Source organism: Apium graveolens, chromosome 8 (assembly GCF_009905375.1).
Source record: "Apium graveolens cultivar Ventura chromosome 8, ASM990537v1, whole genome shotgun sequence".
In the NCBI taxonomy this organism is placed as follows: Eukaryota; Viridiplantae; Streptophyta; class Magnoliopsida; order Apiales; family Apiaceae; genus Apium; species Apium graveolens.
Genome location: NC_133654.1, coordinates 212679471 through 212751559, shown reverse-complemented (window position 1 = coordinate 212751559; position 72089 = coordinate 212679471).

Below are 72089 nucleotides of genomic sequence, written 5' to 3'. Positions count from 1 at the left end.
TCAAAATCATTTTATGACGCTACGGATTACAGCCGGTGATCAGCCGCGAAGTAATCCCGAACCTCGCTGGGTTCTAAAACATTATTGGGAATCCCTAGGCAACTTTTAAGCCTAATATAAGTGTGGAAAGGACTCGCGTCTCAGTCCAGATCCACCATTCAAGAAAACATTTATCCCCCTTTGGGACTGAAAATCCACATTTTGTTTATTTCAAAAGCTGATGCCGAATTGTAACAAAATCTCTTTTAACAATAAATATTTTTATTAAGGAATTATAGATCAACTCGAAACACGGGAAACAAGGTACTGAATATCAGAGCCATGATTCACAAAACTATTCTATATTCAAGTAATTGAATGGTTTTCATATATCAAAGATTGGACAAGAGGATTTAGTGAGGCTAATGGATAATATGAAGGGTAATGCCAATTTGGGCTCAAAGTAATGGTTTTTCATCAAGGTTCAAGTGCTGGATCATTAAGAATGTAAGCTTCATGAATATTAAGGGTGTTAAGGTAGGAAGAATGATTTTTAGCTCAGGGTATATCAGAATTTTCAAGCTTTAGGATAAGAAAGAGGGCATCAATTAATGAGGAATCAAGCTGGGTAGTATCTGACTATCCGAATTCAAAGTAAGGTTCTATAGGGGTTCAAGTATCAGGATGAGATATCAATGCATAGGAAACATCAACATGTTAATCAAGAGGATCAATCAAGAAATATATCAACTCTTCATTTTTATCATGGCATTAAACTATCATGAAAGACTTTTGAACTACTTGCAATACGTACTCGAGGGTTCATGGCATCTCTATGTAACTCAAAGATAAACAAAAGATACGCTTGATTTAAATATATCAAAATGACTCAGGATAATTGCATCGATATATATATGAACTGTTTACAGTAAATACGAAGGTCAAGTTGAATCACTTGCCTTGAGATAGACTGGTCTGGTCTGACTGGTAGGAGCAACAACTGGAGCTTCACTCGACTTTTATGGCAAGTTTTCCCTCGTCTCGAGATCCTACATAAATAATAATAATCCTCATTATAATATATTCTTACCATCTTAACCTATTTACAACCCGAAATTAAACATGGATGGCACTTAGGCCTATACGCACTTAATTCATATCCACCATTATATTTTCAAATGTACACACGTAGCCACATAATCACATATCGTATATTAATACCAAATAACATCATATACACCATAATGCCACACTAGGCTTGGATGATCTCGACTCACCACTTAAGTCACTTGGTCACTAACTAAACAAAGTCTTCAGATTTGGGCTTCCTAACTCAATGTGCCTTTCCTAAATTATCCAAAACCTATTGACCCTCACTTGTGCCTTTTGCTCTACTGACCTTATACTATCTTACAACTATGGTGGTCGACCTAATACTCACTTCTAAGTGTTCTAAAGCTATGTGATAAGTGAAAGTGCTCACTGGTGCAAATTTCAGAATGGTAACTAAGGTTTCTTGAGTGCATTAGACACTCTTAAACTACAAGTTTTTCTTCAAAATTTTTACACAAGACTCTCCTGACCTAAGGGCATCTCACAAGATTGATGTGGCTCAAAGGCCTGGCTTGGGCCTTCTTGGGCCTAAGCTAAAAGTCCAAGGTTCCCCTGTTTTTCTGGGCAGAAAATGCCCTGACTTGAATTAACTTGTGACACATGGTTCTAGCTCATATCCTATGAACTATGGTTGGAAAAACTTCTATGACATACCCTCTAACTAAGGCCCAATTGGGACTAATGAGGGCCTACCCATGACATGGCCAAATCTCCCTATTTCTAAGTTGCAACAAAACTGTCCCCTGCTGGACAGATTTTGTTATTCTACTTGTGCACCTAACCAAATGACATGCAAACCTCCAACCAACTCCTAAAACCTATTATATACTCCCCATACTAACTTCTGGTAGCTTGGGCCTCAAAGTGCACATCAATGACATGGTCAAAACTCACTCTAAACCTCAGGGTACTAAACTGATTTTTCTGCAGAAACTATAACTCTCATTTTCCAAGGCTTTGACTTGACAAACCTATCTAACAACAACTCAAAACTTAAACAAAGACTTATACATGGTATTCTACTGAACTAACTCCCTTTTTCTCAAAATAACCTTGGTGAGATCATCCTTACCTAAGGTGCAACTATGGCAAAACAAAAGAGACTACTCTTTACAAATCACAAACCTTTATGCTCTTGAAGCAACAAGATATATATATTTTTTTATAATAGATAACCACGAATTATTACCATGAAATAAGAAGTATAAATAAATATTAATACATTATTCCTACTGAAATTAAGGCTCACTAACAACATGAATCTAAATGATCAAAACTTCCAAAAAAAATCAAAAGTGATTTACATGCATGCATGCTTTCGGATCTTTCAAGCCAAAGCAACATGATTTCCAAATAAATTTTTATCATAATTCAACATGCAAGCCTAACATGGATTACAACTAAATGATCAACTAGCATGCAAAAGGGTTTTATCAAGCTTTTACTATAAAATTCACGTTATCATCACAAAATACACAAAAATGTAACAAGGCAACAAAACACCATCCATTCGGCTCCTATCAAGTCATGGCCGAATGGATTAGGGTAAGAACAACATTTCATAAGTGTAACACTCTTATGTCTAGCCATTCTTGACCCTATGATACTATATCTCATGGTGAAAGCCTTAGATTCACAAGAATCAAGGAGGTTCACTTTGAGTTTAACAAAAACATCACCATGCAAGGTCAAAACATAGGTTTTTCACTCTAAACTTTTGAAATATATATAAGAATAACATATAGGGAGTAAAATTACTTGGATATAAGATGATTGTTTGAGTGAGAGTTGAAGAAAGAAGGGGATGGGGCTCGGTTTTGGTCGTTGCCGAGAGGGGAGGGGAAAAACCGAGAGGTGAGGGAGGAGGGAGGGAGAAGAGAGTGAAGTGGTGGGGTGAAGTGAGGTGATGATCACTTCTTGGACTTGTTTTTATGCATTGATTTGACTATAATATGAGTGGGTTTGAGATTTTACAAGAGTAACCCTCCAATATAGTTAGGTAGATTTGCATGCAAGGGTAAAGGGGTAAATTGGTTAGCAAAATATGAGTTAGTGGGGTTGAGAATGTCTTCTTTGCCCTTTGATTAAATAGAAGAGAGTTTGCATGCAAGGTTATTCATGTTATTTGATAAATATGACAACTAAAATTTATAATGATTTATTTTTATAAAATAAAATACAAGTTCAAAAATTATAAAATTTATACCATAAATTAACTTGTATTTTTAGAGACTTTATAAAATCATTTTCAAAATTTGTGAACAAAATGCCTTTTAAAAGAAGATTTTTCCAAAGCTTAGAATATTCCTTATAAATCGAAAATAAAGAAATTAAATAAACTCTTGCTTTGAAAAATCATATACTACCCAAAGCAAATTTATAATGCAGAAATTTTCACTCACACAAACGTACAATCATTGAATATATTTTCATTTGACTTAATATTATACCAAATTCACAAGTAATTTTACATAAAATGCTGGTCGTAACATTAAATACCCGAAAGACTGTTCAAGACCTGAGATTTCCTTATAAATGAAATTTCATTGATTGTTTGACGTGATATGTGCTATATGTGACTTATTTGTTTGACTGTCGGTCTATATGTTCAGTGTTTACTTGTTTTTAGCATGACTTTCAATCCGTTAGTCAGATTTGGGTAAAACGAATGGTAGATAGAAGTGTATACTGAATAGAATCATATGTGTTGAGTATTGATAGATACTTATGGTATGTGAGCAGAAGAGACAAGGCGTAGGAAAGGGAAACAGATAGTCGAGGAGTAGGAGATTGTGATTGGAAATTGGTGAAGTATAGCAAGCTAGTACCAGGCAAGTGTTCTGAACTTTCTCGAGATATATTGTAGATTATTGATAGTTCTATTTTTTATTGCAAGTGTTTTGAAGCACTGAACCCTAAACTTGATTCCAGTTATTGATCTTTGAACCGTAAACTTTATTCTTTCTGAATCATTGATTGTTGAATACCCGAATACAAACCACAGATATACGATACTACTCCGCAAATACATAAAAACTAAATACCAACCACTGAATCAAATTGCTTACATATTCAAATAATTGTACCTTATGCTTTGAAAGACCAAATGCTTGTAACCTTGAAACTTTGATTCCTTTGTTATCCAATTCTTTCATTACCTAACAGCCATTCTTTGAAATTACCATATTGTTCCTTTGTGAAGATTGAAACCATCTCATTATTGGACATCCAATGTTGCTTATGATTCTGTTTATTGCTTTACATTATTTATCCTGTTATTATGATAGAATTGGATTGTTTTATAAAATTGTGGACCAGATTCGTGGTTAGACCAGATTGGTGGTCAAGTTATGCCAATGTGTGCCTTGGATCCAGTAATTAGAGCGGAGCTGTGTGCTTTGATCGGGTTTAGTGCGTGACTGATCAGCAGCCTAACCTTGGTTTTTAAAATGAAAATATAATATCCAGTTCTAAATCATTAATCATTGTTCACTTGATACCTTAACTCTTTTCACTTGATGATCATTATTCTCAGTCTTGTCAATGTGACTTGCTGAGCTAGTTAGCTCATTTGTGCGATGTTGTTTATGTTCTTTTCCAGTTAAAAAGTAACATGTTGGTAGCGAGGATCCCCAATCCAGTGCGAGAGCTAGGGGTCCAGGTTGATTGAGTTAAGCTAGCTGACAGCTTTTGGGATAATTTAAATTTATGAAGTTTTTAATAATGTTTAACATTCAGTTGTAAGTTTGAATAGTTGGGATTTGGGCATTTGTAATATAAGTGTGTGTGTGGCTTGTGTGCATACTTTAACATATTACGATCCGTGGTAGTTGGTAAGTAGGGTCACTGCATATTATTATTATTATCTTAATTATTGTTATAAGTAGGTTATAAATAAGGTGTATGTGTGGACCCCAAACTTCTGACTTAGGTTTGGAGGGCGCCACAGGTTTGGTATCAGAGCTAAAGGTTATAAGTCACTGACACAAGCCTAGATTGAAGGGAATGGGTAGAGGGTTAGGAATAGAAGTAAGAAATAGAAAGATAGAACGTCGAGAGGTTGAGTGCTACGGTATAACAGGTATTAGTATGATTCGTGTTGTGGTTCGAGATTCTTATGTTGTGATATGATTCAGATAGCAGTGATGGCCGACTCTTTCATCCCCGAATCAGCTGATCACTCAGAGCCCTCAGTTGGAGGACCATCTTCAGATCCACGTCCTATTGCTCCACAAGTGTTGGCTATTTTACCTCAACCTGTGTTGCAGCCCGTACCACTGCAGGCTATTCCACCCCCAAGCGTGTGGCCACCTATCAGAGGACCCCCACCTGCTGATTCAGGCTTTACTGGTCACTCAGTTACAGGTGTACCTTTCCAGTTCTCTTCCTATCCTGTCCCATATCATCAGTTTTAGGCTTGCCTTATGGAGCATGATTCCTACAGGGTCAGATTCAGGTTACGTATCATGCGTACCAGAGAGGTTGGGAGTGGTGAGAGGCGACTCAAAGAGAGGCTCCATGTGTTTCGAAGAGCAGCTGTTGTGAGGATTGCTGAAGCTACTCATGAGGATATCACCCCTGATTTTCTTGTGGAGTGGGCTAAGTGGGTTCTGGAGGACCTTGAGGGGATTGGAGGTCCAGACTTGCTATGAGCCAGAGGCACAAAGATGGAGATGCTGATCAGTGTTGTTATGGCTGCTTAGTATGTACAGTAGTGTGTAGTATTTATCAGTAGAATTTTGGGTTGTATTTATAGATTAGATCTGTTGACTAGTGATACCATGTACCTTATCCCCTTAATTGTTTATATTATGTAAAGAAGCATGCAATTTACTTAGTTCAATTATTACAACTATTTTAAAAAAAGAGATATTTCTGTTTTACAAAACTTTTCTTTTATGCAAAGGATTTGATTTAAAGGCTAAATAAGTTGTTTGATTCTTTACAGAAAATGCCTCCCAGAAGAAATACCCATACCAACACCCAGAATGAAGAAACCAACAACAACAATAACAACCAAGATGATACCAACCAGAATGCAAACCTAGGACCCATAGACGCATCAATAGCCCAGATTCTTAAAATCTTGGCTCAACAAACAGTTCACCTGACTCAACATCAACAAAGACAAACCAATCCCCAGGTAACTTTTAAAACTTTCCAGGCGGTAAACCCACCAGAATTCAAGGGTTCCTTAGATCCAATTGAAGAGAATGTTTGGTTAAAGGAAATAGAGAAGTCGTTTACTTTAGTTAAAGTGAAGGAAGAACAGAAGGTGGAGTTTGTAAGTTATTATTTGAAGAATGAGGCCACCTATTGGTGGGAAACTGTGAAGACATTGGAAGGTACAGATGTTATTACTTGGGAGAGGTTCAAAGAATTGTTTTTAGAAAAGTATTTTCCCCAGTTTGTTCAGGATCAGATGGAGCTGAAGTTTTTAGAGTTAAAGCAAAGAAATATGTCGGTAGCTGATTATGAGAGTAAGTTTGAAGAATGGTCAAGGTATGTTCCATCATATGTAGATACTGATAGGAAGAAGGCCAAGAGATTCCAGCAAGGTCTGAAGCCATGGATTAGAGGGAAGGTAGCCATATTTGAATTGGATACCTATGCAGGAGTTGTATAGAAGGCCATGATTGCAGAAACTGAGAGTGAGATGTCACAGAAAGAAAAGGAAAGTTAGAAGAGGAAGTTTGAAGGAAATGAAGGACAGTCACAACCAGGGAAGTTTCCAAATTTTAAGAAGGGCAAGTTTCAGCCAGGGAGAAGTTTTAATTTCAAGAAGCAAAATGCAGGCGACGGAGGCCAGGGCAACCGTCCAGTCAATGTGAATCAGTAAAATCAGTTGAGGTTAACTTTTCCAGATTTACAGGTATGTGGGAAGAAATATGGAGGAGTTTGTAATAAGTTAAATGTAGTTTATTTCAAGTGTAATCAGAAAAGGCACTATTCGAGGGAGTACCGCAATCAGCCAGTGAGAGAACCGGTAAACAAGGATCAGCCTACTCGGAATCCCGCGGTTAAGGTTCCAGCTGTTGGATTTACATGCTTTAAATGTGGGTAGCCAGGACATATAGCTAGGGATTGTAAGACACCAGCCCCAATCAGTAATACATTGAGGATAATGGGATCTACTCCAGTAGTAAATGAGACTCCAAGGGCTAGAGTTTTTGATATGTCTATGAAGGATGCTGTCCAGGATACTGATGTCGTGGCAGGTACGCTTAATGTGAATTCTTTATGTGCCAAATTGTTAATTGATTTGGGGGCAACTCGATCGTTTATTTCTCAAGATTTTTTTAGTAAGTTAAATTGTCCAGTTGAGTATTTAAATGAAATAATGACTGTGGAATTAGCAAATCAAGAACGTATATCTGTTAATCAAGTTTGTGGGAATTGTGAAGTTGAGATATCTGGTAGTAAGTTTTGTGTGGACTTGATACCATTTAAGCTAAGAGAGTTTGACGTTATCTTATGAATGGATTGGTTATCTAAGCACGATGCCCAGATAGATTGTCGAAATAAGAAGGTAATGGTGAAGATGCCAGATGAAAGGATAGTAACGTTTAAGGGCCTGAAACAAGCAAAGAAGTTCTTAACGCTGATCCAAGCTAAAAGGTTACTACGACAAGAATGCGAGCATTTCGTTGCATATGTGATTGATAGAAGTTATGAGCCATCAAAACTTGAAGATATTTCGGTAGTCAATGAATTCCCAGACGTGTTCCCCGATGAGTTAGTAGGACTTCCTCCAGACAGAGAAATTGAGTTTGCGATCGATTTAGCACCTGGAACGGAACCAGTATCCAAGGCCCCGTATAGAATGGTGCCCGTTGAGATGAAGGAACTAGCAAAGCAATTGCAGGAGTTGTTAGAGAAATGAGTAATCAGACCCAGTGTATCCCCGTGGGGTGCACCGGTACTATTTGTTAAAAAGAAGGATGGGAGCATGAGACTGTGTATCGACTATCGAGAGCTCAACAAGCTTACAATCAAGAACAAGTATCCGTTGCCAAGGATTGATAATTTGTTTGACCAATTAAAAGGAGCCAAGTACTTCTACAAGATCGATTTGAGATTGGGATATCACCAACTAAAGATCAAGCCAGAGGATATACCAAAGATAGCTTTCAGAACGAGGTATAGACATTATGAATTCTTAGTGATGTCATTTAGATTGACCAATGCCCCGACAGCATTCATGGACCTGATGAACAGAATTTTCAAGGAATACCTGGACAAGTTTGTTATTGTGTTTATAGATGATATTTTGATTTATTCAAAGACAAAAGAGGATCATGCAGAATATTTGAGAACAACTTTGGAGATTTTAAGGAAAAAGAAGTTATATGCCAAATTCTCAAAGTGTGAGTTTTGGTTACAGGAAGTTCAGTTCTTAGGACACATAGTCAGTAATGAAGGGATCAAAGTGGACCCAACGAAGATTGAAGCAATTACAAATTGGGAAAGACCGAGAACACCAACAGAGGTAAGAAGTTTCTTGGGATTAGCGGGATATTATCGCCGATTTGTTCAAAATTTCTCAAGGATTGCAACACCATTGACAAAGCTTACACGGAAGAATGAAAAGTTTATATGGAACGATAAATGTGAAGAAAGTTTTCAGGAATTGAAGTGAAGATTAATCATGACACCTGTTTTGTCACTTCTAGACGATCAAGGAAATTTCGTAATCTATAGCGATGCTTCTCATAAAGGACTCGGATGCGTTCTGATGCAGCACGATAAGGTTATTGTGTATGCGTCAAGGTAATTGAAACCACACGAACAAAAATATCCTACTCATAATTTGGAGCTAGCAGCTATAGTATTCGCTTTGAAGATTTGGAGACATTATTTATATGGAGAAAAATGCGAGATTTATACGGATCACAAAAGCTTGAAGTACATATTCACACAGAAGGAGCTTAATATGAGACAAAGAAGATGGTTAGAGTTGATTAAGGATTACGACTGCATGATTAACTATCATCCCGGTAAAGCAAACGTTGTGGCGGACGCGTTAAGTTGGAAAGAAAAGTTGAATGTGTTATCAGTAACCGAAGAGATATATAAAGAATTTCAGAAACTGGAATTGGAGATTAGAGTTTACAATCCTGATGAAGCAAGAGTGTATAGTATGACTTTCCAGTCGGAGTTATTAGAGAAGATAAGGAAGTGTCATATTGGCTGGGCACGAGTACTACTGTCTTTTGGATGGCTATTTGGGCTATAATCAGATTTGTATTGCTCTGGAAGATCAGGAGAAGACTACTTTCACTTGTCTATTTGGTACTGTTGCCTTTAGAAGGGTTTCTTTTGGTTTATGTGGGGCATCTGCCATATTTCAGAGATGTATGATGCCTATCTTCTCTGACATGATTGGTCAGAATGTGGAGTTGTTCATGGACGATTTCTCTGTGTTTGGCGATTCATTTGATGAGTGCTTGCAGAATCTAGGCGACATTCTCAAAAGGCGTGTTGAGAACAATCTAGTTCTCAACTGGGAGAAATGTCACTTTATGGTGTGACAGGGCATTATTCTTGGTCCCAAGGTCTCTAGTAAGGGTCTTGAGGTGGACAAAGCCAAAGTGGGGGTCATCTAAAATCTTCCCCACCAATTTCTGTTAAGGGAGTTTGCAGTTTTCTTGGTCATGCAGGCTTCTACAGGCGGTTCATTAAGGACTTCTCAAAATTTTTTAAACCTTTATATAATCTTTTAGAGAAGGATGTTTCGTTCAAGTTTGATGACGAGCGCTAGCTGCTTTTGAGTTCTTGAAGAAGATTTTAATCACGGCACATGTCATAACTGCACCTGATTGGAATGAACCTTTTGAGATGATGTGCGATACAAGTGACTATGCAGTTGGAGCAGTTCTTGGGCAGAAAAAGAACAACATATTTCATGTGGTCTACTATGCTAGTAAGACCCTAAATGGTGCTCAACTAAATTATACTACTACTGAGAAAGAACTTTTGGCTATTGTCTACGGTTTTGAGAAATTTTGATCTTATCTGCTTGGGACGAAGGTGATAGTTTTCACTGATCATGCTGCAATTTGATATCTCGTCTCGAAGAAAGACTCAAAGCCTAGATTGATTAGATGGGTTCTTTTGCTTCAGGAATTTGAGTTGGAGATCAAGGACAGAAAAGGTACTTAGAATCAAGTCGCTGATCATCTCTCTCATTTGGAAGATCCGAGTGCAACTGCACTGGATAAAATATTAATAAATGAGTCTTTTCCAGATGAGCAACTATTTGGAGTGCAAGAGGAAGAACCGGGGTTTGCAGATATTGTGAACTACCTTGTGAGTAATGGTATGCCTCCAGACTTGTCATACGCTCAAAGGAAGAAGTTTCTTCATGAGGTGAAGTGATACATGTAGGATGAGCCATATCTATTTAGGCAAGGAGCTGAACAAATCATCAAGAGATGTATTCCGTACAGCGAAACGGGGGGATCTTTCGAGACTGTCATTCAACTGTTTATGGAGGCCACTATGGTGGAGAGAAGACAACAGCTCGTGTCCTTCAAGCGGGATTCTTCTGGCCTACATTATTTAAGGATGCGCATCACTTTGTTTTGAAGTGTGATCGATGTCAGCGCATGGGTAATATGTCCACGAGGGATGAGATGCCTCTTAATATGCTTCTCGAGGTTGAAGTCTTTGATGTTTGGGGAATCGACTTCATGGGGACATTTGTCTCATCTTAAAATAATGATTATATTTTGTTTCTGGTCGATTATGTGTCAAAATGGGTGGAATTCAAGGCTTTGCCGACAAATGATGTGAAGGTGGTGCTTAATTTTCTTCATAAGCAGATATTCACAAGATTTGGGACTCCAAGAGTCATAATCAGTAATGAGGGATGGCATTTTTGTAATCGCAAATTCACTGCCATGATGCAAAGGTATAATATGAATCATCGCATTGTTACAACCTACCATCCGCAGACTAATGGTCAAGCAGAGGTGTCGAACAGGGAGATCAAGCGTATCTTAGAGAAAGTTGTGTGTCCATCAAGAAAGGATTGGTCTTTGAAGCTTGATGAAGCTGTTTGGGCATATAGAACAACATACAAGACTCCGTTGAGAATGTCGCCGCTTCAGTTGGTTTATGGTAAGGGGTGTCATTTGTCGGTGGAGCTCGAGCATAAAGTATATTGGGCTTTGAAGAAGTTGAACCGTGATTTGGATGTATTTGTAAGAAGAGAATGCTTCAATTGAATGAACTCGACGAGTTTGGGCTTCAAGTGTATGAAAACAACAAAATGTATAAGAAGAAAGTCAAGAGGTGGCACGACAGAGGTTTAATGCTTATGTCATTTGTGTCGGGACAATAAGTTCTATTGTTTAACTCTCGTCTCCGTCTTTTTCCTAGAAAATTAAAGTCGAGATGGTCAAGGCCTTTCATAATCAAAACTGTGTTTCCGCATGGAGCTGTGGAGATTTTTGAGAATGATCCAGGACAAGCATTTAAAGTAAATGGGCAGAGGTTGAAGCACTACTATGGGGATACGACAAACCATGAGGTGGTTAGTGCTATTTTATTGTCTACTTGATCTCGAGATTCTATGTCGAGCTAACGATATAAACCAATCGCATCTTAGGAAGCAACCCAAGTTTGTTGTACATTAGGAGGTAAAGGAAGCAAAAAAAATCAGAAAAACAAAAAAAATTCAGGGTCAACTTCAGTGGCACAGTGCGCCCGCGCTGAAAAGCGGGGCGGCCGCGCTGTTTTTTCGGTAATTGGGCGCGCCCGTACTGTCCTAGCGCGCGGCCGCGCTGAAACTACAGAAACTGGGTGTGCCCGCGCCAAGATAGCACGCGGCCGCGCCGGGTCCCTGATTCAGAAAAAAATTTAAGTCGGTTTTTAAAGAGAAAATCAGGGTTTTTAATAGAAAATCAATTCCCACCCGATTTTTACTCTTCCACGTCCCAAATTTCCCTCTCCAAATCAAACCCATTATTCCCATAATCAATTCCCACTCCTTTTCCATAACAAATTCTCCTCCAATCTCCTATATAAACATACACTTATATACAAACTTCTCCATCACTTCTCAAAAATCTCAAACACACAATCTCTCTTACAAACAAATATTCTCTCAAACTCTCTCAATCTCTATGGCACCAAAAAGACAGCGAACTCAAGTTAGCTGTAGCACCACCGATTCTTCGAGTGCAGGTGGTGTGAGGCCTAGACTTTTGACTCCTGAGGCTGAGACGGAGTATGTGAGGCTGCTCTTAAAGCCTATAGCCAAGGAGCGTGGTATTTTGCCATCGGGGAAAGATGGTAAGTTGTTGGAGATGATCTTGGAGATGGGCTAGGTGGTTTTCTGTGAGACACTCGCTACTGTGTCCATGAGTATGGTGCATGAGTTCTATGCGAATGCTAAGGCGGATAAGAACGGGTTCACTGTGGTGAGGGGGATGACGGTGGACTACAGTGCTGAGGCCATTCGAAGGGTGATTGAGCAGCCAGAGAAGAAGGAGGAGCAGGAGAACTGGAAAGAGAAGACTCCGGAGGAGTTTAACTTGGATTTGATTATTGCTACCCTGTGCATGCCTGAGACGTATTGGAAGTTCAAGAAGGGCACGAATGAGTATACCAAGTTCCCTGCTTCGTGCATGAACAGGTTTGCACGTGTATGGAATTCTTTTATTTGTGCTAATATCATGCCATCTTCTCATGTGCATGACAATATTGTGGAGTGTGCTCGATTATTGTGGGGTATTCTGCAGGGGGAATATATGGATCTTGGGATGGTGATCCATCAGGATATTCTGAGGTTCTTGTGAGGGAGTACTATGGGTTCGATACCTTATGTGTCCATTGTGATGAAGTTGTACATGGCGGTTAGAGTTTGTTGGCCCATACATGAGCAGTCGCAGCTCCCTAGTGCTCCAATTGACAGTTTGACATTGTTGAACATGACTGAGTGGTATGGTGGGAAGCCCGATCTTAAGGGGCTTGATTATTTGTATGATCATCTGCCAGGTGGTAGGCCAGCGGATCAGACTTTTGCTGGTGGAACGCAGCAGGCAAGGAGAGCAGCTTGGAGAGCTCAGTTGGGAGAGAAGGCTGGTCCTTCAGGATTGCAGTAGCAGCAGGAGGAAGCACAGGGCAGTGCTGGTTTGAGTTCAACACAGTATAGGCATCTAGCTAGAAGGATGGATGTTATGCATGACATCCATAGCAGGTTTGCACATGATCTCATCCAGGCATTGGGGACTGTTTTAGAGCCACAAGAGTTGACATCCAGTGGCCAGGATTCGGTGAGGATTCGGTGTATCCACCTCCAAACACTCCTGACACTCCACTCCTTGAGGGTGATAATCCTGGTTCAGATTAGGTATGCCTGATTCCTTGCTATTACCTTCACTGAGGACAGTGAATATTTCAAGTTTGGGGGTAGTAGTTAAGGAGTATGTGTTTTGTGTGAATCACATGTAGTTTGCATATTCATGCTAGTTTAGTTCATATAGTTGGAAATTTTCCATGTAGTAGATTTTTTAATTTTTGTAGTTTTTATGATAGTTTGTTCATATAGTTTTATGCATTTGCATTATAACATGATCCCTTAGATGATTTTTCCGATTAATTTGTGATATTGATGTTAGTGTAGTGATATCGTATTTAGTGATGTTAAGTCTTATCAAGTTGATTTTCATGCTAGAGATAATTGTATTTCACTATGTCTTATAGGTTGCTTGAGTGTTAGATCATGGTCATGGTTTATTTGTTTGTCGAGGTTTAATCACTTGTTTATATTTAGAATTTAGGATATTCTACTACTGAGAAAGAAATTTTGGCTGTTGTCTACGGTTTTGAGAAATTTTGTTCTTATCTGCTTGGGATGAAGGTGATAGTTTTCACTGATCATGCTGTAATTCGATATCTCGTCTCGAAGAAAGCTCGAAGCCTAGATTGAGTAGATGGGTTCTTTTGCTTCAGGAACTTGAGTTGGATACCAAGGACAGAAAAGGTACTTAGAATCAAGTCGTTGATCATCTCTCTTATTTGGAAGATCCGAGTGCAACTGGACTAGATAAAATATTGATAAATGAGTCTTTTCCTGATGAGCAGTTGTTCGGAGTGCAAGAGGAAGAACCTGGGTTCGCAGATATTATGAACTACCTTGTGAGTAATGGTATGCCTCCAGACTTGTCGTACGCTCAAAGGAAGAAGTTTCTTCATGAGGTTGAAGTGATACATGTAGGATGAGCCATATCTGTTTAGGCAAGGAGCTGACCAAATCATCAGGAGATGTATTCCGTACAGTAAAACGGGGGGATCTTTCGAGACTGTCTTTCAACTGTTTATGGAGGCCACTATGGTGGAGAGAAGACAACAACTCGTGTCCTTCAAGCGGGATTTTTCTCACCTACATTGTTCAAGGATGCGCATCGCTTTGTTTTGAAATGTGATCGATGTCAGCGTATGGGTAATATGTCCAAGAGGGATGAGATGCCTCTTAATATGCTTCTCGAGGTTGAAGTCTTTGATGTTTGGGGAATCGACTTCATGGGGCCATTTGTCTCATCTTATAATAATCATTATATCTTGTTTGCGGTCGATTATGTGTCAAAATGGGTGGAAGTCAAGGCTTTGCCGACAAATGATGCGAAGGTGGTGCTTAATTTTCTTCATAAGCAGATATTCACAAGATTTGGGACTCCAAGAGTCATAATCAGTGATGAGGGATCGCATTTTTGTAATCGCAAATTCACTGCCATGATGCAAAGGTATAATGTGAATCATCGCATTGCTACAACCTACCATCCGCAGACTAATGGTCAAACAGAGGTGTCAAACAGGGAGATCAAGCGTATCTTAGAGAAAGTTGTGTGTCCATCAAGGAAGGATTGGTCTTTGAAGCTTGATGAAGCTGTTTGGGCATATAGAACAACATACAAGACTCCGTTGGGAATGTCTCCGCTTCAGTTGGTTTATGGTAAGGGGTGTCATTTGTCGGTGGAGCTCGAGCATAAAGTATATTGGGCTTTGAAGAAGTTGAACCTTGTTTGGATGCAGTTGGTAAGAAGAGAATGCTTCAATTGAATGAACTCGACGAGTTTGGGCTTCAAGCGTATGAAAACAACAAAATGTACAAGAAGAAAGTCAAGAGATGGCACGACAGAGGTTTAATGCTTAAGTCATTTGTGTCGGGATAATAAGTTCTATTGTTTAACGCTCGTCTCCGTCTTTTTCCTAGAAAATTGAAGTCGAGATGGTCAAGGCCTTTCATAATCAAAACTGTGTTTTCGCATGGAGCTGTGGAGATTTTTGAGAATGATCCAGGATAAGCATTTAAAGTAAATGGGCAAAGGTTGAAGCACTACTATATGGATATGGCAAACCATGAGGTGGTTAGTGCTATTTTATTATCTACTTGATCTCGAGATTCTACGTCAAGCTAACGACATAAACCAAGCGCTTCATGGGAGGCAACCCAAGTTTGTTGTACATTAGGAGGTAGAGGAAGCAAAAAGAAAAGAGAAAAACACAAAAAAAATCAGAAAAACAAAAAAAAATCAGGGGCAACTTCAGTAGCACGGCGCGCCCGCGCTGAAAAGCGGGGCGGCCGCGCTGTTTTTCCAGTAATTGGGCGTGCTCGCACAGTCCTTGCGCGCGGCCGCCCTGAAACTACAGAAACTGGGCGTGCCCACGCCAAGATAGCGCGTGGCCACGCCGGGTCCCTGATTCAGGAAAAAATTTAAGTCGGTTTTTGAAGAGAAAATCAGGGTTTTTAATAGAAAATCAATTCCCACACGATTTTTACTCTTCCACGTCCCAAATTTCCCTCTCCAAATCAAACCCATTATTCCCATAATCAATTCCCACTCCTTTTCCGTAACGAATTCTCCCCCAATCTCCTATATAAACATACACTTATATACAAACTTCTCCATCACTTCTCAAAACTCTCAAACACACAATCTCTCTTACAAACATATTTTCTCTCAAACTCTCTCAATTTCTATGGCACCAAAAAGACAGTGAACTCAAGTTAGCAGCAACACCACCGATTCTTCGAGTGCAGGTGGTGTGAGGCCTAGACTTTTGACTCCTAAGGCTGAGACGGAGTATTTGAGGCTGCACTCAAAGCCTATAGCCAAGGAGCGTGGTTTTTTGCCATCGGGGAAAGATGGTAAGTTGTTGGAGATGATCTTGGAGATGGGCTAGGTGGTTTTCTGTGAGACACTCACTGCTGTGTCCATGAGTATAGTGCGTGAGTTCTATGCGAATGCTAAGGCGGATAAGAACGGGTTCACTGTGGTGAGGGGGATGACGGTGGGCTACAGTGCTTAGGTCATTCGAAGGGTGATTGAGCAGCCAGAGAAGAAGGAGGAGTAGGAGAACTGGAAAGAGAAGACTCCGGAGGAGTTTAACTTGGATTTGATTACTGCTACCCTGTACGTGCCTGAGACGTATTGGAAGTTCAAGAAGGGCACGAATGAGTATACCATGTTCCCTGCTTCGTGCATGAACAGGTTTGCACATGCATGGAATTCTTTTATTTGTGCTAATATCATTCCATCTTTTTATGTGCATAAGAATATTGTGGAGTGTGCTCGATTGTTGTGGGGTATTCTGCAGGGGGATTATGTGGATCTTGGGATGGTGATCCATCAGGCTATTCTGAGTTTCTTGTGAGGGAGTACTACGGGTTCGATACCTTATGTTTCATTGTGGCGAAGTTGTACATGGCGGTTAGAGTTTGTTGGCCCATACATGAGCAGCTGCAGCTCCCTAGTGCTCCAATTGACATTTTGACGTTGTTGAACATGACTGAGTGGTATGGTGGGAAGCCCGTTCTTAAGGGGCTTGATTACTCGTATGATCATCTGCCAGGTGGTAGGCCAGCGGATCAGACTTTTGCTGGTGGAATGCAGCAGGCAAGGAGAGCAGCTTGGAGAGCTCAGTTGGGAGAGAAGGCTGGTCCTTCGGGATCGCAGTAGCAATAGGAGGAAGCACAAGGCAGTGCTAGTTTGAGTTCAACACAGTATAGGCGTCTAGCTAGGAGGATGGATGCTATGCATGACATCCATAGCAGGTTTGCACATGATCTCACCCAGGAATTAGGGACTGCTTTTAGAGCCACAAGAGTTGACATCCAGTGGCCAGTATTCGGTGAGGATTCGGTGTATCCACCTCCAGACACTCCTGACACTCCACTCCTTGAGGGTGATGATCCTGGTTCAGATTAGGTATGCCTGATTCCTTGTTATTACCTTCACTGGAAATAGTGAATATTTCAAGTTTGGGGGTAGTAGTTAAGGAGTATGTGTTTTATGTGAATCACATGTAGTTTGCATATTCATGCTAGTTTAGTTCATATAGTTGGAAATTTTCCATGTAGTAGTTTTTTTAATTTTTGTAGTTTTTATGATAGTTTGTTCATATAGTTTTATGCATTTGTATTATAACATGATCCCTTAGATGATTTTTCTGATTGATTTGTGATATTGATGCTAGTGTAGTGATATCGTATTTAGTGATGTTAAGTCTTATCAAGTTTATTTTCATGCTAGAGATAATTGTATTTCACTATGTCTTATAGGTTGCTTGAGTGTTAGATCATGGTCATGGTTTATTTGTTTGTCGAGGTTTAATCACTTGTTTATATTTAGAATTTAGGATATTCTACTATTGAGAAAGAACTTTTGGCTATTGTCTACGGTTTTGAGAAATTTTGATCTTATCTGCTTGGGATGAAGGTTATAGTTTTCACTGATCATGCTACAATTTGATATCTCGTCTCGAAGAAAGCTCGAAGCCTAGATTGATTAGATGGGTTCTTTTGCTTTGGGAATTTGAGTTGGAGATCAAGGACAGAAAAGGTACTTAGAATCAAGTCACTGATCATCTCTCTCATTTGGAAGATCCGAGTGCAACTGCACTGGATAAAATATTGATAAATAAGTCTTTTCCTGTTGAGCAGTTGTTTGGAGTGCAAGAGGAAGAATCGGGGTTCGCAGATATTGTGAACTACCTTGTGAGTAATGGTATGCCTCCAGACTTGTCGTACGCTCAAAGGAAGAAGTTTCTTCATGAGGTGAAGTGATACATGTAGGATGAGCCATATCTGTTTAGGCAAGGAGCTGACCAAATCATCAGGAGATGTATTCCGTACAACAAAACGGGGGGATCTTTCGAGACTGTCATTCAACTGGTTATGGAGGCCACTATGGTGGAGAGAAGACAACAACTCGTGTCCTTCAAGCGGGAATCTTCTGGCCTACATTGTTTAAGGATGCAAATCGCTTTGTTTTGAAGTGTGATCGATGTCAGCATATGGGTAATATGTCCAAGAGGGATGAGATGCCTCTTAATATGCTTCTCGAGGTTGAAGTCTTTGATGTTTGGGGAATCGACTTCATGGGGCCATTTGTCTCATCTTATAATAATCATTATATCTTGTTTGCTGTCGATTATGTGTCAAAATGGGTGGAAGTCAAGGCTTTCCCGACAAATGATGCGAAGGTGGTGCTTAATTTTCTTCATAAGCAGATATTCACAAGATTTGGGACTCCAAGAGTCATAATCAATGATGAGGGATCGCATTTTTGTAATCGCAAATTCACTGCCATGATGCAAAGGTATAATGTGAATCATCGTTTTGGTACAACCTACCATCCGCAGACTAATGGTCAAGCAGAGGTGTCGAACAGGGAGATCAAGCGTATCTTAGAGAAAGTTGTGTGTCCATCAAGGAAGGATTGGTCTTTGAAGCTTGATGATGCTGTTTGGGCATATAGAACAACATACAAGACTCCGTTGAGAATGTCGCCGCTTCAGTTGGTTTATGGCAAGGGGTGTCATTTGGCGGTGGAGCTCGAGCATAAAGTATATTGGGATTTTAAGAAGTTGAACCTTGATTTGGATGCAGTTGGTAAGAAGAGAATGCTTCAATTGAATGAACTCGACGAGTTTGGGCTTCAAGCGTATGAAAACAACAAAATGTACAAGAAGAAAGTCAAGAGATGGCACGACAGAGGTTTAATGCTTAAGTCATTTGTGTCGGGATAATAAGTTCTATTGTTTAACGCTCGTCTCCGTCTTTTTCCTAGAAAATTGAAGTCGAGATGGTCAAGGCCTTTCATAATCAAAACTGTGTTTCCGCATGGAGCTGTGGAGATTTTTGAGAATGATCCAGGACAAGCATTTAAAGTAAATGGGCTGAGGTTGAAGCACTACTATATGGATATGGCAAACCATGAGGTGGTTAGAGCTATTTTATTGTCTACTTGATCTCGAGATTCTACGTCAAGCTAACGACATAAACCAAGCGCTTCATGGGAGGCAACCCAAGTTTGTTGTACATTAGGAGGTAGAGGAAGCAAAAAGAAAAGAGAAAAACACAAAAAAAATCAGAAAAACAAAAAAAAAATTAGGGGCAACTTCGGTAGCACGGCGCGCCCGCGCTGAAAATCGGGGCGGCAGCGCTGTTTTTCCAGTAATTGGGCGTGCTCGCACTGTCCTTGCGCGCGGCCGCGCTGAAACTACAGAAACTGGGCGTGCCCACGCCAAGATAGCCCGTGGCCACGCCGGGTCCCTGATTCAGGAAAAAATTTAAGTCAGTTTTTGAAGAGAAAATCAGGGTTTTTAATAGAAAATCAATTCCACACGATTTTTACTCTTCCACGTCCCAAATTTCCCTCTCCAAATCAAACCCATTATTCCCATAATCAATTCCCACTCCTTTTCCGTAACGAATTCTCCCCCAATCTCCTATATAAACATACACTTATATACAAACTTCTCCATCACTTCTCAAAACTCTCAAACACACAATCTCTCTTACAAACATATTTTCTCTCAAACTCTCTCAATCTCTATGGCACCAAAAAGATAGTGAACTCAAGTTAGCAGCAGCACCACCGATTCTTCGAGTGCAGGTGGTGTGAGGCCTAGACTTTTGACTCCTGAGGCTGAGACGGAGTATTTGAGGCTGCTCTCAAAGCCTATAGCCAAGGAGCGTGGTTTTTTGCCATCGGGGAAAGATGGTAAGTTGTTGGAGATGATCTTGGAGATGGGCTAGATGGTTTTCTGTGAGACACTCACTGCTGTGTCCATGAGTATGGTGCGTGAGTTCTATGCGAATGCTAAGGCGGATAAGAATGGGTTCACTATGGTGAGGGGGATGACGGTGGACTACAGTGCTGAGGTCATTCGAAGGGTGATTGAGCAGCCAGAGAAGAAGGAGGAGTAGGAGAACTGAAAAGAGAAGACTCCGGAGGAGTTTAACTTGGATTTGATTACTGCTACCCTGTGCGTGCCTGAGACGTATTGGAAGTTCAAGAAGGGCACGAATGAGTACACCACGTTCCCTACTTCGTGCATGAACAGGTTTGCACGTGCATGGAATTCTTTTATTTGTGCTAATATCATGCCATCTTTTCATGTGCATGAGAATATTGTGGAGTGTGCTCGATTGTTGTGGGGTATTCTGCAGGGGGATTATGTGGATCTTGGGATGGTGATCCATCAGGGTATTCTGAGGTTCTTGTGAGGGAGTACTACGGGTTCGATACCTTATATTTCCATTGTGACGAAGTTGTACATGGCGGTTAGAGTTTGTTGGCCCATACATGAGCAGCTGCAGCTCCCTAGTGCTCCAATTGACATTTCGACGTTGTTGAACATGACTGAGTGGTATGGTGGGAAGCCCGTTCTTAAGGGGCTTGATTACTCGTATGATCATCTGCCAGGTGGTAGGCCAGCGGATCAGACTTTTGCTGGTGGAACGCAGTAGGCAAGGAGAGCAGCTTGGAGAGCTCAGTTCGGAGAGAAGGATGGTCCTTCGGGATCGCAGTAGCAATAGGAGGAAGCACAAGGCAGTGCTAGTTTGAGTTCAACACAGTATAGGCGTCTAGCTAGGAGGATGGATGCTATGCATGACATCCATAGCAGGTTTACACATGATCTCACCCAGGAATTGGGGACTGCTTTTAGAGCCACAAGAGTTGACATCCAGTGGCCAGTATTCGGTGAGGATTCGGTGTATCCACCTCCAGACACTCCTGACACTCCACTCCTTGAGGGTGATGATCCTGGTTCAGATTAGGTATGCCTGATTCCTTGTTATTACCTTCACTGAGGATAGTGAATATTTCAAGTTTGGGGGTAGTAGTTAAGGAGTATGTGTTTTATGTGAATCACATGTAGTTTGCATATTCATGCTAGTTTAGTTCATATAGTTGGAAATTTTCCATGTAGTAGTTTTTTTAATTTTGTAGTTTTTATGATAGTTTGTTCATATAGTTTTATGCATTTGTATTATAACATGATCCCTTAGATGATTTTTCCGATTGATTTGTGATATTGATGCTAGTGTAGTGATATCGTATTTAGTGATGTTAAGTCTTATCAAGTTTATTTTCATGCTAGAGATAATTATATTTCACTATGTCTTATAGGTTGCTTGAGTGTTAGATCATGGTCATGGTTTATTTGTTTGTCGAGGTTTAATCGCTTGTTTATATTTAGAATTTAGGATATTCTACTACTGAGAAAGAACTTTTGGCTATTGTCTACGGTTTTGAGAAATTTTGATCTTATCTGCTTGGGATGAAGGTTATAGTTTTCACTGATCATGCTACAATTCGATATCTCGTCTCGAAGAAAGCTCGAAGCCTAGATTGATTAGATGGGTTCTTTTGCTTCGGGAATTTGAGTTGGAGATCAAGGACAGAAAAGGTACTTAGAATCAAGTCGCTGATCATCTCTCTCATTTGGAAGATCCGAGTGCAACTGCACTGGATAAAACATTGATAAATAAGTCTTTTCCTGATGAGCAGTTGTTTGGAGTGCAAGAGGAAGAACCGGGGTTCGCAGATATTGTGAACTACCTTGTGAGTAATGGTATGCCTCCAGACTTGTCGTACGCTCAAAGGAAGAAGTTTCTTCATGAGGTGAAGTGATACATGTAGGATGAGCCATATCTGTTTAGGCAAGGAGCTGACCAAATCATCAGGAGATGTATTCCGTACAACAAAACGGGGGGATCTTTCGAGACTGTCATTCAACTGTTTATGGAGGCCACTATGGTGGAGAGAAGACAACAACTCGTGACCTTCAAGCAGGAATCTTCTGGCCTACATTGTTTAAGGATGCGCATCGCTTTGTTTTGAAGTGTGATCGATGTCAGCATATGGGTAATATGTCCAAGAGGGATGAGATGCCTCTTAATATGCTTCTCGAGGTTGAAGTCTTTGATGTTTGGGGAATCGACTTCATGGGGCCATTTGTCTCATCTTATAATAATCATTATATCTCGTTTGCTGTCGATTATGTGTCAAAATGGGTGGAAGTCAAGGCTTTCCCGATAAATGATGTGAAGGTGGTGCTTAATTTTCTTCATAAGCATATATTCACAAGATTTGGGACTCCAAGAGTCATAATCAGTGATGAGGGATCGCATTTTTGTAATCGCAAATTCACTGCCATGATGCAAAGGTATAATGTGAATCATCGCATTACTACAACCTACCATCCGCAGACTAATGGTCAAGCAGAGGTGTCGAACAGGGAGATCAAGCGTATCTTAGAGAAAGTTGTGTGTCCATCAAGGAAGGATTGGTCTTTGAAGCTTGTTGAAGCTGTTTGGGCATATAGAACAACATACAAGACTCCGTTGAGAATATCGCCACTTCAGTTGGTTTATGGTAAGGGGTGTCATTTGGCGGTGGAGCTCGAGCATAAAGTATATTGGGATTTGAAAAAGTTGAACCTTGATTTGGATGCAGTTGGTAAGAAGAGAATGCTTCAATTGAATGAACTCGACGAGTTTGGGCTTCAAGCGTATGAAAACAATAAAATGTACAAGAAGAAAGTCAAGAGGTGGCACGACAGAGGTTTAATGCTTAAGTCATTTGTGTCGGGACAATAAGTTCTATTGTTTAACTCTCGTCTTCGTCTTTTTCCTAGAAAATTGAAGTCGAGATGGTCAAGGCCTTTCATAATCAAAACTGTGTTTCCGCATGGAGTTGTGGAGATTTTTGAGAATGATCCAGGACAAGCATTTAAAGTAAATGGGCAGAGGTTGAAGCACTACTATGGGGATACGGTAAACCATGAGATGGTTTGTGCTATTTTATTGGCTACTTGATCTCGAGATTCTACGTCAAGCTAACGACATAAACCAAGCGCTTCATGGGAGGCAACCCAAGTTTGTTGAATATTAGGAGGTAGAGGAAGCAAAAAGAAAAGAGAAAAACACAAAAAAAATCAGAAAAACAAAAAAAAAATCAGGGGCAACTTCAATAGCACGGCGCGCCCGCGCTGAAAAGCGGGGCGGCCGCGCTGTTTTTCCAGTAATTGGGCGTGCTCGCACTGTCCTTGCACGCGGCCGCGCTGAAACTACAGAAACTGGGCGTGCCCACACCAAAATAGCGCGTGGCCACGCCGGGTCCCTGATTCAGGAAAAAATTTAAGTCGATTTTTGAAGAGAAAATCAGGGTTTTTAATAGAAAATCAATTCCCACACGATTTTTACTCTTCCACGTCCCAAATTTCCCTCTCCAAATCAAACCCATTATTCCCATAATCAATTCCCACTCCTTTTCCGTAACGAATTCTCCCCCAATCTCTTATATAAACATACACTTATATACAAACTTCTCCATCACTTCTCAAAACTCTCAAACACACAATCTCTCTTACAAACATATTTTCTCTCAAACTCTCTCAATCTCTATGGCACCAAAAAGACAGTGAACTCAAATTAGCAGCAGCACCACCGATTCTTCGAGTGCAGGTGGTGTGAGGCCTAGACTTTTGACTCCTGAGGCTGAGACGGAGTATTTGAGGCTGCTCTCAAAGCCTATAGCCAAGGAGCATTGTTTTTTGCCATCGGGGAAAGATGGTAAGTTGTTGGAGATGATCTTGGAGATGGGCTAGGTGGTTTTCTGTGAGACACTCACTGCTGTGTCCATGAGTATGGTGCGTGAGTTCTATATGAATGCTAAGGTGGATAAGAACGGGTTCACTGTGGTGAGGGGGATGACGGTGGACTACAGTGCTGAGGTCATTCGAAGGGTGATTGAGCAGCCAGAGAAGAAGGAGAAGTAGGAGAACTGGAAAGAGAAGACTCCGGAGGAGTTTAACTTGGATTTGATTACTGTTACCCTGTGCGTGCCTGAGACGTATTGGAAGTTCAAGAAGGGCACGAATGAGTATACCACGTTCCCTGCTTCGTGCATGAACAGGTTTGCACGTGCATGGAATTCTTTTATTTATGCTAATATCATGCCATCTTTTCATGTGCATGAGAATATTGTGGAGTGTGCTCGATTGTTGTGGGGTATTCTGCAGGGGGATTATGTGGATCTTGGGATGGTGATCCATCAGGGTATTCTGAGGTTCTTGTGAGGGAGTACTACGGGTTCGATACCTTATGTTTCCATTGTGACGAAGTTGTACATGGCGGTTAGAGTTTGTTGGCCCATACATGAGCAGCTGCAGCTCCCTAGTGCTCCAATTGACATTTCAACGTTGTTGAACATGACTGAGTGGTATGGTGGGAACCCGTTCTTAAAGGGCTTGATTACTCATATGATCATCTGCCAGGTGGTAGGCCAGCGGATCAGACTTTTGCTGGTGGAACGCAGCAGGCAAGGAGAGCAGCTTGGAGAGCTCAGTTGGGAGAGAAGGCTGGTCCTTCGGGATCGCAGTAGCAATAGGAGGAAGCACAGGGCAGTGCTAGTTTGAGTTCAACACAGTATAGGCGTCTAGCTAGGAGGATGGATGCTATGCATGACATCCATAGCAGGTTTGCACATGGTCTCACCCAAGAATTGGGGACTGCTTTTAGAGCCACAAGAGTTGACATCCAGTGGCCAGTATTCGGTGAGGATTCGGTGTATCCACCTCCAGACACTCCTGACACTACACTTCTTGAGGGTGATGATCCTGGTTCAGATTAGGTATGCCTGATTCCTTGCTATTGCCTTCACTGAGGATAGTGAATATTTCAAGTTTGGGGGTAGTAGTTAAGGAGTATGTATTTTGTGTGAATCACATGTAGTTTGCATATTCATGCTAGTTTAGTTCATATAGTTGGAAATTTTCCATGTAGTTGTTTTTTTAATTTTTGTAATTTTTATGATAGTTTGTTCATATAGTTTTATGCATTTGCATTATAACATGATCCCTTAGATGATTTTTTCGATTGATTTGTGATATTGATGCTAGTGTAGTGATATCGTATTTAGTGATGTTAAGTCTTATCAAGTTTATTTTCATGCTAGAGATAATTGTATTTCACTAAGTCTTATAGGTTGCTTGAGTGTTAGATCATGGTCATGGTTTATTTATTTGTCGAGGTTTAATCGCTTGTTTATATTTAGAATTTAGGATATTCTATTATTAATAAAATAACATGGATATTTAAAAAATTGGAAAAAATTAGATTTCATTGCTAGTTGTTGTGGCTAGGTGTCAAATGGCTAGTAGCCAGCTCATTTTATATGAGTAGTCTAGGGTTGAACGATATGGAGCGAAATGCACTCGTTCAGAAATTTGTGGAAAGAAAAAAAAAAGAGACGTAAAAAAAAGAAGAAAAAAAAGAGAGAGAAGAAAATATGTGTTTATGCATAATTGATCACGAGTGGGCTCTTTAATACTCGAGTTATTAAGTTCTTAGGGGACCTTGTGCCTAGTGACCTAAGGTTTTTTATAGTCTGGGATCCACTAACCTAATGCTCGCTACATGGGTATTATAGTATAAGTCTTTTGTTGACCTCACTCATTGCATGATGAAATAAGCGTATTTGTGTTGTTTTGTGTTGTAAATAAAAGCGTGAATCCATGTAAACCTATTGTTTAAAAATTGAAGTGTTATATGTTATTTTGAGTCTATCTTTTGTTCTATTTATAACCTTGCGATGGCTTTGATGAGTTGTGAGTCATGATTATTGATCTAGTTGCGATAGTATATCTGTAAGCATTTGCATACATGCACATTTCTGGATTGTAAGTTGATTTGTGGGGTTTGATTGATCTTTGTGTGAATAACTGCATTTGCTGAGATGTTGCTTGTTGATTGGTTTAGTTATTTTATGGGGATCGTTGCATTCATATAGTTTGCATTCATGCATTTTTATTTCTTGTTCTTTGAGTCTGTTTATGCTTGAGGACAAGCATTGATTCAAGTTTGGGGGTATGTTGAGTGGCATTTATGACACTTTATTACGCTCCGTAAAGCTTTGAATTGATGTTTTGCACTCAAGTAATTTGTGTTTTGTAGTGTTTTTGCATTTCAGGCATTTTCCAGGTAATCAGGTGAATTAACATGGTTTTAGTGCTAATTTGGTGTTACGATGGTGTCTAGAATAAAGGCTCGTGAAAAAAACAGCTCAATTCAACAAGAAGAAAAGATATCAGAATTTTATCCAGAAGGACGGCACGCCCGCGCTGTAGTAGCGAGCGGCCGCGCCCAAGAAGCAGAAACTCAGCGCGCCCGCACTGAAGCAGTGCGCGGCCGCGCTAGATAAGGTGACAGAATTCTGTTTCTTTTGGGATTTTGAGAGTTTGAAGCCCTGGTTAATTCTACAACATATATATATAAATAAAGCTCATTTTTCATAAAGATACGTACCAGAGCTAAGGAGAAGGCGTAAGAAGACCGTAGAGCACAATTCAACCAAGGCGAAGAAGATCTAGTTTATTCTTGTGATTATTTGTTTTAAGTTGTAACTTTGGATGCTAGTTTTCTTATTCTTGAACCTTTACTTTTGTTTCGTACTTGGTTTTATTAAGTATAAAGACTACGTTTATTATACCATACTTTCATTGGAACTCACGTTGATGATGAGTCCGATCATGGACTATCGTGGGGTTCTAATGGATTTATTTATGGATTTCTTTAGTTAATTGTTTCGATATCTTAGTGTATGGTGATTGTATGATAATATAGTTTTGGTTGCGCTTATTCATCTTATGAGAGTCGTGAACTTATAAGATAGTGTGTTAATCTTTAATGAAGCGAAAGTGAATTTAAGGGTTTAGAACTTGCCATGCTAGCATAGGTTCATGTATTTGATATGCATGATGCGTAGGTAATTTTAACCATCTTACTTGCCCTATGTAATCACGAAAGATAACTTGTGCACTAAACCATTGTGTTGTCAAATTCTATAGACATATAGGATCTCAATATAATTGGTGTCTATTCAGCTTCTATCTCTTTTGTGGATGTTTTGTAATATGGTATTCGCACAACGAAAGTTGGCGTTTATCAGTTTTGTGTTATCTAATTAGTGTTAGCACCATTATATGCTAAGGTTAAGAACGAAAAGTCTATTGAATGAAGTATTTAATGAAGTTAGAATCCCATATTTGTGTCATATATTATTTAAAACTCTTTAATATCTTAGTTTATGTTCTTTAATATAATCTCTTAGTTAATCTTAGTATAAACAACCAAATTTTGTTACTCGTCTTAGCATTGGATAATAACCATACTAGTGTTGCATAAATACATTGACTGGAATTAACTTAAACCTATCCCTGTGGGAACGAACCAGAATTTATTCTATATTACTTGTGATCGCGTATACTTGCGTGAATATTAACGCGTGTTTAGCCCTAACAGTATAATTTCTAGACTTCTTAATAACTCAGAACTGAAATGATTTAACTTAATAAATTATTTTGGTAAAATAGTTTTGACAAATTTATTATAATTTTATTTTGAATTTATTTAAATAAAAGTTGGAATTAATTCAGTCCAATTTTTTGGACAAACTGGGTATTTATTTGTCATCTCGATAAGTCAATTTTTAGTTCTCTATAAGAGTAATTTAAAATGACTTCTCGATATGTTTTTCATTTCTTAAAATGACTTCTCAATAGGCTAATTTCAAACATCTATTTTTGAGTTCTCGACAAGCCATTCGCTTTTACTATAAATACACAGACATCTCGATACATATACATACTTACAACTTTCGAGATCTCAAGTGACCTAACCTTTCAAGCAAAAAACGATTTCTCTCTCGTTTTCATTCCTTTCTCAAAAAAAAATTTACCCATTCACTCTCATCAATCAATAATGGCACTCAATGTTGCAAGAGCCTCTATTCCAGAGAAGGGAACTAATTACCTCGCTTTTACTGATGCTAACCAAGCTCTTGACAGTTTCAAGGCGTTTGTGAAACTATTGTCTAAATCTTACCTTGCAGGTGCTTTAACTGCTAACCCAGTGTTGTACCTAGATGTGCTGCATGAGTTCTGGACAACAGCTGTGGTGAGGACTGTTATGAAAGACAATTCTGTATCTCTGGTGGTAACTTGCTCAGTTTGAGGCCAACAAATTGAGTTTAATGAGCAAGATGTGAATAGAGCTTAGGGGCTGCCAACTACAAATCTGGTGGAGGTGCCAACTCCTGATGAGCTGACTGAGTTTCTGGACTTCATCAATTATGGTGGAAAAATCAACTTTTTAAGCTTGAACATGACCAATATAAGGAAGGAGTGGTCCTTTGTCTTTGATTCTGTGGTGAGGGCTTTCACATGCAGGAAGAGAGGGTATGACAATTTTTCAAGTGTGGTGCAGAAGCTGGTGTAATCAATAGCCCATAACAGACACTTGAATGTTGGTCTATTGATCCTGGAAGAACTTGCAACCAGGCTAACAATGCCCTTGTCAGCTAGAGGTAAGGAAATTTTCTTTCCTAGATTTATTATGTCCACTTTAAATTATTAAGTAGCAGACATACATTTATTAAATGGTATAGATATCACAAAAATAGGCAATTATTGTTGGGTCCCAATGTGTTTGTAGAAGGGGGGGGTTGAATACAAACAGTACCGAATAATCGAATTAAATGCGGAATAAAAAATGTGAAACAAAATTCAAGTTAAATAAAAATATTATTAAACTTGAAAGGTGTTACAACAACTGTATCGATTACAAGGAATTAATCTCAAATTAATTATCACAAATCTAGAATAAATTCGACATGAACTTTTTCTATTTTTGTAATAAAAAAGATTCAAATGCTAAACGCAATTTGAGATTAAGTTCTAGGGATTTTGATCCGCTAGATTGTTACACAAGAACAAGATAAAGATTTCTAGTTGATTGGATTTAACTTTACAATCTAGAAATTGATCTTGAATTAAACAGATGAAAAATGTAATATTTCAAGGCGGCTGCTTTTCTTGTTCTTTGTTCTTCTGTTTGAATGATTAGAATGATATGCTGCTTCTCTGCTTCCATTTAAATCAACAAACGAATAGAATTGACTTGGCATGACAATCCTATAGCTGGCAAGACTTTCGGTGAGACAATTGAATGAACTAGCAAGACAATCTGAATGAACTAGCATGACAATCAGAATGAACTAGCAAGACAATCATCCTCCTAGAGTAACTTTCGGTGAGACAATTGAATATGGCCTAGCATGACAATCGGTATGACAATCCTGATTGTCATGCTAGTTCATTTTCAATTGTCTTGCTGATTTAATGCTTGAATTTAATCCAATTAAACTTCTGAAAATTCCTAAAATTCCTAGAATTAATTCAGAATTAATTAATCAATTAATTCAATTAATAAATAAATTATTCTTCGCAGATATAATTTATTTTCTTAATTAAATTAGATGACTTAATTAATTAATAGAGAATTAATTCTAGTCTTGAGCAGCAACCATTCTTCTGCAAATCTTCTGAAAATCACTGAAAATTATGAATCAATTCCACCACTTCAACGCTGACACTCGATGTACTGTCTGGTTCATGAGTGACTAACTTCCGTGACGTTTCTTCATGTCTTGACTTTGACACTTTGATTTTCTTCAGATTAAATCCTTGTAATTTATTGATACCCTGACGAGATCTCTGTCACTTGATTAAATCCACGATCTTGATTTATATCACTGAGGCATGATCAACTTCTTGAACTTCTTCCAGTGAATTAACTCCTCAAGTTTGTAGATGAACATTGTCTCTGAATCCTTTGACAGATATTACTTTGCGAGATCTCTCTGACGGTCGATCCACTATTTACTTATTACATTCTTATTTGAGTTGAGTTGAATCCTCGAATATACAAATAGGCTATGACATATGACTTACAATCTCCCCCTATTTGTTTGTTAGACAAAAACACACAAATACCTAGAGGATAACTCAACTAACAAATAAGAAAAAGATATAAACATACATGCAAAGTAAATAGCAGAAAAGTTCTGGATGAGATTTAACATTTTCCAGATTCCAAGTAGATGTTCCTCTAGACTGAACATATCTTCAAGTAGTTCCATCTTCATTTGTACAACCACATTTCCTGTTGAGAAGCCCATATCTCTTGCTTCTCCCCCTATGAGAATCAACTGATTAAAGAAGATCACCTTCATTTTACCACCTCTCCCGTACAATAGGATCCGCAGATAAAAACCAATGGTACTCCCTTAACAGCTTCTTCCCTTATCAGAAAATCACCTTGTGTTTACCACCTCTCCCGTACAATAGGATCCGTAGTTACAAACAACAATGGTGTGGAGTAGTGTACATTTTTAGGATCTTTTTCTTCCTCCCTTCTATTTCTCCCCCTTAGTTGAGGAATCCTCCAAACTATTACTTAAGCTTTTATCTCCCCCTTAAAGAAGGAATGTATGCCGTCGTCTGAAGGAGTTCTCATATTTCACTTGGTTGGAAAAGAAATAACAAGTAGTTTCTCTTTCTTCCTCACTGTGAGTGTGTGATCCTGTTTTAGTGTACCTCACATGTGTTTCACTCTTCTCTCCACTCGTGTTTACACTCTTTCTCACAAGTGTATCACTCCTCTCATAGCTCCATAAACCAGCTGTACCTGCAAGGAAAATCACCTTAGCCATCCTTAAGGAGGTCATAGGTGGTGCAATGGGAGTTCGCAAATCCCCATCCTTGTTAAACTCGTCAGATGAATCTGAGTCATAATCTACAAGTTGCTAGTTTCCCTTTTAGGGTTCCAGATTTGAATTATGGGAAGGTAAACAATGATCCAAAGAATTTAGCATAAAGATCAAAGTTCCCTTCTAATGTCTGTGAAGACATTTCCTTGTGACTCATCAGGTAATATCTGAATCATTGTCAACAAGTTGCCGATCTGCACCTATGTCAGATCCACTATCCGCAGATGCATCCAGGGGATTTAAGCCTGGGGAGGTAGACACTGACCACTGACATATGGCTTTTGGATCAGTATCCTCTCCTAACACCTGTAAAGGCAATTGGTCCACTAACGAACCTTGAACAATCGAATCTGACCTTAAAATGGTCGAAACTCTTGTTTCCGTCAACTCATCCTTTGTGTGTGTAACCTCTCCTTTTGCATCAAGAATTGTTTATGTTTGAAGTGGTGACACTACATCGGATACCTTGGCCGACAGGCAAACTTCAATAGACTCACCCTGTTGAGAGAATGAATCTAGTAACTGTTTTTGTGCCTTTTTAGCCATTACATCTTTTTGAGAAGATGTATGGGGGCTAGCAGTTGTCTCGGTTTAAATACTACTCATCTATGTAGGAGACAGAGCTACTGGGTTGACTACAGAACCTTCCTTATGTGGTGCACTAGGCACTATCTCCCTCACGCTCATTCATACTACATTTAGTGGTAAGAGAGTGTTGGTTGGTTCTGTTTTTGTGTTTGTCTTTACAGTCTGGGATAGATGTTGTGGGTTTTCAACCTCATGACTGTCAATGAAAGAAAGTCATTGGAGACTGAACCTGTAACACAGAATATATGGTAATAGAGAGAAAATGATTTACAATAGTGATTTCAAAAGATTTTACATGAAATAAGAAATCACTAATGTAGAAAGCAGTTTGATTTTGTTTTTCAATATGAATGAGTTTTTGATAAAACATTTATCACTTAGGGTAAAGCCTAAGTAATTCTCATTCAAGTCAAAAGCTTACAAATATCTGCAACATAATGTTAACAAGATATCATTGACCGATACTTGTCAAGTACTTTAGATACTAATTGTTATGTTGCATAAACAATATACCACTGCACATAAAAAACAATATGATTGTGCTTAGTGATAAGATAGTTATAAATATGACGACTCTACTAGTTCATATAAAATTATAACTTCTGTTAGAGTGCCATACCATGTCCTTGACGATTGCTTGAGCAGTATACTAGTTCATACCAACCTGAAGTGAGATTGTGAAGAAGAGATTGCATAGTCCAACAGATCTGCAGCTGCAAAGTCCATGAACTGTGGTGCACTGACTTCCTCTTTTAACTCACCAACCAGGAGTACACTTGTACACATCTTACTAGAGTACAATTCCAAGTGTAATGTGCAGCAGGTGCCTGATATGTCGTAATATTCTCAAGTCTCGTCACTGGTGCTATATGTTAGATACTGCTTCCTGATAATAACCTAGCACAATATACAAAATTACAATGATAACATTCCCAGCTTGCAAACAGCCATATCCCTCAGATAAACCTTTGCTGTTATCTCCAAAGGTAACCATGGGGCCAGCTTTCTCAACCACATTTGATAGCAGGGCTCTATCTCCGGTCATATGTCTTGATGATCCACTGTCAAGAATCCACACTACCGGTTATACTTGTTTAATGCCCTGCACTTCAAATGGATTAGACCTTCTTCGGAACCCAAACTTGGTTGGGCCCGGCATACTTGTAGAACTGTCCTTTGTCAGGCAAAACAACATTTTTAATTTTAATTGCCTCAACTTTCTCAATGACTGAACATTTGACCTTGTAAACAGCGTTAACAAATTTCTGTTTAAGCTTAGGCACAAATGTCTCCTTTCTAGCCTTAGAAGGACTAGCAGTCTTAGACCTATCATGCTTCTTGTTATTCACATGCTGACGAGGAGTAGTCTTATCATTAGACACATGCTTACCATTAAAATAAGCATACATCATATTAAAAGCACAAGACATACAATTAGCAATACTACATGCTTTATAAGAGTGATTAACATCAGGTAATTTATGCATGGTAGACATGGCATTATTGTTATCCAACTCATGTGTGTCTGAGTTAGTCTCAGTTGCTTTCACAACTTTGACTGGAACTTTTCACTCACTTGACTTGGAAACAATCTTCTCATAAGCATGATCCTCAGCACGTATTTCTTCTTGAATAACAGAAGAGGTCGCATCAAATGGTTCAGCAATTGATGCTTTATAGAGGGGTTCATCAACACCCTTAAGCACATGTGGTACTTCCCTCCCTTTAGCACAGACATGAGGAGGGGAGTTTATGCCTAATTCTCCAATAGCAACATTGTAATCATAACCTATTCCAGATGTTTGATTAACAGCTTGCTTACTGTAGAACTCTTTAGCCTTCGAACAAGAATTGAAGTAGGCTCTAACCTTAGTCTCAAGACCGGTGATCTTGTCTTTGAGAATAGTTTCGAGTTTTCTATAACAGTCAACTCTATTCTCTAGAAAAGATACCTGTTCTTTTAATTTGTCTTGATTAATATGCACAAGTCTTAATTCATTGACCTCTTTCTCAAGGTCTGTGATCTTTAAACTTAACAGTTCATTATCGCGACGTGCACAATCTAAGTTACCTCTTAGATGATAAACCATTTCAGCGTCAGAAAGTTTTACCTCTATTCTTGATGATGAAGCTTTTCCATCAATAGCCATAAGAGCAAGATTTCCTTCATCTTCATCTTCACTGTCAGTATCATCCCAGCTTCTTCCCTTTGCCAGATAAGCCCTTTCAGAGTTCTTTCTTACTTGCTTTGGCTTCCTACATTCTGTGGCAAAGTGTCCCAACTCATTGCAGTTATAGCATCTAATGGTGCTTCGATCAACCATCCCTGTTTTGTACCCACCACTGCTGGTGTTAGAGGATGAAGATCCACCTTTCTGGAATTTGTTGTAGTTGGACTTGTACTTAAGCTTGGGATTCCTCCTGAATTTGACATGGGAGAATCTCTTGACAATTTGGGCCATTGATTCATCTTCCAATTGCTCCAGCTCTTCCAAGGAATAAAAATCATCACTTGATTGATTTGTAGTAGGAGGATCATATTCTGCTACTAACTCATTTTCCTCACCCTTGGAAAACTGTACCATTCTTTCTAACTGTTGAGATTGTTGTTGTTGTTGACCTTCAGCTACAAGTGCAGTAGATGTGCTGACCATTCTATCCTTCCCGTAGACTTCCTTCTGTTGAATCTGCTCCAACTCATAGGTTTTTAACACTCCATAGAGCCTGTCCAAAGAAATCTCACTCAGATCTCTAGCTTCTCTAATGGCAGTGATTCTATGTTCAAGATGAGCTGGCAGTGTTAAAAGGAACTTTTTGTTGACCTCCCTGATTGAATAATACTTTCCATTGATGTTCAGGTTGTTGATCAACGCATTGTACCTCTCAAACACTTCAGTAATTCCTACTCCTGGATTTGATTTGAAATGTTCATATTCAGAGGTTAGGATTTCCAACTTGTTCTCCCTAACTTCCTCCGTGCCTTCATTAATCACCTCAATAGTTTCCCACATGTGTTTGGAATTTTTACAATTCATCACATGTCTGTTCATCAAGGGATCAAGGGAATCAATTAATATTAATTGAAGGCTGGCATCCAAGGAGGCTTCTTCCTTCTCAGCAGGAGTAAAATCTTCAGGCTCTTTTGGATAGGTTCTAGCTTCAGTAGTCACCACACCATCTATTATTACCTCCGGTTCAATAACCATCGGAGTTTTTATACCCTTCTTTAACAAGTTTGAATATTTGGGATTTGCAACTTGTAAAAATAATAGCATCTTCTTCTTCCACATGATATAATTCTCTTTATCAAATTGTGGAATTTTAACGGTTCCAACTTTATGTGAAGTCATTATGAATTTTTGAATAAATAAAAATTCAAGGAGTTGAAAAATCACAAAAGTCTAGGATCTTGATTTGTTCGTTAATCAGAAGGCTCTGATACCAATTGTTGGGTCCCAATGTGTTTGTAGAAGGGGGGGGGTTGAATACAAACAGTACCGAATAATCGAATTAAATGCGGAATAAAAAATGTGAAACAAAATTCAAGTTAAATAAAAATATTATTAAACTTGAAAGGTGTTACAACAACTGTATCGATTACAAGGAATTAATCTCAAATTAATTATCACAAATCTAGAATAAATTCGACATGAACTTTTTCTATTTTTGTAATAAAAAAGATTCAAATGCTAAACGCAATTTGAGATTAAGTTCTAGGGATTTTGATCCGCTAGATTGTTACACAAGAACAAGATAAAGATTTCTAGTTGATTGGATTTAACTTTACAATCTAGAAATTGATCTTGAATTAAACAGATGAAAAATGTAATATTTCAAGGCGGCTGCTTTTCTTGTTCTTTGTTCTTCTGTTTGAATGATTAGAATGATATGCTGCTTCTCTGCTTCCATTTAAATCAACAAACGAATAGAATTGACTTGGCATGACAATCCTATAGCTGGCAAGACTTTCGGTGAGACAATTGAATGAACTAGCAAGACAATCTGAATGAACTAGCATGACAATCAGAATGAACTAGCAAGACAATCATCCTCCTAGAGTAACTTTCGGTGAGACAATTGAATATGGCCTACCATGACAATCGGTATGACAATCCTGATTGTCATGCTAGTTCATTTTCAATTGTCTTGCTGATTTATTGCTTGAATTTAATCCAATTAAACTTCTGAAAATTCCTAAAATTCCTAGAATTAATTCAGAATTAATTAATCAATTAATTCAATTAATAAATAAATTATTCTTCGCAGATATAATTTATTTTCTTAATTAAATTAGATGACTTAATTAATTAATAGAGAATTAATTCTAGTCTTGAGCAGCAACCATTCTTCTGCAAATCTTCTGAAAATCACTGAAAATTATGAATCAATTCCACCACTTCAACGCTGACACTCGATGTACTGTCTGGTTCATGAGTGACTAACTTCCGTGACGTTTCTTCATGTCTTGACTTTGACACTTTGATTTTCTTCAGATTAAATCCTTGTAATTTATTGATACCCTGACGAGATCTCTGTCACTTGATTAAATCCACGATCTTGATTTATATCACTGAGGCATGATCAACTTCTTGAACTTCTTCCAATGAATTAACTCCTCAAGTTTGTAGATGAACATTGTCTCTGAATCCTTTGACAGATATTACTTTGCGAGATCTCTCTGACGGTCGATCCACTATTTACTTATTACATTCTTATTTGAGTTGAGTTGAATCCTCGAATATACAAATAGGCTATGACATATGACTTACAATTATAAGCAAGTGTCCAAAATAATATTTGGTTCATTTACTACAAAGAATAAGGTAAATGTAAGTCTGAAAATCACTCCATTCATGTTGGAGAGGTTTAGGACTTACCCTTACCCAATGCCTGACATGAGGTCAAATGTACAATCTAGCACAGCTATAATCCCTGAACCTGTGGAAGTACAAACACAGGAACACCCACAGGGATCTTCCCAAGCTGAAACCATATCTTCAAAATTAGTAGAAGCTAGGAAACCAACCACCTCATCTTCTCAAAAGGATGAGGTGAGTAAAAAGAAGAGAAAGGGGGTAACCTTAGCAGTTATAACTGAGATTGGTGAGGATCAAACAGAAACTGAGTCACCCTTGGTCAAGAGATCAAAAAAGAGTAAGAAATCTGAGCTGACCACTCAAGCCACCTCTTTATCCTCCCAATAGGATGCAGTTGTAAAAATGGGGACTAAACAGACTCTAGATACATCCTCTCAACAGGGTGTGTCTATTGAAAAGAGCATTCACCCCAATGCACCTTGTACAGAGTCTGCACAGCCTGCACCTGAAGCAATTCAAGTGTATGGTAGGAGGAATAAGGATGTCACACACAATGAGGGCATATCTTTTGAAGCTCCCTCATCCATTCAGGGGGAGCTGCCAACACTCACATCTGAGCAATAATCTATCATATCTCAAATTTCTTCTCTACCAACAGCACTTGAACTCAATTCTCAAGTGCAAGCTAACTCAAGTGACTTGGTTCAAGAAACCTTGCTCATCACCCAGACACTTCAATTAGTTGGTAAGAGGCTACTAGGTGGGGTAGACCTTGATGATACCATCAAAACCATGAGGGATTCATCAGTTTTTACTGAAGACCCCATGGAGATACTAAATGCGCATTTATGTGCAAATCAGTCTTTACAGACTGTAAGGTTTGAGGGTAGTACTTCTGAGGGGGAGCTATCTAAATCCTCTCCAATTCAATTGGAGGTTCCTCATGTAGAAACAACTCCCCTCAAAACCCTAGCAGAAATTGCTTTGGCAATTGATGCTAGGAGTACAATTGCCAATGATCCCGCTATAGGGGAGGTAAGTTTATCACATTCAAGTGACAATGCTTTGCAAGAAGAACAAGGGTTTGACACTAGTGCACATGACAGTAACCCAGTCAAATCCCCTCCAATTCAATTGGAGGTTCCCACTTTAGGTAAGGAACAACAACTTGTCAAAACCACAGAGCAATCTGTTAGTAAAACTGTGACTTCAGTCACAGGTGGTTCTGATTCACATTCCTCAACCTCTCAATCACACCTCATCTCTCAATGGCTCCAAGACACTGAAAATCAACCATCTACTATTGAAGATCTTAGAGTTGATCAACTTGGAGGCCTAGCATAGATATCCCAATAACTACTCACATCAAACATGTCCAACCAGGACTATCAAGCTATCATGCTCACCTATTAGGCTGATATTGAAGAAAATCAAGCAAAGATTGTTGATAAAGCTGGTCAGGATGCCAACCGTGATGCTTGGCTGTAATAACCCCAGTTTTTGGAATTTTTGAAACCCTGATGAATAGTAACTTTTGCTGATAATGCTGATTAAGGAAAATTATCAGACCATACTACATAGGAGTACTATTATGGAAATTCTAAGATCGTATTAGTATTCCATAAAGTAAATAAGTGTATGTAAAGATCGTCAGAATCCAAATTCGAACACTTTGAATTTTCCCGAAAATCCACCAGATACCGAAAGAATCGAGTATAAGGTAACATGATTAAAAGGATTTAAATTCAAGGATTATAAGAGAGGATCATAAAATGAATATAAAATATTGAGAAAGGTTTAGGAGAAACCAAGTAATAAGATCCCGGGTATGATCCCTCAAACGATAAACGAGAACGAAAGTTAAGCGAACCGTATAACAGATAAGCGGTCATTAGCCAAGTAATTAGGGGTTAATCAAAGAGGTTAGTGGATGATGATGTCATCACACCACAAGGAGAAGACATATGGCAAATGGATGACATAAGTAGGGTGATGTAAGCATGACAAAGTGGGAAGGATTGGTTGGTTGATTGTGAGCCACACATTTTTCACCGTGGTAACAATTAATTAACAAACAAAAGATATCAACCAAGCCAAGGAAAATTCTTAACACAAAATTAGAAATTGACTTTCCATTTCCAAGAAGCAAGCTCTCGGCCCTTCCTCTTTTTCAAGAAGAAAAATTGCAAAAATTCAAGCTTCACTCCATAAACAAATCCAAGGTAATTTCCTTAGCTTCTTGATGATTAGATAAGCATACCCTAGGAGTTTAAGCTTCCAATTCTCCATGAATCTCTTCCAATAATTCAAGGAAGAAGATGGTGAATAGTAACTATCAAAAAATAACTTTAGTTTTCTTGAATTTTTATGAAAGTTTAAGGTTATATAAGCAAGGATCAAGGTTCTTTTAGGCATTCAAAGCTCTTGTGTTGTGTTAAGAAGCTTCAAGAAGGTATAAACTCCAAACCCTAGCTTTACTTTTGAGTATTTAGGAATGGTTGTGATTGATATAATATATAGGAAGCATTATGCTTATTTGCTTAAAGTTTGGTTGAGTTTGTAGTGATTTTTGATGGTTGAATCTTGGTTATTAGTTAATGAGCCTTAGTATGGTTAGTAGCTTTTGTTGTGATTGAATGAGTTGGATAAAACATGAAGTAATGGACTGATGTAGTGGGGATTGGATGGATTTTGGTTGTAATGTTGGTTGTAAGTTGGTTTGTGATTGATTTGGAGTTGTATAAACTTTAGTAATCGCATAAACATAGCCGTCGTAATGCTCGATTTACCTTAGACTGTTTTTGTTCTTAACTTCAGGACCCGTTAACTCACTGTTAGATTCTGACCATTGCCATGTTTAGATAGTTCATGTTACGAGCTTCGTTTTGATATGTGGTTCGCTTAAATCTGATGTACGGTTTAGGAGAAACGACCGTTTTAAGTAACGACATTTCACAAACGAACCATTACCCCTCACCTTACTTTGAAACCTTGGTTAAGGTCCTTAAATGACTAATTGGAGTATGAAACAATTATGTAAAGTGGATTAGGCAGTTGGTAGAGAACTCGCGAAAGAATCGCCTTAAAATTCTTAATGGTTAATTTATTAAAAATGGTGGAGCCAAGGGTACTCGAGCGACTTAAGTGAATCGTTAAGCGTATAAGCGACAATAAGAGAACGTTAGAGTCTAATTGGTTAAAGTCTAGTTTCTTAAACAACTTTGGTTAATTCCAACTTATATGTTGTTTATAGGTTACCAGACTCGCTCCAGGCCTTTTACTACCCCCAGTCGCTCAGGCAAGTTTTCTACCCGTTATACTGTTGTTGTGATGTAAATATATGTATATGCATTATTTTGTGATAAGTGCATGATTGTTATTAGCAAATTTTTGTGATATATTGGAGCATGCTGATATGGTATATATGCATGCCTGTTTCGTAATCTTGATATCTAATTGTTGATTCAAATGCTTATAAGTTGCATAATACCTATGCTAGAGATAAGCAGTAGTTGCGTATACCCTTAGTATAGGGGACCCAAAGGTGAACATTTTCTAAACTGGGAGTCGATGTTCCCGAGTATATTATATATATATATATATTTATATATATATATAGTTTTCAAAACTATTAATCGAATAAGGTTTATTCGATAATTCTATTTTAATTAATGAATATTATTTTGAATATTCATTCGAGGACTTATGACTCCGTTTATTTTATTTAATGAATATTATTTTGAATATTCATTCGAGGACTTATGACTCCGTTTATTTTATTTAATGAATATTATTTTGAATATTCATTCGAGGACTTATGACTCCGCTTATTTTGTTAAATAATATTCTTTATTTTATTAAAGAATAATGTTTCGATAATCAAACTTATTTTCGATTATTCAAATAAAGATCGTACTTTCGGTTAAGTATATCTTTGGTTATTTATTATTCATTTCAAGTATGAGTTTTAAAACTTCTACTTCAAATTATTTTTATAAAGATTATCCTTATGGGAATATTATTTAAGTAATAATATTCAGATATTTTCTCCAACATATCGGGACTGATTTATTTTATTAAATCAGCGTTACTCTAAACATTCTTTAAAATGTTTTAGAGTCTTCAAAATGATTTTTAAAAGTTAGAGCGGATCCCAAAACTCGTTTTTATATTTAAGATCTTCCTTTCAAAGGGGATTTAAATACTCGCTCAAAACCTGAGGGATCCAGCTCTGTGGTGTATTTTATATTGGCAACGAGGTTGTTGTTTTGAGAAAACATCTTGATTACTTACCCAACATTCGGGAAGTAAGTCCATCTATTTGAGACGGCATAAGCAACATGGGCTCAGTGGGCGTCCATAAAAGTGTAAGTCGCTCAGTGGGAGTCCATCAATGCGTAAGTGGCTGAGTGGCAGTCCAGCATAGGTCCTAATGCAGCCAGGGTGATGACTAGTGGGGAATTCATCCATCTACTAGTAGAAAAGGTTACTTATTGGTATCTTTGCCTGATCAGCAAGATATCAGGTTTATGCCAAAATTCTTTTCTTCCAAAATTCATTGGATATTGCAACTCTGTTCATACTTTTCATGACAGAGGTTTTCAGGGAATGTATGAGATATATATAGGTGTATATATATATATCGGGACTTAAATGAAGTATCTCGTAACTTCATTTCTTTTGAATGATATTTCAAAGATTAAATCTATTCAAATCTTATCTTGTAGTCTCATCTATGTGATGAACTTTTGAAACTGATTATAGCTTGAATGGTGGTAGTTCGAGTAATATTCGGAAAAGATATAAGTATATTGGAGTATCTTGTAACTTCATCTTTTTAACTTATATCTAGTAAATGATTATCTTATGCATGACAAAGATTTTCAGAAAAACGTTGAGACAAGGTTAGATATATGAGATCACCTTGCAACGATATTTTTATACAGTTATAAACTTGAACTCTGTGTATATTATGCATGGAAGAGGACTTCCAAGATTTTGAAAAGTATATGTACATATATACTGAATATTTTGCGACTTGGTTGCGTTAAAATATCAAACTTGGTTCATTTCTTTTTTACCAAGACTTTCATGAGTACTATGAGAATGCTCATATATTGTTAATTATTATACATATTATTTCAGTGGGCTTGTTGCTCACCCTTGCTTTCTTCTTTCATCACACAACAACAGATAGAAAAGATGAACATGACCAAGCTCCCAATTCGCAAGTGGTTAGGAAACGTTCCGCAGTTTTCTGGAGGCGTTGATGCCGCAGTAGCTGAGGTAGGAATTACCAATAAGCTAGGCTTTCAACTTTTGATGTTCCAGACTTATGTATCTATATGAATTGTAATAATTGCAAGGAAATGTAAATTTATTCAGAAACCCTTTCGAGGTATAATGACTTATAATGGTGGAATGAACTGACTTATGTTATTTTTGGCATTCATCTCTGAGACTATAACTTGTGGTGTGTGTGTGTATATATTATGGGGTCATAGTACGCAATAGTTGATTGTTTATTAAGATTAAGTATTATTAAGGGAAATGGAACTCGTGACAACTCGGATCCCCGACCCCGGATTTAGGGGTGTTACAGAAATGGTATCAGAGCTAAGCGTTATAAACCTCAGAGATGATGTGACGTTAAAATAATAAGTTCACTAAGATAATAAGAACTCTTTCCAAGTTCATAGTCGGACTACCTGACGTAGTACCGACAGTTAAAACCCTTATAGGAACCTTTATAAATATCATGATAGTAACATAGTTCGTGATCATATAGGGTAGCGGGGCACCGAACCCTGAGGTTCGGGAGCATCAGCATGAGGATGTTTTATTACATGTTGGAGATCAAATTGTGAATCCGATAGAGTACCCTAACGAGGGACCGGATGAGATTCATATTGGGAATATTGCAGTTGAGGATGTTATCCCAGAAGGGATTGCTGCTGAGGAAGATCTCGTAGAGGGTCCTGATGAGAATAAAGAGAGGACCGTTGAGGAATTGATGACCCTAGTCAGGGCGACTACCAGAGCTAGAATGGTCGCGAGGGTGGCACTAGAGGATGAAGAGTTACCAAGGGCACAGAGGATAATGAGGGCAGAAGGAGTGGGACCTTCCACGGCACCAATTATACCAGTATCAGACCCTCTTCCAGAGGTTCCTGTAGACATCCATGAGGTTCCACCAATTCCTGTTCCCTCCCCTATACAGAGCCCAACACCTACTGAGGAAATGCCACATTTATCTCCTGCACCATTGTCACCTGATACCGTGCTTGGTTATCCATTTGGATCTCCTGGGTTTGCACCACCTGCACCCCATGGACTGCTAGATGCTACCACTCAGGCTTCTCTTATCTCCGATTATCATATGACTTTGGGTGGCCTGTCTGAGGCCCGTAATGTTAGGAGTGATCTGTTGGATCGACATACTGCAACAAGGATTGAGGGCGGGGTACTTCCGGCAGGATTAGCTTATAGCATGGAAAGGATTGAGGCTACCACCCGAATTACAGCTAGAGGCCATCTTGAGGGTCAGATTGATCCAGCTCTACTTGCGACTATCTTAAACCTCATCACCACTTTAATGGACCAGGTTAGGGATGTCATGCGTGCCCGCATTTCTTGATCCATAATAGTGTACAGAGTCTGAGCAATCAGACAAAAATTACATGCAGCACCACTTTTGGAGGATTAGCCTAAGTTATGAATTATTAGTTTTTAATGACTAGATGATTATCTGTGGTAGTACTTTTGGGATAGAAGCGATCAGGCCAAATGATGTAATTCCCTTTCATGTGTTCAGTTGTTGTACCCTCGAACAAATGGTTATGTATATATTCGTTCCTTTCAGTTCAGATCAGTTTGTTTGTGATAAGTTCATATTTTTAATTGCAATATTAACACTTAAGAGTGTCATGAAGTTTATAGAACTTGAGAATTCATAATTTACGATCATGTAAGGACTGAACGAGGGAAAGACTTAAGCAAAGTAAGTAAGACAAATATCAAGAGATTCTCAAAAAAAATTCTCTCAAAGCATTATGCCCCCACGAAGAGTAAGATTTGGGGCAAACCCTGAATGTGATAATCAGGGAGGTCACAATTAAGATATAAGGGATCCGGAACATAATGAAGTAGAAAATAAGGATTTTAAATATAGGATGACCCCGATTATGGGGAGTAGGAAGAAATATTTTAGACTGAGAAAACATAAGTTGAGCAAGGAAGGGAGCACCAAGACGGTACTCCTATTCGAAAATTCATGGACCTGTCTAAACAGAACTTAGAATTTTAACCCCCCAAACACCACCCTGAGGAAACAATGTAGTGGGAAATTCTTTCAGGACCTTTAAGTCGCTAAGCTCTCAGTGTTCCAAGGAACAAGTTGACCCAATCGAGGCAAGAGTCTGGCTAAAGGAAATATAGGAATCATTTGAGATTCTAAATGATTGACGAATTACAAAAGACTATTTTTGTCACTTACCCTCCTAAGAGAGAGGCCACCCGCCGGTGAAAGGCCAAGAAAGACATGGGGCCTGAGGTTATAATAAACCGATTAAAGTTCAGTCAATTGTTTTCGGGAAAGTACTTCCCAAGGTTATAGAGATAATGTAAAAGCTATAGAGCCAGAACAAAGACGGACGAGTATGATGAATTATGAATCTAAGTTATAAAAGTTGTAAGGATTCGTTCTGAGGACAAGAATCCCAGAACAATGTGATGTTTGAAATCAATGATTAGTGGGTTCATGAAATGATTGTAAGAGAAAGGAAATTAAAGAGAAGCTGAAGTGGGATGAAATAAAAAGGCAATACAGTTTAAGGAATGATAAGGGAGTTGGGTATGAGGAAACCCTAAAGACTCGTAGCAATAGAATTAGAAAAGTATGTAATCGTCAGGATGAGGGTGATTCATTATGAGTTAAAGTTGATGGTTGAAGGTATAAGAGATACATATATTTTATCCCCTGTAAGTTGGGAGGATTCGAGGAAACCTTGAGATAGTTCGAAGGATAAATAATGAGACGCGGATAGACTGAGGAGACAAGAAGGTAAGAAATTAGGAAAATTGGATGAAGGAAGTGACCTTCAAGAATGTGAAGTGTAAGACCGGTGGCATGATACCCAGAAAGGCAGACGCCAAGTATGAAAGATATCCCAACATTGAGATGACTGTTGAGATAAACAATAAAAGTAAATGAGGAATTATTTAGAAGAAGTTCACGTTGAACACGACCAATATCTTCCAGAACATCCTTGTTGTCGTTACCAAATTAGGCAAGAAAAGTGGATAACCGTCGTTATCTTTTGAAGGCCATATTGATTGAATTTATTTTGAATACAGATGTTATTGTGAAATTAGGCATGTACTATCGAGGTGAGAATGATTGAATAAGACACCCTTATCAGGGATATATGACTTGATTTATCCATAGAAGGATGCATGTACCTTTTTAAAGGTGGAATTAAGGATAGAACATCTGTAACTTAAAATGAATCCTAGATGAATGCATAAAGGTTGGCATTTCACCCTTAATAAGGATAGTATGAGTTTTGGCAGTATGAATTTGAAAGGATTAAGGTAACAACAACCTTTAAGGATCAGTGGAGAAATTTTTCAAAAGTATATAGACAATGATTCTGGTATTAGTAAATGGTATCTTGATATGCCCTGTGCCTAGGGTGTACCTGATAAAGGATTTAAGGATAACCTTAGAGGTTTCTTCAAGGAGAAAGGTAATATTCAAAGTTCTCAAGAATAGAAATTTTGATGAAGGAAATATGGCGTAGTTATAATAATGCCAGGTGGGCACGTGTTAAACCATAAGAAGTATAGATTGAACCAATGAAGGTCAGAATTGTTAAAGCAAGAAGGGCACAAGATAAAAGACGCCCTAAGTATGATCGAGAGTCAGCCATGGTAATGTTTACATTTAAAGACTAAGGTAGTGACTTATGGAAAAAAATGGTGATTTTTTTATTTTATCACAAGGACTTAAGAAAAGCATTTTCACATAAGCAGTGATTTGAAATGAGGTAGAAAATTTAGTTGGAGGTGGTTAAAATGACATTGATTATAAGGAAATTTTACTATCAGGAAAGGCAAAAGAGGTGGCCGACACTTTAAGTGTAAGAGGACAATTATAGGCGCTCGTGCCAGAGGAATACAGTGATGATGGTTAAAGCCATGAAGATTATATTATGGTTTGAAAGATTGACATTCCTTCTGATGATTGTGCGATACTCAACCGTGAAGTAGTTTGGTAAAGATTTAATTTATGTAATCGCCGTGAGCGGGCTATCTATCTTATAAGGTCATATCTTGAGATAAGCCAGGACCATGTTACGAAAGGTCTAAATGAACCTTTGAGCTTTATGTCTCCTAATAAGACATATGATTAAGAATGGTATTAACCTGCTATCGTTGCTTTGATTGAAACTCTTCTGCAATTTTATCTGCTTCATGTCATGAATGTACGTCAGGATCTGGAGTGTTCTTCATGAATCATGAATGGTGATTGTGTTAACTCCTTAAAATATTTTGATACGACATATATGGACTCCGTATGATTAGATATTAAGATTCCGAGGAAAACGAATGACTACAGTAGGTCAGCGATGGACCATAGTAATGCAGCAATGATTCTGTGAGTAATAAGTCGATTACAACCGTAAGAGTTGTATTAGAATGGATGTTAAGATTGAGTACCACTAATCGGGTCGTGGTGATGTATAAGTTATCATTGATAGACTAATTAAGTTGATTATCTACCTATTGAATATTTATTCCTTCTTATGAATAGAGAGCCGTATTACTATACGAGGAAGGTTGCAGTGCAAGCATAGAATTCTAGTAACGATGATGTCTAGAATGAAATCCCAGATTCGATTTTCGCTGTCGAGGGAGTTTCAACGGTGATTGTTTATAAGCTCGAGCGAGAGCATGGGTCCATAGGACGATGGACGGAATAGTAAATATGCAGGCACATGAATTGCGATGTTATAATACTTGATGTTGATATATATATACATATGTTTTGTTCTCCTACGACAAACCTCTATAGTTCAGAGGTAGATTCCAAGCCAGATATTTATGGCAGTATTTTTTTCATATACAATTCTCTTTAATTCGTTCTTTTCTCTCCTTTTCATTTTGTATAAGCTGAGAAGAACAACCCTTCCAGAAGGGGAGGTATTGCCGAATGACTATCTATCTGTGTGATAGAAGCCTAGTAGGATACCACATGTTGTTTAATTGCTTGTCAAGTACTAAAGGCTGGCCACCTTCTGTACTAACTTTACAATAGAACAAGTGTTCATAATCATAGTGATCTCTCAATAAATTCTTTTACTTCTACACGAAGGACCAAGCTTTCGAAGATGGAGGCAGCTAGAGATGAAGTGGTACCAAGTATGGTGGTATTTGGAATGGAAACGCATTCGTGATACTAAGGTTGACGCGTTTATTAAAAGGTTATAAAACTCTAGCGAGTAAAGGTATATCTAGAATAGTATTCTGTACGGAAGATAGTAACGCTTACGAACAAGAAAATAAGGAGTATTGAGAAGCAAAAGCTATAATGCTAGAAGCTATGATGAGAGTCTGTGCAATAGACTTGAAAGAATTTGGAATGATCACTTAATGCGGATTGAGTTTTCTTACGATAATAGATCATATGTCATTATCGAGATGTCGCCTTATGAGATCCTTGAGGGAAGACAATGTCGATCTCCCTTATGTTAGGATGAAGTTGTAGAGCGCAAGATGCTCGGACCCGCAGTAGTCCAAGGGACCAGGGATATAATAGATCTAATCAGAGGACGGCTGGTAGTAGCCCAAGATGGACATAAGAAGTATGTTGATTCGACACGAAAGGACAAAGAATAGGAAGTAAGGGACCTAGTGCTGTTATAGGTATTCCCTTGGAAAGGATGGATGAGGTTCGGAAAGAAAGGAAAGCTAAGCCCACGAATTGTTGGACCCTTGGATATATTAAGACGTATTGGGAAGTTAGCATATGAGCTAGCCCTACCCCCGAACATGTAGCAAGTTCATAACGTGTTCCACGTATCAATGTTAAGGAAGTGTAATCCGGATGCCAGACAAATAGGTGCATATGAGCGCATAGACATGCAACCAGGAAAGCTTATAGATCGAAAAGGAACAAGTGCTTAGGAGAAGGGTTACCAAACTAGTCAAAGTTTGGTGGTAGAACCACAATGTGGGAAAATTTACTGGATAGTTAGAAAGTGCAAAGCTAAGAGAGTATCCCTATTCATTTTCTATTTGATTCCGGGACGGAATCCTTTTAAGGAGGGGAGACTGTAATAACCCCAATTTTTGGAATTTTTGAAACCCTGATGAATAGTAACTTTTGCTGATGATGCTGATTAAGGAAAATTATCAGACCACACTATATAGGAGTACTTTTATGGAAATTCTAAGATCGTATTAGTATTCCATAAAGTAAATAAGTGTATGTAAAGATCGTCAGAATCCAAATTCGAACACTTTGAATTTTCCCGAAAATCCACCAGATACTGAAAGAATCGAGCATAAGGTAACATGATTAAAAGGATTTAAATTCAAGGATTATAAGAGAGGATCATAAAAGAAATATAAAATATTGAGAAAGATTTAGGGGAAACCAAGTAATAAGATCCCGGGTATGATCCCTCAAACGATAAACGAGAACTAAAGTTAAGTGAACCGTATAACAGATAAGCGGTCATTAGCCAAGTAATTAGGGGTTAATCAAAGAGGTTAGTGGATGATGATGTCATTACACCACAAGGAGAAGACATATGGCAAATGGATGACATAAGTAGGGTGATGTAAGCATGACAAAGTGGGAAGGATTGGTTGGTTGATTGTGAGCCACACATTTTTCACCGTGGTAACAATTAATTAACAAACAAAAGATATCAACCAAGCCAAGGAAAATTTATAACACAAAATTAGAAATTGACTTTCCATTTCCAAGAAGCAAGCTCTCGGCCCTTCCTCTTTTTCAAGAAGAAAAATTGCAAAAATTCAAGCTTCACTCCATAAACAAATCCAAAGTAATTTCCTTAGCTTCTTGATGATTAGATAAGCATACCCTAGGAGTTTAAGCTTCCAATTCTCCATGACTCTCTTTCAATAATTTAAGGAAGAAGATGGTGAATAGTAACTTTCAAAAAATAACTTTAGTTTTCTTGAATATTTATGAAAGTTTAAGGTTATATAAGCAAGGATCAAGGTTCTTTTAGGCATTCAAAGCTCTTGTGTTATGTTAAGAAGCTTCAAGAAGGTATAAACTCCAAACCCTAGCTTTACTTTTGAGTATTTAGGAATGGTTCTGATTGATATAGTATATGGGAAGCATTATGCTTGTTTACTTAAAGTTTGGTTGAGTTTGTAGTGATTTTTGATGGTTGAATCTTGGTTATTAGTTAATGAGCCTTAGTGTGGTTAGTAGCTTTTGTTGTGATTGAATGAGTTGGATAAAACATGAAGTAATGGACTAATGTAGTGGGTATTGGATGGATTTTGGTTGTAATGTTGGTTGGAAGTTGGTTTGTGATTGATTTGGAGTTGTATAAACTTTGGTAATCGCGTAAACATAGCCGTCGTAATGCCCAATTTACCTTAGACTGTTTTTGTTCTTAACTTCAGGACCCGTTAACTCACTGTTAGATTCTGACCATTGCCATATTTATATAGTTCATGTTACGAGCTTCGTTTTGATATGTGGTTCTCTTGAATCCGATGTACGGTTTAGGAGAAACGACCATTTTAAGTAACGGCGTTCATGAACGAACCATTACCCCTCGCCTTACTTTGAAACCTTGGTTAAGGCCCTTAAATGACTAATTGGAGTATGAAACAATTATGTAAAGTGGATTAGGCAGTTGGTAGAGAACTCACGAAAGAATCGCCTTAAAAATTTTAATGGTTAATTTATTAAAAATGGTGGAGCCAAGGGTACTCGAGCGACTTAAGTGAATCGTTATGCGTATAAGCGACCATAAGAGAACGTTAGAGTCTAATTGGTTAAAGTCTAGTTTCTTAAGCAACTTTGGTTAATTCCAACTTATATGTTGTTTATAGGTTACCAGACTCACTCCAAGCCTTTTACTACCCCCAGTCGCTCAGGCAAGTTTTCTACCCGTTATACTGTTGTTGTGATGTAAATATATGTATATGCATTATTTTATGATAAGTGCATGATTGTTATTAGCAAATTTTTGTGATATATTGGAGCATGCTGATATGGTATATATGCATGCCTGTTTCGTAATCTTAATATCTAATTGTTGATTCAAATGCTTATAAGTTGCATAATACCTATGCTAGAGATAAGCAGTAGTTGCGTATACCCTTAGTATAGGGGACCCAAAGGTGAACATTTTCTAAACTAGGAGTCGATATTCCCGAGTATATTATATATATATATTTATATAAATATAGATATAGTTTTCAAAACTATTAATCGAATAAGGTTTATTCGATAACTTTATTTTAATTAATGAATATTATTTTAAATATTCATTCGAGGACTTATGACTCCGTTTATTTTATTTAATGAATATTATTTTGAATATTCATTCGAGGACTTATGACTCCGTTTATTTTATTTAATGAATATTATTTTGAATATTCATTCGAGGACTTATGACTCCGCTTATTTTGTTAAATAATATTCTTTATTTTATTAAAGAATAATGTTTCGATAATCAAACTTATTTTCGATTATTCAAATAAAGATCGTACTTTCGTATAAGTATATCTTTGGTTATTTATTATTCATTTCAAGTATGAGTTTTAAAACTTCTACTTCAAATTATTTTTATAAAGATTATCCTTATGGGAATATTATTTAAGTAATAATATTCAGATATTTTCTCCAACATATCGGGACTGATTTATTTTATTAAATCAGCGTTACTCTAAACATTCTTTAAAATGTTTTAGAATCTTCAAAATGATTTTTAAAAGTTAGAGCGGATCCCAAAACTCATTTTTATATTTAAGATCTTTCTTTCAAAGGGGATTTAAATACTCGCTCAAAACCTGAGGGATCCAGCTCTGTGGTATATTTTATATTGGCAACGAGGTTGCTGTTTTGAGAAAACATCTTGATTACTTGACCAACATTCGGGAAGTAAGTCCATCTATTTGAGTCGGCATAAGCAACATGGGCTCAGAGGGCGTCCATGAAAGTGTAAGTGGCTCAGTGGGAGTCCATCAATGCGTAAGTGGCTGAGTGGCAGTCCAGCATAGGTCCTGATGCGGCCAGGGTGATGACCAGTGGGGAATTCGTCCATCTACTAGTAGAAAAGGTTACTTATTGGTATCTTTGCCTGATCAGCAAGATATCAGGTTTATGCCAAAATTCTTTTCTTCCAAAATTTATTGGATATTGCAACTCTGTTCATACTTTTCATGACAGAGGTTTTCAGGGAATGTATGAGATATATATATATAGGTGTATATATATATCGGGACTTAAATGAAGTATCTCGTAACTTCATTTCTTTTGAATGATATTTCAAAGATTGAATCTATTCAAATCTTATCTTGTAGTCTCATCTATGTGATGAACTTTTAAAACTGATTATAGCTTGAACGGTGGTAGTTCGAGTAATATTCGGAAAAGATATAAGTATATTGGAGTATCTTGTAACTTCATCTTTTCAACTTATATCTAGTAAATGATTATCTTATGCATGACAAAGATTTTCAGAAAAACGTTGAGACAAGGTTAGATATATGAGATCACCTTGCAACGATATTTTTATACAGTTATAAACTTGAACTCTGTGTATATTATGCATGGAAGAGGACTTCCAAGATTTTGAAAAGTATATGTACATATATACTGAATATTTTACGACTTGGTCGCGTTAAGATATCAAACTTGGTTCATTTCTTTTTTACCAAGACTTTCATGAGTACTATGAGAATGTTCATATATTGTTAATTATTATACATATTAATTCGGTGGGCTTGTTGATCACCCTTGCTTTCTTCTTTTATCACACAACAACAGATAGAAAAGATGAACATGACCAAGCTCCCAATTCGCAAGCGGTTAGGAAACGTTCCGCAGTTTTCTGGAGGTGTTGATGCCGCAGTAGTTGAGGTAGAAATTACCAATAGGCTAGACTTTCAACTTTTGGTGTTCCAGACTTATGTATCTATATGAATTGTAATAATGGCAAGGAAATGTAAATTTATTCAGAAACCCTTTCGAGGTATAATGACTTATAATGGTGGAATGAACTGACTTATGTTATATTTGGCATTCATCTCTGAGACTATAACTTGTGGTGTGTGTGTGTGTATTATGGGGTCACAGTACGCAGTAGTTGATTGTTTATTAACATTAAGTGTTATTAAGGGAAATGGAACTCGTGACAACCCGGATCCCCGACCCCGGATTTGGGGGTGTTATATTGGCTGAATGAGGACTTCTCCATTGAAATGGATGTTGTGCTGGCCAAGTTCAGGGAAGAGTACATTACAATTCTGGGAAGCAGTGCCAGATCTCTAACTCCACAAGATGTGTATGATGCCATCAATGATGTCTATAAAGCTCAAATCAAGGCTTTCCATACCTTTGGAAAAGCACTTCAAATCACATTGAATGGACATCAGGACAAGATAATGAAAATGGTCAGAGAAAAGATGGATCAAATCATCCCCTCTCAAACTGACATAAAAACAAATTCAAAATCTTATCAGAACAGATGTCAATGTATGATCTCAGTGGGATTGATAAAAGTGTAACTCAGCTCAAAGATTCATTTGTAGCCTTACACAAAGTAGTTCAAGATCATATCTCTTAGTCCAATGATACAAGGTTGAAGTTGGATTAAATGCACACTGCAAGATACACTCCTTCACCTTTGGTCATGGATGAAATTCAGAAATCTGTGCAAGCAACTTTTAGCCAATCTACTGTTATCTCTGCTACAAGATCTTCTTCTCCAGATATTCAAGCACTTAATACTCAAGTAGCTTCTTTGGAAAACTCCAATGCTTCTCTATTAGGAAATGAATAACACACAGAGGGGGGTGAATGTGTTTTACTATTTTTGAGCTTTTCTTGAATGTTTATGGTTGAACAAAGTAAATTAATTCTTGTAGTGAAATGTGTTCATGCAGAATTTAAGCTTGCAGAAAAAATAAAGAAGACAGATCTTCAAAACTCACTTAATTTTATATTAAAATTAAGACTGTTTTGCTACAAAATTTCTAGGCTCTTTGTTGATAAAGAGCTTAGCATCTCCTTGAGAGTGTTACAAGAAATTTGATCAAAATTTTACAACTGACTAAGGACCAGTGTTAACTTTATAACTCAGTTAGCTGCTGGTTTACACAGTGTGTAATAAGACATGCTATTAGCTTTTCTAAACTGTCACTTATCATTTCTATTTATAAAAAAGTAGATCTTCCATTTCTGGCTTAGCATATCTTTGGCATCTCGTGTTCACATTAATCTTCCTCTGTCAGTTAATTTTTACCATTGATCTTGCACATTTTTCAAGCTGCTTTTTGTAGACTTGTCAATCCAGCTGTTGGATTGTTTGTTGATTATTTATCTTGGATATTGAACTGATCTGCAACTTTGTATTTTGAGATTGTACCTCGAGATCTCTAGTTTAGGTCTATAGAACACTTGACATCTCGATAAGTATATTGGCTTATCGAGATTTCTAGTACTCTATATTTAGTTTGGCTTGTAGAGGTCTTCAGTTCTCTATAAGAGAATTTTGGCTTGTCGAGATCTCTAGTCTTCACATCTTCACTTTGACTTATTGATAACTCTTAGTTCTCTAGTAGCTTCTTGACTTGCCGATATCTCAGAGTTCTCTAGTCAACTTTAACTTGTCGATATCTCAGAGTTCTTTAGTCAAAATTTAACTTGTCGATGTCTCTGAGTTCTCTAGTGAATTTTGACATATCGATATCTCCGAGTTCTCTGGTAGACTTGGACTTATCGATAACTCAGAGTTCTCTAATGAATGTAGACTTGTCGATAACTCTGAGTTCTCTAGTGAAGAAATGACTTGTCGATATCTCCAATCTTCATGTCTTCAATTTGGCTTGTCGATATCTTTCTGAGTTCTCTAGTAGCTTTCCTGACTTCTCGATAAGCCATTCTGGAGTTCTAGAATGACTTCTCTATAACATTAAATATGTGACTTGTAGAGATCTTGACTTAGAGTATTTTTCTCCAAACAAATTTATTCAACTCCAAGCTTCTTCTAAATTCTTCTGAGGCATGATCTTCTTGATCTTCTTCCAGATAGAATCCTTAGGCTTGATACTGTTTTAGGAAAAAGACTCTAGTCTGCTCCTTTGCATTTTTACAGACTTTAAGTGTTACAAGTACAAAATACAGACTAAGATAACAACACAACTTACTTAGGGTTGGCCCCAAGCTTAGCTGATTACCAAAAATAACAGTTCATCAATCTCCTGTCTCCACTTTAGATCAGATATCCATTTGGCTTGCTTCATACTTTGATCAGGGACACTAGTGATATTGTTATCTCCATTGATCTTTGACATCATCACTTATATATTGCAATCTCCCCCAACTTGTTCATTATGGAATTATGCACAAGTTCTGGTTGATGATGTCAAAACTCTAACTAAATGTAGAGATCAATCTCCCCATCTGGTCTTCTTTTGTGAGGCAACATCCATCCAGCTGTTTTTGCATATAGATATATTCTCCCCCTTTTTGACATTATCTCCAGGTAGAAAGATCCATCTAGATGCACATTGTTCAAGCTTTTGTCATTGTCCATTTAGAATACTATCTGCAGCTTCAAGCTTCAGTGATGTCTGTAGTGATGAGTTCATCAAGTAGAATTGGAGTTTTACTTAGATCTGCAGAAGAAGTCTGTTAGTAAAAAAAGTCCTAAGCTCTCTATTCTTTTGAATAAGTAGTCTCACTACTTCTCACTGCATTAATCTCATGACTTTTAAGAGTTAGAGTTTCCTCACAAGGATTACTAAATCCAGACACTCATCTACCTCTCCTTTTTCCAGGAAGGATCCTGCCTCTCTTATTTTTTGTTTTTCTCTCAATCTTTTCTCTCATTCTCACATGAAAGGCTCAGTTGTTGTTTGACTTACAGAAATAAGAGGTTGCTGAGAAGAGATGTATGTGGTCATATGATTAGGGGTAATCCTTATAGGTCTAATCATACTCATTTCATCAAAAGAGTGAATACCAGTTTGAGGGTGTGAGGTGAATGGTTCATCAGAAACACCTGTGACTAGGGTCACAGTTGGACTCACAGATTGCTCTGTGGTTTTGATAGTGTGTTGTCCTCCACTTATAGTGGGAACCTCCAATTGAATTGGAGGGGATTTGACTGGGTTACTGTCATGTACATCAGCCTCAAACCTTTGTGTGTCTTGCAATACACCGGCACTTAAAAGTGCTATACTTGCCTTTTTCATGACTTTATCATAGGCAATTGTACTTCTAGCTTTGACTGCTAAGGCAACTTCTGCTAGAGTTATAAGAGGAGTTGTTCCTTCTTGAGGAACCTCCAATTGAATTGGAGAGGATTTAGATAGCTCCCCCTCAAGAGTACTACCCTCAAACCTTTCAGTCTGTGAAGACTATTTTGCACATGAAGGTGCACTAGAGATATTCATGGGATCTTTAATTAAAACTGATGAACCTCCCATGTTTGTGGTGGTTTCTATTCTCAAACAACAAAGCAACTGAAGAACATTTTGAAGTTTATGTCCTTTTGTAAAACAGGTTTCTTTAAAGAGTCACCTGAGTGGGATTGTGTTTGAGTTTGTGTTTGTATTGTTGTGCCTGGGTGAACTGCAGTTTGGTTTTGAAATGTTTTAGCTGCAGTTTAGTACAAATACCAGTTGATTGATTATCTGAATTTCCTGTTGTTGTCTGAATAGATTGTGTTGGACCTGTAATGCATTGAACATATGTAACTTTTTGGAGTTTAATTAGACATATGCATTGTAAGATACTTAGTTGCAGGCATTATTGCAGAAAAGATAATAATCAATTCAGATATAAACACATGGCAATCATTACACAAACAAAAAAAATGATAGAGAAGAAGTAGAATTTTCATTAATAATGGAAATAGAGTACATTAAGATATAGATTTCAACAAGTAAATCCTAATCCTAACTACTCTAGTTTTTGCTTCTTCTTCTCGGCCTCTATCCTCCTTGCCCGGCGCTGGTAAGCTCTGGATATGGAGTGTGCAAGAGAAATGATTCTCTCCTGCAACTCCAGAGCAGCAAGACGTTGCTGCTCAGCCACCATTGCACGTCTCTCTTGCTCCAGAAAGACTTCTCCCTCAAAGAAAAGGAAGTTTATTTGATCGTCCCACGAGAGTTCATCAAAGACGTCAAGTGGAACATCAAAGGGGCTGCAAATAATCCCCCTGATGAGGACACGCAGTCCAAAAGGGTTGTAGTAGATTTGGTTGTCAGCCAAATGATGAGCGGGTTTATAAACTCCATTGATAAGCTTGTAGAAGACTGGGGCATCCATTGGAGAGAGATATGAACAAGAGGTGAGTTTTGAAGTTAGGATTGTAATAACTCGAATTTTTGAGACCTTGTAAAATGTTTAATGAATAGTAACCCTGACGGACGGGGAAAAACTCTTTAGCCCACACTATATAGTGCATGATAAAATGAGTTTCGGAGTTGATATTATGATTATACATACTAAATGAGTGTATGTAAACGCTATTAGTTTTCGAAGAAAACGAACTTTGAAAAACGACCATATTTACGAATCATCGAGGATTACGGGGATCACAATATAATTACGAATTTAAAACCCTACAGATTTATATCCAAGTATGATAATTCAAAACATAAGGAATAAATATGAAAGGAAGTACGTCGCGAACTATTTACGAAGAAGTAGTACGAAAACGTTTAAGAAACCAAGCGAACGCGTAAACGATTAAATAAACGTAACGCACTGACTAACCATGGTAAGAAAGTAACCATGGTTACTTTATCAAATAGTGAGCTAGAGATAGGATGATCAACCAAGGCTAAGCAAATAGTGAGCTAAAAGGGCTAAACAAGTGACTTAGCTTGTAAACTAGGAAGCCTAGTTAGATTTGTCCCCAAGATTTGTAACAAAAATCAATCCTAGGATCTAAACTAGAGAATAACTGTGGCGCCCTCCAAACCTGGGACAGAAGTTTGGGGTCCACAACACATACACAATATATAAACATGTATAAGAAATATTATTTACAATGACCCTGCTTTACATAACCACGGATCGCAATAGGTTAAAGTATGAAAACAAGCCACAACCTTAACTTATATTACAACGTATCAAATCCCAACTAATTTAATTTACAACTAATAAGGAAACTATTCTTACAATCTTACTATTTCCCTACCATATGAAGCTCCTGCTAGCTCGATCCAACTCAAACTGGAACCCTAGCTCACACTTTGGACTGAGGAACCTCACTATCAACCATATCCTTTTTAACTGTAAAATACATAAAAAGATTCGTAAGAGTGAGCTAACTAGCTCAGCAAGTAATAATAACAATAACTGAGGTTAAACAATGATCAAGCGAGATGATTCAGAGGAATCAAGTTCCTTGTTAGACAATCATTAGAATTGGATATTCATTTTAAATTTTAAAACCAAGGTTAGGTTGCTGATCAGTCACACACTAACCCCGAGCAAGGCACACAGCTCTGCTCTATAAACTGGATCCAAGGCACACATTGGCATTCGACCACGAATCTGGTCTGACCACGAATCCGGTCCACATAAAGTAAACTATCCAATTCTAAAGCAATTTAATATGAATAACCATATATCTTAATAAAACAAGATCATAATCAACAGTGATGAAACATTTGTATAAAGGCATGATGCATTTCATGAGTATCACAATGGTGTATCAAAGTATGTATAAGAAATGGCCTTCAGCCTGTAGGAGAATCGGGTATTAGATGAACAATGATCTTACAAGGTTTAGTTCTTTGATGTCACAAGGTATGGTTGAGTATAAAAGTTTCTGTATGTTCAAACAATTATGTTCCAGTGTTTGGTATATGATGGGTATATATTTGTGGAGTAGTATCGTATTTGTATGGTTTAGTATCTGGTAATCAACAAGAAATGGTTCACAAAGAATAAGGCTTATGGCTCAAAGATCAAATGATATGGCTCAGGTTCAAGGCTGAAGGATTCAAAGTACTTACAATATAAGACAGAGCTATTTTGAATACTTAACAATATGTCACGAGAGAATTTAGAAATATTTGCATTATATCTCGAAAAAGTTTTAGAAGTACTTTCCTTGCAGGGCTTTATAGCTATTACTGATCGACTCTGAGTCGACTCTAGCGCTCAGGCTTTATTGTCTATCCACTAGATCACTCTGGATTCGACCTCAACACTTAAGTCCTTTGATTGGAACCTTACTGAGCTTTTCGACTGACCACCAAACTATCTTTCGTCCAATGCCAATTCTCGGGCCTTCCGACTAGAACCAGATGGCCGAAAAAAGAGCAGGGACAACTGGAAGGGCGGAGAAAATAGGAAGGAAGGCCGAAAGATTGCCAAGAAATAGAAAGAAAGAACTGTGAGGAAGAGGATTGAGAGAGAGAATATAGATTGATCAAGAGAGATCGAAAGATTGGGGTGAAAATGGGAACAGGAGAGGTAGTATAATGTATTTTCTTTTTATTCCCCTGCAAATCAAATATTGACGTGTGCATATAAACTACTGCCACCCTCTTCTTTGTGTGCCACGTACTAAAAATTAGTACAGCCCTCCTACAGCTCGACACTAATTCATAAATTAAAATTTAACGACCGAAATTGCGGGTGAAACTAACCCGAAAATTACCAAGATAATTTTAAAATATCAAAAATATTCCAAAGTTATTAAAAATAAATTTTTCATAATTTTTAAAGTATTTTTGAAACGCAACTCGCATCTGCATTTCGTAATAAACGAACCGGGCTGAACTTAAAATAAATTCAGAAAATCACGAAAATAGTCTTAAAATGTTATAAATATCCCGAAATTTATAAAAACATAAATTTCGTATTTTTAAAATAATTTCTGAAACGCAATTTATACCTAATTTTAGCAATTAAACGAATCGACGTGCGGGTGAAATTAATCCCGAAAATTTTCAAAATAATTTTAAAATTCTCGAAATATTCTAAACTTAAATAAATATGAGTTTAATACTTTTTGAAGAATTCTGGAATTAAATATAGATTTTACAAATAAATGTAATCAGAAAATCATACAGGGTTAAATAATTGATAAAATATTGATTTCTAAATTTTGTAAAATCCCAAAAATAATTATTGTAATTATAAAACCATAAAAATAGTTTTAGAGAAATTCCAAATATTTATGCAAATAAATTTGCACTAAATTCACATTTGAAAGTAAAAACAATTCAATATGATTCCATAATTAATCACGCGAACAACCCGGTACACCGTAAATCACACATAGATAATAATTAAACAACACATAGCGGTCAAAACTAATACATATATTTTATTTATTTAATAATTTCCATAATTACATATTTAAATAATTCAAAAATACAGGAGTCGTTATAATACCAAATCAATATAAGATATCACAAGCCATCACTTGCATTATTCCAAGAAGTAACCAATAAGCAACAAAAAATTTCTCTCTTTCTCTCCCACTTCTCTCCATTCTGCCCTTCACCTTCAACCAAGGAAATCAAAATCAAACCTTCAAGCTCTAGCCATGGATAAATCCTCCCATTAATTCTCAAGCTTCCTAACAACCAAAATAAGGTAAGATAAATCTTTGAGTTCTTTTTATCAAGGTTTGATGGGTGAAATAAAATCAAAAAAGTTGATAATGAATAGTGTGAATAGTAACACTTCTTTGGTTTCTTGATTTCAATGGTTGTTTTAGGTTCCAAAAACCATACTAAGTACTTCCAAGACTTCACCATCATTAAGAACACATCTCAAGCTCTCTAGAAAGGTAAAAATCTTTGACCCAACTTTATTTAAGATTAAGTTCAAGATCCTTTTAGTATGTAGTTATAAACATAGTTTTGGTGGGAGTATTATGGTAATCTTGATGTTTAGCTAAGTAGATTTAAGGTTGATTGTTGTTGCCACAAGAACATGATGTTCTTGAGAGGATTTAGTGTTTTTATGATGATATTTTGGTTGTTGGTGGTAGTATAATGATTTAAGGTATAAACGAAACTCCGATCGTAACCGTAATCTCGTTAAAATGAACAAAACGTAAGTTTAAGTTTCTACAGAAATTATTGAAGATGTAAACTGTAGTTTCTTGAAAAATAAACCTTTATTATGATATACAATGTTATAAGGATCGTTTAGGCGCTTGAATCGCTTGATTCCTATTTACGGATCAAACGTTATGGTCGTTTTACTAAAAATGATTTACGTGACAAAAACTGCTACGAATTATGAATTTTGAAAATATAAAGGATCGACTTAAGAAGGTTCATAAATCATGAAATCTTTACAGAGAGTAGAATATTGAGTTTCCTAACTTTCATAAAAATTTCAAGTAAGAATAATAATTTTTCAATTTTATAAAAATATCGGATCCGAGACCGCGCGATTAGAAACCGTAGAATCCATAAGCGGAGCCGACGGCGAAAATGAAAATGAACTTAAGATACTTAGAAAACGGAAGCGAGCATAATGTGAATAAGGACTTAAAGAAATAATAAGGGTAATATAAGTTGAGAGGGTACGTAATAAGTAGCGCATGATTGCGAGTCGCCGTAAATTAGAACGGGACCTAACGAAATGAATTGTGTTATGATTATAGATTTCTGAGCGGAACCTAGAGCATCCTCCACCTCGAGATACCCAGGGAAGTTTACGAACCCAACTCCATTTACTGTTGTGTTATGAAAGGATTATTTTATTATCATTGCATAAATACCATGCTTGCCATGATACATAATAATTGAATTTTCCGCATAATGTAGCGATGTTGTACGATAAGTATATATCGTAAAATATTTAATTCCGCTTTAAGCGTGATGAATAAGTTTAAGACCGAGAGTCTGTCGGGATTTTGAGATGAAAACCCGGGAATCATTCTGGTGATATTATTAGGACAATTAAAAGTCCAAAGTCCATAATAGTACGATTTGAAGGATTCAACGTCCACTTACAAATATTTAATACCTCGAACTTTTATTAAAACGATTTCCAAAGATCGTATTCCCTCAATTATACTTTATCGTTCGATTAAGAAATATTTATTAACTATTCATTTATTATGGGAGAAGTATTCTCCAATGTTATTATTTCAAACTCGATAAAATATTAAAGATTATTATATTACGTACACATAAATTAGTTGAGGAATATTATTTAAATATTCTTTTCAAGTAAACTAATTCAAGGTTTAATTATTTACCAATTAATATTTAATTATTTATTATTTATTAAAGGATTTATCTATGATTTAAAAATCATAGAACCTGGTTTACAATACTTTCTGATTTTCGGAAAAGCATACGAATAATTTCGGATCATCGAAAATATCATCTCGACTTATTTTTAGATATTTTGAATATAGTTTTAAAGAGAAACTCCCCCTTATTTATCATCTGTTGAGAACGGTCAACTCACATCCTTAGTACTTCCTCCAAAAAATTCGGAAGTACGTATATATATACATATATACACTAATAAATCAAGAGGTTTCTATCAACAAGCAAAACGCTTGGGGGAACTTCGATGTGGTTCGAGTTCTCGAGATATGATAGGATTTCCTAAAGGACAAAGGAGGGGTAGGATCCAAGTACTTCATATATTGGATAGACTACTGGTACCGTAGGAGACGGTACAAGATGTACCTAAGGACCTGCGAAGTGTGTGTATACCCGAAATGAGGACACATAGCCCGTATGCGGCAAGGGTGATAACCGGGATACGAAGGTGTCGTCCTTCTACTAGTAGAAAAGGTTACTTTTATCGTAGTATGACTAATCATCGTATGCGGTGGCTTCAACGAGTGTCCTATTCTTCCAATTGGAATTGTGATACAATACCATAACCCAAGCCTAGGTGTTGGATTTACTTTTAAGGTATTCGTAGGATAATAAAATCCACTAAATGATTGTTTTCATAAAAAGGTGTGTATCATCAAGGAAAACTATGTTCGAATAAAACGTAATTATCTTATAAGATGTTTTACATGAGTTTATCATTACAGTCATTTTCATACTGTACATTATTATGCTGAGCATTATAGCTCACACTTGTTTTCTTAAATTGACATAACACAACAGTGAATCAAGATACCTACCATGAGAACCACAGCCAGGAAACGGGTAGGAAATGGCCAGCTGTTCCGTAGGTTGTTTGGTGTTGTACCGCAGGTAGTCCGAATAAGCTGGATTGGTTTTTAGTTGTTTTTAGTTCGGCTTATTTATAAGTATGACTTATGTAAGGTAATAAATAAGAAACGTATATTTGGCCGACGGACTAGCCTTACTTAAATGTTATTCCCCGATAAGACTTAATTACTTTTGGGTTGTAATAATTATTACTTTGTGGTTTGATTTACTCTAGTTATGAATGGTTCGTTTCCAAGACAATAATCTGTAAGTGTGTGTGTGTGTGTTAAGTGTGGGGTCGTAAGGTGTGAGTATTTATATATTGTGGTGTGAGGTATGTTGATTGTAGTGATTTAGATGGTGTGGCCTCCGAGATCCCTGACCACGAATTTTGGGGCGCCACAAGGATGTTTGTTGAGAATGAAGGTAGTGATGAATAATGAAGAGAGAAGGGTTTTAATTTATAGAAGGAGAAAATAAAGAAACCAAGAGATTCTTGAATTGCCTGGTTAATAAGTGTAACAATCACACAAACACACTTTACAAGAATCTAGACAGTTAGAAGTGACTAGTTACTATTCCCCATGCAAGTACTCAAGAATCTTAGTTCACTTTCTAGGTTAACTATTCCCCATGCAAATAAACAAGTACTCCCTACACAAAAAGTAACCCTTCTTATCAGTAAAATATTTCACTAGCTAACTCATTAAAACAAATACTGATAAGGAATTATTTTGAATAAATTCAAAACACATAATTAGCATGTAGTCAAATAAATTTAACTATTATCAGCATGCTCAAAACATCACATATAATGTACTAGCCTACTTATATTAGACTAACATATTCCACATTTTAAAAAAATTATACATAAGCACGTAAATGTGTCAATAAGTCCGAGTAATTATAAACATAGTATGTCAAAAGTATTTTGTTGAACATAATTTATGAATTAAATTATTTCAGTTTTTCATACTTTTTGCTTCTTTTGATCTGTTATTTATTAACTTCATATATTTAGGATATGAATTAATAAACATTCAGTTTGCTTAGAATTTTGAGAAATTCCAAGTTAAAATATGTATTCGAGAAGTCTGGATATTTATAGTAAAAGTAAATTACTTGTCGAGAACTCAAAAATAGACATTGGAGTTTGTCTGTCGAGAAGTCATTTTGAGAAATGAAGTATATATCGAGAAGTCATTTTAAATTACTCTTTTAGAGAACTCAAAATTGACTTATGGAGATGTCAAATAAATACCCAGTTTGTCCAAAAAGTGGACTGAATTAATTCTAACTTTTATTTGAATAAGTTCAAAATAAAATTAGAATAATTTTCCAAAAGTATTTTACCAAAATAATTTATTAAATTAAATTATTTCAGTCCTGAGTTATTGATAAGTCAAAAATTACACTTGTAGAGAACTCTGTGAATCAACACTATTATAGAACTCTACAAAGACTTATCGATAAGTCATATTAAGCCTATCGAGAAGTCACTCGAGAAATCGGTACTTGACTTATCGAGGACTCACTCGAGAAGTTCTAAAATGACTTGTCGAGAAGTCAATTTGACTTGTCGACAACTCAGTTTTCTATATACTTTTGGTTATTGTAATTCTGCCTTGTGTTAATTTTACATATTAAGAATGCAAATTAACAACTTAGAAGTTTACTTAGAATTTGAAAAATTCCAAGTTGAATTTAAATTTGAAGAACAAATATGCAGAGATTTCTGAAATATTTATAATTCATATTTCAGTTAATTTTCAATTAAATCAAATTAATATTGATTTGTTGGAGATTAATCTGTTGCAAAACATTAGCTGAGTTCTTGCCTTAGGATGAAGAGTTAAACATTCCAATTTCACCTACAAGTCTAGTGAAAGTTGCTTCATCCAAAGGTTTAGTAAAAATATCAGCTAATTGTTTTTCTGTTGGTACAAAAATGAGCTCAATGGTACCATTTGTAGCATGTTCTCTGATGAAATGATACTTTACATCAATGTGCTTTGTCCTAGAATGATTAACTAGATTAGCTACTATAGATATAACACTAGTATTGTCACACATAATAGGAATTTTGTGTAACACTAGGCCATAATCCATTAGCAGATTTCTAATCCAAAGCACTTGAGCACAACAACTTCCTGCAGCTATGTATTCAGCTTCAGTTGTAGAAGTTGATACAGATTGTTCTTTCTTGCTATACCAAGATACAAGTCTTTATCCAAGAAATTGACAGCTTCCACTGGTACTCTTTCTGTCAAACCTGCATCCAGTAAAATCTGCATCTGTGTAACCAACAGCTTCAAAACCAGTTCACTTAGGATACCATAATGCCAAGTTTGGAGTCCCCTTCAAGTATCTGAAAATCCTCTTTACAGCCATCAAATGTGATTCTTTTGGATTGACTTGAAATCTTGCACATAGACATGTTGCAAATATGATGTCTGGTCTACTTGTTGTTAAGTAAAACAATGATCCAATCATCCCTCTATAGCTTGAGATATATACACTTTTGCCCTTTTTATCTTCATCCAACTTTGTTGCAGTAGACATATGTGTAGATGCAGGTGAACAATAAACCATATCAAACTTCTTCAATAGATCCTTGACATATTTAGTTTGGCTGATGAAGATACCATCACTTCTTTGACTGACTTGAAGTCCAAGAAAGTAACTTAGTTCCCCCATCATACTCATTTCATATTCACTTTTCATAAGCTTGGAGAATCTTTGGCAAAGCTTTTCATTAGTAGAACTAAAGATGATATCATCCACATAAATCTGAACTAGGATCATATCATCACCATGTTTCTTGAAGAAGAGAGTCTTGTCTATGGTACCTCTAGTAAAACCATGCTTCAGTAGGAAATCTGATTGTGTGTCATACCAAGCTCTAGGTGCCTATTTTAGTCCATAAAGATCCTTAAGTAACTTGTACATAAAATTTGGAAATTTTGGATCCTCAAAGCCAGGAGGCTGTTGCACATAAACTTCTTCTTCTAGCTCACCATTCAGAAAGGCACTTTTGACATCCATTTGATACACTTTGAAGTTTGAATGTGCAGCAAATGCTAGAAAAATTCTTATAGCTTCAAGTATTGCAACTAGAGCAAAAGTTTCATCATAATCAATTACTTCTTCTTGTGAGTAGCTTTTTGGAACCAACCTTGCTTTATTTCTGGTAACTATACCATTTTCATCCATCTTGTTCCTGAGCACCCATTTTGTTCCAATAATGCTTCTATTCTTTTGTGCAGGAACTAATTTCCAGACTTTGCTTCTTTCAAACTGATTCAGTTCTTCCTGCATGACAGATATCCAGTTAGGATCTAGAAGAGCTTCATCAATTTTCTTAGGTTCTACTTGAGACAGAAAACATGCATGTAGGCACTCATAAGCATTTACACTTCTAGTCCTCACACCAGCAGTAGGATCACCAATAATTTCATCTCTAATATGACTCCTATCCCACTTCCTTGTATGAGTTTGTTGAATTGTGCCTTCATTATTTTCTTCATTGTTGGTATGACTGTTGGATCCTTCTTCTCTTTCTCCCCCTGAGTTTGTGCTCTCAAATTCAGGTGTTTGAGATGAGTTTCCATTTTCATGATTATCCTGTTGAGTAGTCTCTTCATTTAATGTCTTTTGTGCATCAACTTCATCTTCTCCATCAGAGTCACTATCAATGTTGAGGTTTTCAAATGCCAGGGCTTCAGCTTCATTATCATCAAGGCATTTCAAGCCTGGATATTTGTCATCATCAAAGGTCACATATGTGCTCTCCATAATCTTCTTTTGATCAATCACATAAACTTTGTAGGTTGTTCTTTCCAGTGAATATCCCAGAAAAATTGCTTTAAAAACCTTTGAGTCAAATTTTCCCACATATTCAGAGTTGTCTTTCAAAATGTAACACTTGCTTCCAAACACATGAAGATGCTTTATAGTAGGCTTTCTCTTAGACATGATTGAGTAGGGTGACTTGCCATGTGCCTTGTTGATGAGATATTTGTTCTGAGTATAACATGCAGTGTTAACAGCCTCTTCCCAGAAACTTGTTGGCAAATTGGCATCTTGTAGCATTAGCCTTGTCACACCCCCAACTTAAATAGCGAAATAAATATAGTTATTACATTATTTTGATGAAGGATACACAACCAATCCAAGATCTTACAGTTTAGGGTTTGGAACAGCCCATCACTACCAGCTATTACATCTGATTACAAATACCGAATCCTCACAGCTATTATTACTTATTCTACCTGAGCTCGAACATAAGCATCAGCATCACAGGTCTTACGGGCAGTCTGCTTGAATCTAACCATAGCTGCTAGCTGTAATATCAGGGTAAAGCAAGAAGTGAGCCAAAAGCTCAACAAGTGCTAACAGTACAAAGCAAAACATAAATCGAGATATACCTTTAGGAATGACAATGGAAAGACATAATCAATGATAACGAGAGATAAAACTTATGTGAGTTGGCATCATTTTGCTTGCATCAAAACAAATTTTAAAATCATTCTTAATCAAAATCATTTTATGACGCTACGGATTACAGCCGGTGATCAGCCGCGAAGTAATCCCGAACCTCGCTGGGTTCTAAAACATTATTGGGAATCCCTAGGCAACTTTTAAGCCTAATATAAGTGTGGAAAGGACTCGCGTCTCAGTCCAGATCCACCATTCAAGAAAACATTTATCCCCCTTTTGGACTGAAAATCCACATTTTATTTATTTCAAAAGCTGATGCTGAATTGTAACAAAATCTCTTTTAACAGTAAATATTTTTATTAAGGAATTATAGATCAACTCGAAACACGGGAAACAAGGTACTGAATATCAGAGCCATGATTCACAAAACTATTCTATATTCAAGTAATTGAATGGTTTTCATATATCAAAGATTGGACAAGAGGATTTAGTGAGGCTAGTGGATAATATGAAGGGTAATGCCAATTTGGGCTCAAAGTAATGGTTTCTCATCAAGGTTCAAGTGCTGAATCATTAAGAATGTAAGCTTCATGAATATTAAGGGTGTTAAGGTATGAAGAATGATTTTTTTTTTAGCTCAGGGTATATCAGAATTTTCAAGCTTTAGGATAAGAAAGAGGGTATCAATTAATGAGGAATCAAGCTGGGAAGTATCTGACTATCAGAATTCAAAGTAAGGTTCTATAGGGGTTCAAGTATCAGGATGAGATATCAATGCATAGGAGACATCAACATGTTAATCAAGAGGATCAATCAAGAAATATATCAACTCTTCATTTTATCATGGCATTAAACTATCATGAAAGACTTTTGAACTACTTGCAATACGTACTCGAGGGTTCATGGCATCTCTATGTAACTCAAAGATAAACAAAAGATACGCTTGATTTAAATATATCAAAATGACTCAGGATAATTGCATCGATATATATATGAACTGTTTACAGTAAATACGAAGGTCAAGTTAAATCACTTGCCTTGAGATAGACTGGTCTGGTCTGACTGGTAGGAGCAACAACTGGAGCTTCACTCGACTTTTATGGCAAGTTTTCCCTCGTCTCGAGATCCTACATAAATAATAATAATCCTCATTATAATATATTCTTACCATCTTAACCTATTTACAACCCGAAATTAAACATGGATGGCACTTAGGCCTATACGCACTTAATTCATATCCACCATTATATTTTCAAATGTACACACGTAGCCACATAATCACATATCGTATATTAATACCAAATAACATCATATACACCATAATGCCACACTAGGCTTGGATGATCTCGACTCACCACTTAAGTCACTTGGTCACTAACTAAACAAAGTCTTCAGATTTGGGCTTCCTAACTCAATGTGCCTTTCCTAAATTATCCAAAACCTATTGACCCTCACTTGTGCCTTTTGCTCTACTGACCTTATACTATCTTACAACTATGGTGGTCGACCTAATACTCACTTCTAAGTGTTCTAAAGCTATGTGATAAGTGAAAGTGCTCACTGGTGCAAATTTCAGAATGGTAACTAAGGTTTCTTGAGTGCATTAGACACTCTTAAACTACAATTTTTTCTTCAAAATTTTTACACAAGACTCTCCTGACCTAAGGGCATCTCACAAGCTTGATGTGGCTCAAAGGCCTGGCTTGGGCCTTCTTGGGCCTAAGCTAAAAGTCCAAGGTTCCCCTGTTTTTCTGGGCAGAAAATGCCCTGACTTGAATTAACTTGTGACACATGGTTCTAGCTCATATCCTATGAACTATGGTTGTAAAAACTTCTCTGACATACCCTCTAACTAAGGCCCAATTGGGCCTAATGAGGGCCTACCCATGACATGGCCAAATCTCCCTATTTCTAAGTTGCAACAAAACTGTCCCCTGCTGGACAGATTTTGTTATTCTACTTGTGCACCTAACCAAATGACATGCAAACCTCCAACCAACTCCTAAAACCTATTATATACTCCCCATACTGACTTCTGGTAGCTTGGGCCTCAAAGTGCACATCAATGACATGGTCAAAACTCACTCTAAACCTCAGGGTACTAAACTGATTTTTCTGCAGAAACTATAACTCTCATTTTCCAAGGCTTTGACTTGACAAACCTATCTAACAACAACTCAAAACTTAAACAAAGACTTATACATGGTATTCAACTGAACTAACTCCCTTTTTCTCAAAATAACCTTGGTGAGATCATCCTTACCTAAGGTGCAACTATGGCAAAACAAAAGAGACTACTCTTTACAAATCACAAACCTTTATGCTCTTGAAGCAACAAGATATATATTTTTTTTTATAATAGATAACCACGAATTATTACCATGCAATAAGAAGTATAAATCAATATTAATACATTATTCCTACTGAAATTAAGGCTCATTAACAACATGAATCTAAATGATCAAAACTTCCAAAAAAATCAAAAGTGATTTACATGCATGCATGCTTTCGGATCTTTCAAGCCAAATCAACATGATTTCCAAATAAATTTTTATCATAATTCAACATGCAAGCCTAACATGGATTACAACTAAATGATCAAATAGCATGCAAAAGGATTTTATCAAGCTTTTACTATAAAATTCACGTTATCATCACAAAATACACAAAAATGTAACAAGGCAATAAAACACCATCCATTCGGCTCCTATCAAGTCATGGCCGAATGGATTAGGGTAAGAACAACATTTCATAAGTGTAACACTCTTATGTCTAGCCATTCTTGACCCTATGATACTATATCTCATGGTGAAAGCCTTAGATTCACAAGAATCAAGGAGGTTCACTTTGAGTTTAACAAAAACATCACCATGCAAGGTCAAAACATAGGTTTTTCACTCTAAACTTTTGAAATATATATAAGAATAACATATAGGGAGTAAAATTACTTGGATATAAGATGATTGTTTGAGTGAGAGTTGAAGAAAGAAGGGGATGGGGCTCGGTTTTGGTGGTTGCCGAGAGGGGAGGGGAAAAACCGAGAGGTGAGGGAGGAGGGAGGGAGAAGAGAGTGAAGTGGTGGGGTGAAGTGAGGTGATGATCACTTCTTGGACTTGTTTTTATGCATTGATTTGACTATAATGTGAGTGGGTTTGAGATTTTACAAGAATAACCCTCCAATATAGTTAGGTAGATTTGTATGCAAGGGTAAAGGGGTAAATTGGTTAGCAAAATGTGAGTTAGTGGGGTTGAGAATGTCTTCTTTGCCCTTTGATTAAATAGAAGAGAGTTTGCATGCAAGGTTATTCATGTAATTTGATAAATATGACAACTAAAATTTATAATGATTTATTTTTATAAAATAAAATACAAGTTCAAAAATTATAAAATTTATACCATAAATTAACTTGTATTTTTAGAGACTTTATAAAATCATTTTCAAAATTTGTGAACAAAATGCCTTTTAAAAGAAGATTTTTCCAAAGCTTAGAATATTCCTTATAAATCAAAAATAAAGAAATTAAATAAACTCTTGCTTTGAAAAATCATATACTACCCAAAGCAAATTTATAATGCAGAAATTTTCACTCACACAAACGTACAATCATTGAATATATTTTCATTTGACTTAATATTATACCAAATTCACAAATAATATTACATAAAATGCCGGTCGTAACATCCTCTCCCCCTTAAGGGATTCTGTCCCCAGAATCTAAGAGAACAGATGAGGATACCGGGAACGCATATCAGACTCTAACTCCCAAGTCGACTCTTCGACCTTAGGGTTCCTCCAAAGTACTTTTACTAACTTTACTGACTTATTTCTAAGACTCTTTACTTGCCAGTCGAGTATTTTAACCGGTTGCTCCACAAATGACAGGTCTGCCTGAATTTCTACGGGTTCATATTCTATCACATGGCTAGTGTCAGGATTATATTTCTTAAGTAACGACACATGGAACACATTATGCACATACCGATACTGGGGTGGTAAGGCCAACTCGTAGGCCACCTTTCCTACTTGACTCAAAATCTCAAAAGGACCTATGTATCTAGGTGCTAACTTTCCTTTCTTGCCATATCTCATCAACCCTTTCCTAGGTGACACCTTTAGCAACACAGCTTCGCCAATTTGGAATTGAACATCCTTACGCGCTGGATCCGCATACTTCCTCTGTCTATCTTGAGCAGCAAGAAACCTTTTCTGAATTAACTTGACTGAGTTATGCAACTGTTGTACCAATTCTGAGCCGAGAATTCTTCCTTCTCCTACTTCATCCCAACTTGTTGGTGATCTACATTTTCGCCCGTACAAAGCTTCATATGGTGGCATGCCGATACTGGAATGATAGCTGTTGTTATATGAGAATTCAATCAATGGCAGGTGGTCATCCCAACTTCCTGCAAAATCGATTGCACAACTGCGCAACATGTCTTCGATTGTTTGAATCATCCTTTCGCTCTGACCATCAGTCTGCGGGTGATACGCCGTGCTCATATTCAACTTCGTGCCAAGACATTCCTGGAATTGCTTCCAGAATCTCGAGTTAAATCGGGGATCTCTGTCTGAAACTATTGATACGGGTACTCCATGCCTTAATACGATTTCGTGCACATACAGATGAACCAACTTGTCCAATGACGACTTCTCATTTATTGGAAGGAAATGCGCCGACTTCGTAAGACGATCAATTATAACCCATATTGCGTCATGTCCGGATTTTGTTCTCGGTAGTCCTACTATAAAGTCCATAGCGATATTTTCCCATTTCCATTCTGGAATCTTCAGGGGCTGAATTAATCTGCTTGGTCGTTGATGTTCTGCCTTTACTTTCTGACAAGTATAGCACTTCGCAACCCATTCTGCCACGTCTCGCTTCATATTTGGCCACCAAAAGTTCTTCTTTAAGTCTTGATACATCTTGGTGCTTCCCGGGTGGATTGAAAATTTCGAATGGTGGGCTTCACGGAGGATCTTATTCTTTAATTCAGGTACATGAGGAATCCATATTCTGGATGAAAACCTTAGTATTCCTTGCTCATCCCTTTTAGTATTAATCTCTTCTCCAGATAACTGATTTTTCTCTTTTTCCATTACTTCCTCTTGACACTTCTTTATCTTTTCCATTAGTGTTGGCTGAAAGGTCATTGCACGACAAACTTCTTTGACTTTCCCATAAGCACAAAGTTCCAATTCCAATTTTCCGATTTCTTCAGATAACTCTTTTGATGTTATCATCATATTCAATCTCTCCTTCCGACTCAGCGCATCGGCCACTACGTTCGCCTTTCCAAGATGGTAATTTATCGAACAGTCATAGTCCTTGATCAATTCCAGCCATCTCCTCTGCCTCATATTGAGCTCTTTCTGAGTAAAAATGTACTTTAAACTCTTGTGATCCGTGTAGATTTCACACTTCTCTCCATAGAGATAGTGTCTCCAAATCTTGAGTGCGAACACTATGGCGGCTAGTTCCAAGTCATGCGTCGGATACTTTAACTCGTGCGGCTTCAATTGTCTTGACGCATATGCTATTACCTTACTGTGTTGCATCAACACACAACCCAAACCCTTATGTGAAGCGTCGCTGAATATTACAAAATTCCCTTGATCATCTGGAAGTACCAACACCGGAGCTGTTACCAACTTCTGTTTTAACTCTTGAAAGCTATTTTCACATTCTGCACTCCATTCAAACTTTTGATTCTTTCTGGTTAACTTGGTCAATGGCGTGGCGATCTTCGAGAAATCCTTGACGAATCTTCTATAGTATCCGGCCAATCCTAGAAAACTTCGCACTTCCGTAGGAGTCTTTGGCCTCTCCCAACTCATAACTGC